General features: G+C 46.1%; 3 protein-coding genes across 3 annotated transcripts; all 3 read left to right on the forward strand.

The window, feature by feature from the left end:
- Positions 1-3,663: 3,663 nt before the first annotated feature.
- LOC136654020 (vomeronasal type-2 receptor 26-like) lies at positions 3,664-16,343 on the forward strand. Its single transcript, XM_066630882.1, has 5 exons — positions 3,664-4,024; positions 6,583-6,866; positions 13,163-13,387; positions 14,092-14,209; positions 15,433-16,343. The coding sequence occupies exons 1-5, from the start codon at positions 3,664-3,666 to the stop codon at positions 16,341-16,343; spliced, it is 1,899 nt and encodes a 632-aa protein (XP_066486979.1).
- A 1,261-nt stretch (positions 16,344-17,604) lies between these two features.
- Positions 17,605-31,872, forward strand: LOC136654021 (zinc transporter ZIP2-like). The gene is made up of 4 exons (XM_066630883.1): positions 17,605-17,834; positions 19,385-19,676; positions 29,795-29,845; positions 31,210-31,872. The coding sequence occupies exons 1-4, from the start codon at positions 17,605-17,607 to the stop codon at positions 31,870-31,872; spliced, it is 1,236 nt and encodes a 411-aa protein (XP_066486980.1).
- A 19,365-nt stretch (positions 31,873-51,237) lies between these two features.
- LOC136654022 (vomeronasal type-2 receptor 26-like) lies at positions 51,238-57,964 on the forward strand. Its single transcript, XM_066630884.1, has 5 exons — positions 51,238-51,381; positions 52,843-53,031; positions 54,235-54,462; positions 55,845-55,971; positions 57,054-57,964. Exons 1-5 carry the CDS (start codon positions 51,238-51,240, stop codon positions 57,962-57,964), a joined length of 1,599 nt encoding a protein of 532 aa, XP_066486981.1.
- The last annotated feature ends 6,138 nt before the right edge of the window (positions 57,965-64,102 follow it).

Consider the following 64,102-nt stretch of genomic DNA (forward strand, 5'->3'; position numbering starts at 1 on the left):
CCACATCAAAATGTTGTAGCCAACAAGGCTCACTTTGGACCACTGACCTTGTAGGACAATTTTGTGTGTTGGTTTGTAGTATCCTGTGGACCTGAAAAGGCAAGTGTCCTCCTTCCTTTTAAATAGAACAGGCTGTTGCAGAATAAAGACAGTACACAGCAGCTGGAAGGGGGCCTCTTTGGCAATCCCGATCGCCCAATTAAAGAGGTGATCGGAGTTTGTTTGGCCTGGCCAGGACACGAGAGTCCCTCCCCAAGGGGGAGGGGAAGGGGGCTGGGTCTGACAGCTACAGTGGTCCTTTAAAAAGGGCACGAGACCCAGCCCTCTTCCTCTTTGTGTACGTCGGCACCGTGGGAATAGCATCAGTTGGTGCTTTCCAGCAGACTTTTGGCTTGCTAGGTTAGCTCCTTTGTTTCTTTGCTCAATCTCTCTTCAACATGCGTAGGTCTCAGCATAGAGCCAACCGCAAGGCGCCAGCTGCCGCATTGCCTGCTGGCAGCACAGGGGCTTCTACGGCAGGGCAGGTGGTCCCCGCATCAGGTCTGGATAACATAGCTGCGCAGGTCATAGCATTACAAGGGGAGATGGTGCCTTCATCAGGTACTTCCCGAGTGGGGGGCAATGCCCCGCCCAAGAAGCAGGCGTGCTCCTCCCTGTCTGATATCCTGCAGGGGATTTTGGACAGGCTTACAGCCTTGGAGGGCTGCAGGCCGGTGGCAGCGGCGACACCAGCGGCAGAGAAGAGGCCTGCCACAGGCCCAGCTTTGACCCTGGTGAGGGAATCTCCAGAGGCCTCTGCAGACAGTGATGCAGCAGTGGCTCCATCCGTGTATGTTGCAGTTCCCAACCCCAACACGGGGGCCCGGGCCAACATGGGTGAGTATGAAGGGAGAGGCTTGACGGGAATGGCGGAAGTCTGGTGAGGTTACGCTGTTCCGCACAACCAGTGTGGGCGCCCAGGGTCTGTAATGGATGGCCCAGAAGGACAACCAGGATTGCCTCAGCCTTCACCCGTCATGGCTATGGCAGAGACTACGCAGCCCCGCTGCTTGTCATTATCTACGCAACTGCTGGAGGGCAGACAGCCAGCCTCCCCACAGGGATGGGCTGCCCAGCAGGCTGCATATCAGCAGGGTGGTACGGCGCCGGCGGTTCTTCCCTGACAAGCAGGGGCTGTGTTGCATTCGGGCCCCTCTCAGGCGCAGGACGGTGCCCAGGGAGCGAGCGCACAGCTGGCTGTGCAGTGCCAGGCGAGCTCCCGCAGGCACAAGGGAGGCTTACTCAGCGTCACAGCTGGCCAATGCAGCCCAAGCCTGGCATGCTGGGCTGCCTGTGCAGAGCGGGCTGGGCTGGCAGCTGGCGCATGGCCGCTATCGTCACCAGCTTCCAAGGCGGTGGTTCAAGGGGCTCCCCCTTCCCTCTATGCCATACGGGGAGGAGGCTCTTCCACTTGGGGATAATCTGGCCCCAGCGGTTAAAGAAAAGATATGGAAGGGTGAGTATGTGGACCTCTTCAGCCTTCTCCACAGGGAGCCAGAGCCTGAGATCAGGCCAGGGGAGTGCAATGGGGAACATCAGACAGTGCATAAGCCTAAAATCGATCGGAATTGGACTAATTGGCTAGCAGGGTTTACCATCTACATGGGGGTAGTACTGCAGAGAGATCTGTCCAAAGGCCTGGTGCTGGCAAAGTACCTGGATGTGATTCACAGGGCTTTTAGGGGATACTTGGGTTCAGGTTGGTTGGCGTAGGATGAGCAGTTCCGCATGCGCATGGGAAATAATCCGCAGCTTTCTTGGGAAAGGAAGAACTCAGAGTTGTGGATGCAACTTGTGATGGCGGGAGGTGCTGCTGAGGGCAAGCACTCAGACAGCGGCCACCTGATTGCCAGGAGCAGCAATTCGCGTCCAGCGGGGCCGCCGCAGGCGGGAGCACCGGGCTGACAGGTTCAACACCTGCATGCTTGCTATTAATATGCATCATCAGGGTACTGTTCTAGATCAAGTTGTACCTTCCTGCACAACTGTGGACTGTGTGGTGCAGGCCACCCGATCACCTCCTGCCCGAGAGGTTGCCGTGACAGGAGATCTAGGCGCTAAGGCTCAGGTCAGAAGAAGGGAGGAGGTGCAGGTGACGCTTCCACTTCCAAAGGGGCCAAGTCCAATTAGGCTGCCAATGTTGGCCGAGCTGCTGCGCGACTACCCTGATCGCGCTGCAGCAGAATTCCTGTGGGAGGGTTTCACTCAGGGTTTCTGTATACACTCACCATATCCCAAGGGTGTGAGTTTAGCTCGAAACCTGAAGTCACTCATGGGCATGGAGGACATAGTCCAGAGGAAGATTGCTAAGGAGGTGGGTTTGGGGCGAGTTTTGGGCCCTTTTCCTACTCCCCCTTTGCCTGACCTTAAGGTTTCTCCACTGGGGGTGGTGCCTAAGAAGGCCCCAGGGGAATACTGCCTCATTCACCATTTGTCCTACCCCAAGGGGACATCGTTGAATGACGGAATCCCCGACCAGTACTGCACAGTCTACTACACGTCTATTGACCAAGCAGTACGCATATTGAGACGCTGCGGCGATATCGAGTCCACTTTCCACCTGCTTCCGGTGCATCCTGTAGATTTTTGCCTGCTAGGCTTTGCCTTTCAGGGCCAGTTTTATCTGGACCGCTCACTCCCAATGGGGTGTTCGCTGAGTTGTGCCACTTTCGAACACTTTAGTACAATGCTGGAGTGGGCCCTACGGAGGCGGTGCAGAACGCGAACTACGGCGCATGATCTCAATGACTTTATTTTTATGGGCCCATATTTTGAGAGGCTGCTCACCACTTTTTGACACGCGATTTAGGGGTCCCGCTTGCTCAGGACAAGACCGTGAGCCCCTCTTCCTGCATGACCTTTCTGGGCATCGAGCTTGACTCGGTGGCGGCAGCAAGCAGGCTCCTGAACGACAAGTTGACTGCGCTAGTGTCCAGATTGCAGGCTGTTATGCAAGCGAAGAAGGTTATGCTGCGAGAATTACAGGCGCTGGTAGGGCACCTGAATTTTGCTTGCAGGGTGATCGCACCAGGGAGGGCTTGCCTGTGTAGATTGTGCAAGGCCATGGTGGGGTTGCGCTCGCCACCTCACAGGGTACGGGTCACAGCGGCCATGTGGGAAGACATGGTGGTCTGGCTTTGTTTCCTGGAGGAATACAACGGGGTTTCATTTTGGCGTTCTGAGCAGCTGCTCAGGGTGGACTTGCAGGTGCACTCAGACGCAGTGGGAGGTGTTGGTTTTGGCATCTCTTTCCGCGGCCGATGGTGCGCTGCACCGTGGCCACAGAGCTGGGTGCAGGTCGGCATTACGGCTGACCTTACTTTCCTGGAGCTTTTCCCGATAGTGGTGGCGGTGCACATCTGCGCTGGGGAGTTCCAGAATGCCACGATGCATTTCTGGTGCAACAACCAGGCAGTGGTGGCAGTAGTGAACTCGATGTCTTCCAAATCCCCCAGGGCCATGAGACTTGTGCGGCAGTTCGTCTTGCAATGCCTGCACATCAACGCTCTTTTTGTAGCTCAGCATGTTCCTGGGGTGGAGAATTGCATTGCGGATGCTTTGTCTCGATTTCAGGAGAACTGATTTTGGGAACTCGCCCCTGGGGCGGCGCCAACCCCGGACCACATGCCTCCTTGGCTTACAGAAGTAAACGAGGTCATATGCGCCTCACTGGAGCCCAGCACGCAGAGGGGCTACTCCCGGAACATAACGGAGTTCGATGATTTTAGACTGGCGGCCGGCTTGCCCAGCCTGTGGCCGGCACCAGTTGAGCACCTGCTGCTTTTCCTTCTACACCTGCAGCGGTCTGGAAGGGCGGTTAGCTCCCTCCCGGGCTTCATGTCTGCTATAGCTTTTGTTTCAAAAGCAGGGGGCTACCCCGATTTCACTCAAGATTTCAGAGTGCGGAGGATGTTAGAGGGCTTCGCCAGGAAAACACCCCCTGTCCGGGACCACAGGCGCCCCATCATGCCAGAGTTGCTCAGGGGTATCGCAGGGACCTTCATGACCCTCTGTTCATCGCCATGTGAAGTTCAACTTTTCAGGGCTGCATTGCTTACAGCCTTCTTTGGCACTTTTCGTCCCAGCAAGTTCCTGGCAAAAAACAAGACTGATCAATCTGCCTGGGCCCTCCTGAGGGCGGACCTAACCTGGGTGCCCGGAGGAGTCTCAATTAACCTCAGATGGTCTAAGACGGACCAAAGGGGCATCGGTTGTTCGGTGACCCTTAAGGAGGTGGTAGGAATGCCATTGTGCCCAGTTGCGGCATTAAGGGAATATTTTGTGCTCTCTGGGGAGCGCTCAGGGGCTCTTTTCCAGCATAGGGATGGCTCTCCTCTTGCGCTGTTCCAGTTTTGGGCAATTTTCTCACGAGTGCTGAGGGTTTTAGGGCTGCAGCCTAGGGAGTTTGGCTTACACTCCCTCCGCATTGGCGCAGCCTCTGCAGCAGCTGAGTTAGGGCTGTCAGGGGAGGACATACAAAGGATAGGTCATTGGCGTTCGTCAACTTACAGGCGCTACGTGCGCAAATGACGTGTCTGGCATCCGGGCATACCCCAAGCTGTGGGGGGAGCAGTGTTAAAGGGGATGCCTTGCAATAACATCTCTGTTTTCATCTTGCAGGATGCGATGGTAGCCCAATACATGTGTTAATCTGCGGCCACTCCATTATCTTTTGGGCCCATAAGAGGGCGGCTGCTACCCCCCTCGGATCACATCTGGGCCTCAGCCCGGCAGTGCAAGTTGCTTGGTTAGCCAAGAGGGGCATGAGATGGGGCCAGCTGCTGCCCGCGTTGATGGAGTTCCTGAATGTGAACCCCCCACCGGACATTTTGGTGCTCCACCTGGGCAAGAATGACCTTTGCAGGATGTCCGGTCTGGCTCTGATGAACAGAGCTCGTGAGGACATCACCACCCTTATGGGTTGGCTACCGGAGACCACCTTGGTTTGGTTGGATTTCTTGCAGCGTCGTGTGTGGCGGGGGGCTTTCTGCTGCACTGAGGTTAAGAGGATGCGCAGGAAAGTTACCAGGAGCATTGGCAACTTTGTGTCTCGCGCTGGTGGCAGGGTGGTCATGCATCCTGTGATTGTGTTCTCGCTACCTTAAATGTACAGGGGCAACAGTGTTCATTTGTCAGAGGAAGGCACAGACATCTTTCTTAAGGACCTGCAGGATGGCCTTAAGTCGCTTCTTCCCCTGTTTGGGAGCAGGGGGGTCAAGTGCTAGGCTGACCCCTCCTTGTGGCAGGTGGTGCGGGTTAGGAGGCGTGAATGGGACTTTGGCATGCACCTTCAGGCGGCATAGGCAGGGCGGAACCCTATTTCAGTCCTCAGGGGCTCGGCGGCACGAGGACGTAGACGGGGCCCTGGCCAGGACCGCGGGGCACACCTCAGAGGCTCAGAGGCCACAGCACAAAAGTCATAAAAGTGTCAAGAGTAGATCAAAACATAAAATATGGGGACACAGAAATGCAGCAGCACAGCATAAAGGCAGCAAAAATGATGATAAAGGGCAGCAAGCAAAGGTGGTAACAAAAGCAGACATAAAACATTAAAAAAACACAATACCTCCTCTCCCCCCCCCCAAATCCCCACCACAGCTCTACACTGCATAAATGCCAGGAACTATGTTCAAGGGGAGGTGGCAGTTCACAATTGATAAGGGAGGGAGTTCACTAACTATGGTGCCACAGATGAGAAGACCCTCCTCCTAACTACGCCACTCACTTTGTTGCAGTTGGCACATGTAAGAGGCCCCCTCTGATCTTGGGGAGCAGACCAGAATGCATGGGAGAAGAAGTTCCCTCCAGTATCTTGGTCCTGAGATATCAAGATGAACACCAACACCTTGAATTGGGCCTGGAAGTGAAACGGTGGTCACCAGAGCCGTGGTTTGACAGAATTACTGCTGAGCCACAGAAGCCACATGGGCCACCAGGTCCTGGGCTAACTGAAGTTTCCAGACCATATCCATGTTGAGCATGGAGCAGTAATCTAAATGGGATGTCACCAAGGTGTGGACCACTGTGCTGAGGTCCAATCCATTTGGGTATAGCTGCAGATGGAGCACCAGCCAAAGGTGGGCAACCCCCCCAGCCACAGCTACCACTTCCATCCAGGAGCAGCTGTGGGGTCAGGAGGACTCTCAAACTGCCCCAGCTCCTGTACAGGGAACGTTAGCACATTGAGAAACAAAGCAATTGTTTACTGCTTGTATTGTGGATTTCTAGTCCAAGAGGACCCCTGTTTTCTTTCTGGATTTAATGTCAGCTTATTAATACATCCTAGAAAATGCTCTAGCACCCTCCCTCCCAGTATTTGGTGGAAAAAAGTGGCCACCAGACCAGCTAACAGGATGAGAAAATGGTTAGGGAAGAGTTTGGCCATGTCCGTCATTGTGGTGTGTTGTCTGATTCAAACTGGCCTCTGCGCAGCGTGGCTGGCAGTGTCTCCCCCCTTCCCAGAGCTTGACGCGCACTCCCTGATAGGTCAGATCATAGTGCAGTGCAACGAAGGCTCAGTCTTCATGTTCTCTATTGTTCTAGGCTATATGGGATTTCTGACCCTTGCCAGCTTTGTGGTGGCTTTTTTAGCCAGAAGGTTGCCTGATACTTTCAATGAGGCCAAGCTGATCACTTTCAGCATGTTGGTGTTTTGCAGTGTTTGGGTGTCCTTTGTGCCAGCCTACCTGAGTACCAAGGCAAAATACATGGTGGCCGTGGAGGTCTTCGCCATCTTGGTCTCTAGTGCTGGATTGTTGGGTTTCATCTTTCTCCCCAAATTCTTCATTATTGTGGTTAGGCCCCAGCTGAACACCAAGGAGAATTTAGTAAGGAAAAAAGAACGTTGTTACCTGACAGGCGTACTTGAGTACCTTTGTCCATAACATTGTGCAGAAAACCCTTGAGATATGTCCATTTTTTAAAATAGAAATTCATGTAACTTCCTTCAATATTCCCAACTGTTCCTCCTTGGGCATAATTCTGAGATTCATTTTTCACCAATCTGACATTTTAGGGTCAATCTAATTTCTCATTCCTCCCTTCTCCAAAGTGCAGTCATCTGCTTTTGTTATCCAAAGCCATTTGCAAATTCTAACTGCTCAAAAAATAATAAATGATTATAATGATGGTGAACTGGATCTTTATGTAATTTTATTTATTTATTGTGATTTCCTGCTTGTCCTGATGAACATGCAACACTCAGAGATCATTATGCCTTGAAGCAACAGGCTGATGGCCAAGATGGAAGAAATAGTCAAAGTGATACTGTGCTCCTGACATATCATGAGAGCTTTATTGTAGCATCCTGGCGAACTGAATGAGCTAAGAATCTGGATTTGCCTGGTGCGATTCTCCATTTATGTAAGACATTCCCTCTCTGCCTTAGCTGCAAGTGGGTATACTAATAATTATTGAAAAAACAGCACAATTCCATGCGTGAATATGCAAAAGTACCATTAAGCTCAATGTGATGTGCTTCCAGGGAAGTGTTTATAGGATATCAATATGTTCCATTGAATTCAGTAGGACTTATTTCTGAGTAGTCATGCACAGGGTGATGTGAGAGCAGCAGTTCACAAACATTTTGGTTTCTGGAACCCTTTACACTCCTAAAAGGAGTCTCTGCATGTGTATTGTCTCGGGTAGCCCCTGAGCACCTGTGCATTTACAGAGTGCTGCAGCACCAAATGCCTTGCAGACATTTGAAAAGGTTTCTCAATGCAATCATCTGCCTGGTCATTATCTAAATCATTGCCTTCCATTAGAGAAGTCCCAGGGATAATCTGAAGCCACCTTCAAAATTCATAACAAAAACAGCTGACTCTACTCGGGAGCTGAGGATAAAATGTGCACTTCAGTTTTTGAAAAGCCATCTACTCGAGGCAGGTGTCGGGTATTCACTGCATACAGCCAGGTGTCTGTCGCTTGAGTATGAAGACCTCATGTGAGAAACTTGGCAGTGGAGATTCGCTCAGCCCCTCTACAGTCTTTTCTCCTTGTGACTGAGGATTGTGTTCATAGTGCCTCGTGTATGGAAGTCATTGGAAATTGGTAGAATGCTGTGGGGCTGAGGTTCAGACATGCTGCTGTTCAAATGGTCAACAGTGCTGCTGCTGCTGCTGCAGCTGCCTTACGGTGTCATCAACAACTGCCACTCCAGGGGGGGTTGGCAGAAGAGCACCCATCAGTCTCCAGACATAACTATTGCTGTCTTTGCCTCTCTCTCAATTGTTGATCAGAAAGATCTCTCTTTTAAAGAAACTCCAGATGTATCTTCCCTGAAAGGACAGTAAGTTGGGTTGTGGTTTTGATGTCTGGTAATTCTGATTAAAATCAGTGCTGTAAATATAGAAAAAATAATTGGGATTACATACTTTGGGACTGGTGGAAATAGTGGGGGCAGTAGAGGTGGCATGGAGTGAGTTCAAATTCACATAGACATAAGGACCCCTGCACCTAGAGAACTAGAATGTCAGGGTGAACACTAGGCTAGAACTCGTTCGATGTTCCCTGCTCATTATCCTCCTGTGGAGAAGTTTTTTGTAGGAAGGAATAGAACATTTGGTTATGTGCGCTGCAGCTGGTGCTCTAAAGTGGTTTTGCTAGTGGGTGTGCTTTTAAAGACACGTGGAACAGGACCACACATGGAGGAAAGCTAATAGGCATGCAGGTTTGAGTGTGGTGGTCAATGGCACAACTTAGTGGAATGACACACAAGAGCTATGGGACACAAAGATGACTGTGTAAAAATACATCACTTTTCTTGTGGGGATAATAATGCAGTAGCAGAAATGTGGAGTCAAAATAAAAAGCAGTACAGTGTATCAGATATTTTCAACCTTTTTCAGCTCATGGCACATTATCAGGGGTGTAAAATTGTAAAGACTCACCATGAGTTCTTGGACAAGGCACACCCAGCTGCCAGTCAGAGTGCCCACATCACCCAATGGCCTAATAAATGACCCTCCCCAAATAGCCACGGCACACATGCAGACCGTGCGTGGCACACCAATGTGCCACTCACAGGGGATGAAAATTGCTGCAGTGTATTCACTACTCACTCATACAACTAGGCATAATCATAAGCAGTTGCTAGGGCTGCAATCCCATAAACGCTTACCACATGTTCATATCAAATGTTGAATGTTTGGGGCTGATCTTAGGCCTCCCCCTTAAATGATTCCAACCTAGACAAGAGTCCTGGACTCAGACATGTCAAGGAGAACATGATGGAGGTGCTAATTGTGTCATCCACTTGGATACAAATGTGACAAGAAGCTAGAGAGGCTTAGTGAGTCACTGGCCAGGCTTGCCAAAGGTGATCTATCTGTATCTGCTACAGGAGTTTGAAGAGCTGCAGGAATCATGAGGCTAATTTGCCAAGACTACTGACCCAGTGTGATCCGGGCCTTGTGCTTATGGCACTTGCAATTTTTCAGCCCAAGGCTTGGGCTGCAGCGGTGTACAGGCCCCCAGCACAAATGGCTGGAGGCCCCTGAACACGGAAGGAGTGCAGATCCCATTCCAGAGCAGGTGGGTCAGCAGAGGATGTGCTCCGAGTAAGGATCAGGCTGGGAGGCATGTCGAGGGTGAGCCTCAATGACAGTAGTGGTGCCACTATGCTAAGCCCCCAGACCGGGTTGAATGCAGTCGCTTGGATCTACTCAGATCTATGTCAGCAGCAAAGCTGGTTTCTTAAAAGCCGGAGGAGTTTAAAATGTAGAAGGAACTAGATCTAAAGAGGCAAAATGGATACTTGATTAGAGAGACATACTGTCCAATCCCATCCCCTGCCACTCTAAAAGGTGGAGGTGCACACTGCATGCTCTGGGGGGAGCTGGAGGTTTCTGGTAGTGCACAACACATGGTCGCCGGCCATTCACACTGGTGGCTCCATTGCATGCACTGTCACTGCTTCTGTAGTGGAGAGGGATTCCAGTGGTGGAACAGGAGCTCCATCAACAGATGGTGCCCATAGGATTAAGCTTTAGGGCTGCATGGCTATTCACATTGACCTGGAAGTAAGCCCCATTGAACACAATGAGGAGACATGCATACGGTGGCAAAGTAAAGAATCATAGAATCTTAGAGCTGGAAAGACCTAAAGGGTCATCTAGTCCAACCCCTGCCTGTAAGCAGGAAATCCTCTTAGAGCATCTCCAAAATAAAACAAAACCAGTTTTTAATGAAACATTCCCTGCACTATAAGGGGATCTGTTTGTCACTTTCTACCCTTGAAGGTCATCAAGGCATGAGCAAAAAGCTGTTCCATGATAGAAACAAAACACATTACCTCTCAAGCCAGCCTTGCCTTCTCAGGAGTTGGGGAACTGAGGCTCCACTTTCCTCATTGGCTTGTTCCAGGAGAAGAAACTTTTCATCCTTTTCAACCACCCATAAACTATGGGAAGATGAGTGGACATATCCAGCAGGCCAGGTGACCAGATCCCTTCTGACTTTTGTTCAGAAGGAACTAGTGTGATAGGGTTATTTTATTTTCCATCTCTTTTTCTTGTTGGGCCATTGAAACATGTTACTAGGAATTCCTTGTCTGTAACTGGGCATAGTGAGAGCTAGAAAGTTCATAAAAGCAAAGCTGCATGAGGGCCCATCAACTTGATTTTAAGCACAGTAAGGGATAGCAAAGAGCATGAAGCATTCCCATTCACCATATTGAATATGAACCAGAGCCTAAGACTACATGATTGTCTCATTTCAGCACAATTCCAAAGTACTTCCATCGTATATTTGCCATGATGTTTGCCAGTTTCGAAATCGAGAAAGATGTCAACCTCTTGACAAACAAGACATTGAATTTTTTATCAATTGAAAATGATAATAATGCCAGGGTATCTTGTTCTGCAACTATGGGTCTCCTTTTCACAGATCAGGGGCATCCCCTTAATTACATCTGTAGCAAGGAAAAGGAACTCACTGTCATCATTTGGGGGCTCGTTCCTCAAAACTCGAAGCTGATGCCTCACATCTTAAATATCTACAGGATCCCACAGGTATTTATGTTTCATAATCAGGAGAGAGGTATGGCCACTAGGATTGCTAGGAGAGCAGACCATCTGGGCTACAACAAATGCAGACAGAAGACTCTGCTCTGCCCATTTAGCAAATAGCTTGGAGTCAAATGTGAATCAATTGTTGTGTGAGAATGTCAAAACCTGATTAAGTTTTTAAAAAGCCACTTTAAGGAGGGAATAAATTGTACTGAATTAGCAGCAAATCTATGTGGGAAAAATATTTTCTCCAATTCCTTCCCTTGAGGAGGCCTCCATGTAAGCCCCACATTGCAGGATGTAGTGCATAATCCAATTACAGCTGAATCAAAGCTGGAAAGTTGGACAGGATTGGGTCCTGAGAGCCCAAGCCTATGCCTCTCTACTCAGAAGTAAGTCCCATGATAATCAACGAAACTTGCTCCCAGGAAAGTGTGGAAAGGATTGTAGGCTGAATGACTAATCATAATCCTCTTGGTCATCCTGCCCAAAACGCTACACCCCAGAAAATTGAGCCTTGCGCATTTTCCATAGAGGATAAAGCACAAAAAGATCTATATAACTTGCCAGGCATGTGAGAGACGACCTTTTTATTTAGGAATAATGGGAGATGTTTGTCTGCCCTAAGAAGCTAATTGCCTTTCCCCTTAGCTCAGTTATGGCTTCTTTGACTCTGCACTGGGTGACAGAACTCAGTTCCCTTCCTCCTACCAGATGGTCCCAAATGCAAGATCTCAGTACACTGGGATTGTTCGACTGATTAGACATTTCAAATGGAACTGGATTGGCCTCCTCGTTTCAGACAATGACACTGGAGAAACATTTCTGAGGACTCTCATTCCCAGGTTCCTCCAGAACAATATTTGTGTGGCTTTTACAGAAGTTCTTTCAGGACCAAAGACGTTCTTGGAAAAGAACCAACCCTTTTATGACCGTTTAGAAGGAGTAAGATCTATTGTCTCTATGTCCAGAAGCAACGTGATTGTTGTTCATGGAGATTCACGATCTATGGAGAGTTTGCGATTTGTTCTAGTAGCGTATGAAAATGCAGAGCAAGACCCAACAGAGAAGGTTTGGATCATGACATCTCAATGGGATTTTGCAAGCGTATTAAACCCGCTTTTATTCACACCCAAATCCTTCAATGGTACCTTGTCATTCACACTCCACACAAAGGATGTGCCTGGATATGAAGACTTCCTTAAGGCAATAAATCCGAATCAGCCTGTGTTTTCTTTCTTATATATTTTTTGGTCAGTTGCATTTTACTGTTCACTCCCAAAGTTCAACAGGTATCTACCAAAGAGAGGGAACTGCACTGGGGAGGAGAAGCTGAGCAGTCTCCCCAGTTCCGTATTTGAAATGAAAATGTCCGATGAGAGCTACAGTATCTACAACGCTGTTCATGCCGTAGCACATGCTCTGCATTCCATGTACTCTTCAATATTCAAGCACAGATCAAAGGGAACTGGAGGCACAGGGGATGTTTGGGCTGTTCAGCCATGGCAGGTAGGATTTTCCTGTAAGCCTTTACTGTGTATGGTCACGGATGGACTTGGATCCCCTCTTGCAATGCAGCTGGACTGAGCAAGAAGTGAGACAATATTTTCACTTTAGTTTGTCTAAGCCGGAGTCCTTTCCATTTGGAAAGGGGCTTAATTTAGAGGAGCAATAGAATGAAGGATTACTATTGGGGTTATTAAATGTATTGTGAATTCTGGTGGAAAAGGGGATTGGGAATAAGAGGAGGGGGTGAGAATAACTCTGAGATAGTTTAACTATGTAAAGTTTATAATCATCACATAGAAAAAAAAATGTTCTCGTAGGTTTTGCTTGTATGCAGTCTTTCAGAAAATGTTCACAGTATTTATTTTCTGGCCCTGATTATTATTCATTTCATGTCATGACTACTACTGAAAATAATTTTGTCATAAACAGGGGGAGGTGTCAAAAATATATGGGCCACAAGTGTCCAATGACCTTGCCATGCGCCTCCATGTATAATCACAGTCTCTTCATTGCCAGAAGGTCAAGGTAGCAGATTCCAGTGATATCAAAAGAAATCCTGCTCAACAGTTTACCCCTGAGTATTCTTTTTCTTTTTCTCTAATCAGCTTCACCACTTTCTGAGAAACGTTCGCTTCAACAATAGTGCAGGCGAAGAAATATTCTTTGAAAATGGGGAACTGGCCACAGGTTTTGATATTGTCAACACCATCACATTCCACAATCTGTCTTTCCATAGAATCAGGGTGGGAAAGGTGGATTCCCGGACTCCCGAAGGAGAAGAGTTTGCCATAAATGGAAGCGCCATTGTGTGGAATCAGAAGTTTGATCAGGTGGGAAGGATCTTGTATGTATTTCCTGAGCTATAGTTCCATAGTTACAGAAGAACATAGAAGTACTCTTCAGCAGATATCTGGAAATTCATATTCCAGTGCATGCAGCACTTACTCTGCAGCAAGCCCTATGGCATTCACAGGGATTTACTCTGGATCTGCCCGCCTTCTGTGGTTATCATAACAGTGATGCAAGAGTAACACCTACAAATGGGGCAGCCTTGTTATAATGCTTGTGCTTGTAGAATAGAATGAATAACCATGGATAATACATGCAAAGCTCATGCATGCCCAGGCATATGATATCCGTGCTCTTTTGTCTTTGTGTTTATCCATATCTTCCTATGAATTGTGAGGCTGAATTGAATATGATGACGGGATGGTACGTAGGGTAAGTAACCAAGGAGGGAAAACATCTTGATTCATATATAGAACAATGTTGAAAAGACACTTATTGGGTCTAGAGCCTGCCTACATAAACCACCTTGATTAATATCTGGCAAGAAACATATATAAATATAGAAGTAAATCAATCAGTATATGAGGTCAAAGGAGCACATGTCGAATATAGATGTTTACAGAAATGTGACATATATGTCATTACTGTATTCTCATGCAAAACAAAACAAACATCACAGCAATGAGAAAACAGTTGATTTCCATGCTAACCCTTTCTCCTTTGGGGTTTTTTGAAGATGCTGCCCCAATCGACATGTACTGAGAGCTGCCATCCTGGACAGACAAAGGTGGTACGCCAGGGGGAGCAGATCTGTTGCTATGACTGTGCTCAGTGCTCTGAAGGGAGGATTTCCAGCCAGCTGGGTAAGTGAAGAAGGTGATGCTCCATCCAATCGGTGTTCCGGAAGTTTGCGGAAATGAGCTGCTCAAAGGTCTTCCAGCCCAATCTTTTCTTTCTCAGCACTCAGAGGAACTGTGGCTTCAAGGAAGTTTTGTTCCCTTCCCCATGGAATGTCTCAGGTCCCACTATGGAGCCTCTCATGTTTGCACCAGCTATTTTGCTGGCATAGATGTGAGAACCTTCATGTCAAGCTATTAGGTCGAACACAGAGGATGGGATCTGGCGGAGGAGGCCTCTGCCGCTCCCACACCCCTCCCACCCCATCTCTTCCCCCATCCCCCTTCCCCTGCTAAGAACGCCATCCCAAAACCGAAAGGCCTTACCACTGCCTGGTGATCCCACTTATCTCCATGCAGTCACATGGCATTCTTCATCCAGCACTACCTACTCCAAGGGTGCTGAAAATGTGCTTTACGACATGTTTACAGCACCCAGTGCTGGCGCTGGAGCTCAGCACTGGTGCTATGAACCTTTAGGATTGGACTCTTAGGGCCCAATCCCAAATTCATCATACGGATGCAGTCAGTAAATCAACAATTCAGCTGAACATATGGCCCAATCCTATGGGACTGTCATGACAGTGGGGCAGGTGTCTATTGTTGCAAAAGGCCCAGTGATGGCGTGAATCTGGTGCCACAACTGGGCCAAACCAAGCATCTGCTTCAAAGCACCTGCAGATCCGGAACCACATTGCTACAGATGCCGGTAAGTCAGAAGTGGGGCATGTTGTGAATGAGGAGAGATCAGGCCAGGGAAGAGAGGAGGTGGATCCTGCTGGCAACAATATGCACCAGGATCTAATTCTTGAACCTTGCTTCGGAACACTCCCTGACTCTCCTCAGAAGAGCATCAGCAAAATGGAGGAGGAGACCTACAGGTGACTGGGCAGCCTATGCACAACTCTGCTGGCCGGCTGTTTGCCCCCCATGGCAGCACACACTTCCTAGGGACAGCACAGCTGACCTTTGGGTAAAGCCTGATGCCAGTTTTACTGAGGGTTGACATTCAAAGGATACCTGGATATGTTCCATACATGGATGGATGCAAAGAACCATTTGAGTGAGTGATTTCTTTTGAATGTGTTAATGAGCACACTTCATACTATGATTCAACTGCACTGTTGCCAGACGGGCTCAGGTGACACAAGTACACTTGGAACTGTTGAATCCCTGCATGTTTCTTTTAGATGCCGATCACTGCAGTGACTGCCCAGAGGACCAGCATCCAAGCAGGAACCAGGATCACTGTATCCCCAAAGCCATCACTTTTTTGTCCTATGAAGAGCCCTTGGGAATCGTTCTGGCTTCTTCTGCTCTGCTGCTCTCCACAATCACACTTGTGCTCGTGTGGAGCTTCATTCAGCACAGGAACACCCCCATTGTCAAAGCCAACAACTGGAACATCACCTGTGCCCTGCTGTTCTCCCTGCTGTGTTGCTTCCTCTGCACATTTCTGTTCATTGGGCAGCCCAGGAAGGCATCCTGCATTCTCCGGCAGACCTTGTTTGCCATCACTTTCACTGGGGCTGTTTCTTCAGTGTTGGCCAAAACCCTCACTGTGGTCCTGGCCTTCATGGCCACCAGACCAGCTAACAGGATGAGGAAATGGTTAGGGAAGAGATTGGCAATGTCCGTCATTGTGGTGTGTTGTCTGATTCAAACTGGCCTCTGTGCAGCGTGGCTGGCAGTGTCTCCCCCCTTCCCAGAGCTTGACGCACACTCACTGATAGGTCAGATCATAGTGCAGTGCAACGAAGGCTCAGTCTTCATGTTCTCCATTGTTCTGGGCTACATGGGATTTCTGGCCCTTGTTAGTTTTTTGGTGGCTTTTTTAGCCAGAAGACTGCCTGATACTTTCAATGAGGCCAAGCTGATCACCTTCAGCATGTTAGTCTTTTGCAGTGTTTGGGTGTCCTTTGTGCCAGCCTACCTGAGCACCAAGGGGAAATACATGGTGGCCGTGGAGGTCTTCTCCATCTTGGTCTCTAGTGCTGGATTGTTGGGTTTCATCTTTCTCCCCAAATTCTTCATTATTGTGTTGAGGCCTCAGCTGAACACCAAGGAGAATTTAGTAAGGAAAAAGAATGTTGTTACCTGACTGAATTGCTTGAGTACCTTCGTCCGTAGCATTGTGCATGAACCCCTTGAGATATGTCCTTTGTTGTATAGGAACTCATGTGACTCCCTCCTATATTCCCAACTGTTCCTCTTGGACATAATCCTGAGATTCATTTCAACTTCCACCAATCTGACATTTCAGGGTCCATCTAATTTCTCGTTCCTCCCTTCTCCTCCAAAGTGCAATCATCTACTTTAGTTAGCCTAAGCTGTTTGTAACTGCTCAAAAAATAATAAATGATTATGATGATAGTGAACTGCATCTTTAAATTGATTGATTGATTGATTGATTGTCAGTTATGGCAGTGGGTAGCTAAATGGCACCCATTTAGGACCAGAGATGAGTGATCACAGGCCCTTATGTCACAAACAAAGGTGTTTTGATGAGCTCACAACACAAAGGTTCTCACAGAATTTTAGGGGAAGAACTGGTCTAGAGTTTGGGTCATAGGAAACTTGATGTATTTCCTGTGACATTGAGCTCCATGTGACATTGGTTCATTCCTTCCCAGTCTGAACTGTGATGTTTTAGTTGACCAACAGCCTCAAAATCTCAATGAGTCATGGATGACTCCTTTCCACCTGCTTTCTACACCAGTATGACATGTCTGTCAACACACACCCCCTCCAAAGTCATCTTCAATACTCAGGTTATTCTGAATCCACTGAATTCCCCATGGGGGGGGGGAACAGACACACAACCATTGGCTAGGAATCAGACAAACATTTTTTTCTTTACTACTGCTGATAGTCAAAAAAGTTCTGGTCTACAATGACCTGTCCTATAATTCTAATAATCCCTGCCTTCAGCTCATGAAAGTACCCTGGGCAGACAACAGGCAATTAAGGATCTTGTAACTAAAACCCTTGAATTCTCCTTGGGAGCTGGTGATCTGCTTCAAGCCTCTCTTCAAAACAATGTGCATCATGTAGATTTAGGAGGCTAAGGCTGCAATCCTGACCACACTTTCTTAGGAGTAAGCCCCATTAAACAAAATAGAACTTACTTCTGAGTAGACCTGGTTAGGATTGTGCCCTAACTGAAGATAACCTTCCTCAGTGGATCTTTGAGACTTAGACATGGTGTAAAGGCCCTGTTTCCCTCACCCCTTTGGCTGTCAATGTTGTTTCCATAGTTTTGTTTCTTTGTTTGCAAAGGCCGATGGTTTTGTGGCCCCAGCACTGCAAGTGTCCGTGTCACCTTGAGAGTCTTTGAGTGCAATTGAGACTGAGACCAAGATATGCTCTTGTTCAGGCTGTTCTCATTGCTGCTGCTGCTGCTTTTGCTTCTGCCCCATGTTGTCAGCAAGAACGCGAAATCCAGTTCGGGTCTGCTGCCCGACATTCAACGCAGCCTCCAAGATTCTTCTTCCGATGATCTTGTCATTGGCGAATTTGTCCCCCTCCGTGTTGCTGAACTGAAGGAGGTTTCTTTCAGCAAAACTCCGGATGTGTCTTCACTGGAGGCTTAGTAAGTAGCTCTCCTCTGCTTGAAAGATATACCAAGGGCCACACTGGCATTCTGGTTCTCCTGCTTCCCATGAATGGTTGTGTGGTCATAGCGCTGTGAGCATCCATGTCACCACGAATGCCTTTGAGTGCAGTTTGGATAGTGGCCTCCTCTTCTCAGCCCATCCATGCAGCTGTGTGTGTTCATTTTAATTCTCAAAGTTGCCCTGATAAGTAGACTTGAGTCCCTGTGGTTTCTCTGAGGTGATGGGGAGAGTTTGTAACTAATCATAGATTTGAGTCTGGGCTACTGGTATCCAAACACAACCCTGTAGTATCTGCTTCATGCTGGATTCCCACAGTTTTTCTCTTTCTTTGAGAGAGACACAGAAACATCCCCAATTATTGAGTTGAACTGATAATCTGCTCTTCGTTAAAACTAAGGCACAGTTTCCAATGTGGTAGTGAACCTGTGTCTGGTCGGTTCCAGTACAGACTGGATGTTGGGACTGCATGATATATTCCGGAGATGTTCAAGAGAGTCACACCACATATTGAAATCCGTATGGACTTTCTATTAGACCTGATCATCACTGAGGTTAAATACTCTTCTCCTGACACGGATTTTTCCAGATCATTTTCTTTCCCCATTGATTTCTGTAGTAAAGAAAAGGTGTAGAAGGGAGGGGGGAAACTCTAAAAATATTTTCGATTATGATAGATAATAATAGAAAGAAAACTAGAATTTCAAGGAGGACACAAGTCTAGAACCCTTGTCCTTCATATACTAGCTTTCTGCATGTGTGGATTTTATTTTTGTACAGAGGAGCATATGAAGTGGCACAGCCAGGCACAGAATTATTTCTGTACTGAGAACTACATCTGGTCTAAGAGGCAAGAAGGCAGTGAAGAGCTGTCAGGCTGCTATCAGAACAAAAACCACCACCAACACCAATGCCCCAACCCATAGGTTGGCATCTTGAGTGTGTGTGTTTTTATTGATTTAATCACCTGCTCCTTAATTGTAAAATTGACTGATTTGTTTGGACTCTGGGCAGATTTCAGCAGTGACCAACAAATGTATCTGATCAACTGCAACCCTCAAAAGATTCAAAACCTGATTTAGGAAATGGAAAAGATGTGGGGAAACAGTGGCAGACCAAAGTAATATAGCAACCATCTTTTCACAATGACAGCGTATTTATGAATGTTTTGCCCTAGTGCTGCATCTACACAGTGACTAGCATGCCAGTGACACAGGGGTGTGCAGTGGTGGGGAGGCAGATGAGACAGAGCCTCCCCACTGGAGTTCTTTGAGAAGCTCCGCCGGCGTGTGAGTTGCCCAAGGACCCACAACCCATGCGCTCTGTACATGGATTGTGGGTGTTTGGGTGCCTCTTATGGCATCAACACTTTTTGAAGAACTCTTCTAGGGAGGCTCTGCCTCACCTGCCTCCCCACCCTCTTCACGTCCCTTTGGTAATAGCTTCCAAGAGTCAGAAAGGCCATGGTGGGTACATTAATCCAGCAATGTGCATTGGGACCTCACACTACATGCAAATCTCATTGCAGCATAATTCCCAAGTACTACCACCATGTCCTGGCCTTGGCATTTGCTGTGAGTGAGATCAACAAGGATGCCAGCCTCTTACCCAATAGCACGTTGGGATACAAGATCTATGAAAATGCTTACAATGCTTTAGGAACCAGCTTTGGAACAATGTCCCTCCTTTTTGCAGGACAGGGGAACCCCCTGAACTACAACTGTGGTGGGAACAGGAAGCTGGTGGCCATCATTGGAGGGCTCATCCCCCAAAACACCAAGCAGATGCCCCATATCCTACATATCTATAAGATGCCACAGGTAGGTGCAATTGTCTACATGGAGAGGTGCAACTCCAAAGAAATGAGATATTCCTCATCTCTTGGTTCAAAGTTAACTGCACTATCTACTCGTATTCCAACACACACATTCCAATGTTGATGCCTTCTCTCTAAAAGCACTTTAAGAAAGGGGGATCAGATTGGGATAATGGCAGAGGTGAGTAATTAACCTGTTCTCTGCTCACATCATATACAAATTAGCTGAGTGTTAAACTCTTTATTTGCAAAAGTATGGGGGGAGGGGGCTTTGGGGTGAAGAAGCTGCAAGAAACCAGAAATCTCAAAATTCAGACTTTTGCACCAACTGTAGAGTGCCTTTTGCTGTAAGCACCAAGGGAGTTCCCAGGCAGAAGGATTTATTGACCTGATTTTACAACACTGCAAGGCCATCCTTATAAGTACCAGAGCTGTTACTGCAACACTCCGCTGAGTTGCTTTGGGTAACCAAAAGTGACTCTGATCTCTTGGTTCTTGATAGTTGGGGTGAAAAGAGACATCTTCTGGGCCTTGGCAGAAGAAAGAGAGAAGAAACCAAAACAAGTGGAGAAGAAAAGGACGATGAAAAAAGACCTGTCCTTTTGGGATTCTGCATTAGGGGGAAGGTTTTTTGCTGGCATCTCCATGTGACTGAAACACATCGATAGTCAATAAACTTTTTGCCTTTAGCATGTATTTGAAGCATTCTCTCTTCCTTTTATTTATTTATTTATTTATTTATTTATTTATTTATTTATTTATTTATTTAACTATAATAAACATAAAATACATAAACAAATACATAAACAATATTCTAATGGTGTAGCAAGAATGAAGCCAAAAGATTCCTACTAGTTATATTTTAGATACATAAAGTCCAAACATTAACAAATGGTAGTCTATACCACTATCTAATCCTTCAAAACCAATCTTCAAATCCATAATACATCAAATCATTGTCTTCTCTCTGTTTCAAAAAGTCAATAATTGGTTTCCAATTTTTCAAGAAGTGTTTTATTGAGTTCTCCTTAAGCAAAGTTCATAAGTTTTGTCCACCATTCTTCTATCGAGGGTATGTTTATAGTCTTCCAATTTTGAGCATAAAATATTCTGGCAGCGCTTATCATATACAAAAATAAAACTTCATTTTTTCTTTCCACATATTCATCTGTCATACCTAATAAAAATGCTTCTGGCTTCAACTATATATTTGTTTTTAAGATCAGCTGTATCTGTGCATGAATTTGTAACCAATATTTTTTTACTTTTGAACATGTCCGCCACATGTGGTAAAAGGTTCCCTCTTGTTTCTTACATTTCCAACAACTATTGGACATACTTTCATACATTTTGGCTAATTTACTTGGTGTCACATACTGAAGTATTCTCTCTTCCTGAACTTGAACAGTAAAGAGAAATATGTGATTATTCCATATTATCATCCCACCCACCCTTAACCCAATCTAACCTGCTGTGCCTTTAAGATGGAGCATTGGACAGTGCAATCCTATGCATGTGTTCTCAGAAGTAAACCCCATTTGGTTCAGAGGAACTGGCTCCCACGTAAGTGCATATTGGATTGCCAGGCCATACTAGCTTGTCACTGACTAAGTGCTATGTGACCAGCCACTTTGAATGTATCTTTATCTCCATTCCTATGGATTATCGTAATACAAGGGACCCATGTTTCAAGATGAGGAAGGAGCAGTGTTCTTTAGTATCGTGTAGAATCGTGTCCAGGGTGCAGTATCCATGGCTTTTTAGCCTAATATGAGGCTAAATATGAGCCTAATACGAGGCTTTTTAGCCTTCTCGTATATACAAGAAGATCAAATACCATGAGACCAAACTTCTCCCTTGTTTGTCATTTGTCATTTATATTCAGGATTAATTGTAACTTTGTCATATCAAAGAAACCATTCTTTTCCTTCTTAGATGATTTATGGCTTTCTTGTTCCTGCACTGAGCGACAAAACCCAATTTCCATCTCTTTATTGAATGGTCCCCCATGAAAATGATCAGTATGCTGGGATTGATGCACCACTCAATCATTTTGGACGGACCTGGATTGGCCTCATTGTTTCTGAAGATGACAGCGGGGAAAGGTTGTTGAGGACTCTCATTCCTCAGCTCCTCCAGAGCAATATGTGTTTTGCTGTGTTTTACTGAGGGAGAATTTTAAGGTTTACCTGTATTGATATATCTTCTTATGTAAACTTATGTATTTGTTTAACTCAAGTAATGTATATTGCTCTCTGAAACTGGTTCTCGGGCCTACAAATATGGATACAGACTTTGGTTGTGCAGTTCTCTGCTTACGCAGATAAGAAGGAATGTGTTCTTCAGCTTTTAAACTGTGGCTGACAGCCAGGGACTTTTGCAAGGGAACAGAGAAGATCATGTCAGACAGTACTAGGGCGCAATGAACCAGGTTTATGAATTCTGGAAAGTTTGGAAAGTCCCGAGAAGCCAAACTGCGTCATGGTTGTTATGGACAGTTGTTTTTCTACTGTTATAAAAGTGATCACAAAAGGGGAGGTACAAGGGAGTATGGTCTTGTCCTTGACAAGTCTGTTTGAGCCTGTTAGATAATAAACCATCTGAAAGAGAGCTACTCTTGATTTTTCATTTCGGCTCCTAATTGGAAAACAAAGAAATCTAAATTCTTTCTATCACTTTTAAGGAAATTATTCCAACCCTGAAGTCATACTGGATGGAAGTAAAGAAGTTATATGAAAATATAGAAAGAATTAGTTCTACTCTCTTATTGACCCAAATTAATGTGATTCTTGATCAAGCGCTTTTAAGGTCTGTGGACTGTTTACGAAGGCCTCTATTCATAAATGAACGTTTTTTAAACCACTCAATCCTTGGTGGCTGCTTGGTGGGTCTACTGGTGATTACGCTCATTTGTGGTCTCATCCCATCACAGATCAAATGGTTCCACAGCAGCATGGCCAGAGCTAAGATGGTGGCAGGAGAGAGGCATTGACTGTTGTTTTTTCCCCTTTGTTGACTATTTGATCTCATGACTATTGGAGCAGTCTTCCCTGTGTCCCTGGAAGTTTCAGTTCAAATATTTTCTTTGTCAAAAACTCAGGTGTCCATTCATGCCAATGGTTCTCATTTGCAAGGGCACTGTTTCTCAAACTGGACTGGGACCCACTAGGTGGGTCATGAGAAAATTTCAAGTGGCACCATTCAATCCAGTATTTTAGACATTCCAGTATATTAGACTTGATGCCAACATGGTATGTGTCTGCATTTGGGGAGATCTGTACTTTTAACTGGCTGCAATGTATATGCTTTTAACAATTATAGTAAATGGGGCTTACTCCTGGGTAAGTGTGGATATGGTTGCAGCCTAGGATTGTTACAAAAATTTTCCTGCTTGATGATGTCACTTCCAGCTTAATGACATCACTTCCAGTGGGTCCCAGATGGATTGTCCTTATAAAAAGTGGGTCCTGGGCTAAAAAGTTTGAGAATCACTGTGCGAGGATATATCTTAAATCTCGGTTCCTGCTGCTGTCAAGAATGTTTATTCTATTAATAGGACCATCAATGCACATCCTATTTTACAAAATATAAAATGAAGAGAAGGGGAGGGAGATGAAAGCAGGGCAGCTTTATGAGCCTTTGGACACCTTTTAAAAATTCCAGTAGGAATTTCTAGAGTGAATTTCTAGAATGGTCCTTCAGGTGTCCATTGCTCCCCCTTCCAACTCCTAGAAACTAAATCTCAATGCAAGGTGCAAGTCTGGCTCAAGACCTTTTAGCATATGAGATGATGTGCCAAATGCTATATCCACCCCCCCCCCCTTAACCAGTGATGCTCCAGTCTTTGCTCTTCTAATTTTCTGGATTGGAAAAGGAAGTGTGGAGAAGAGTGTAGTGGGCTAGAGTGTCTCCCTCTTTTAATTCAGTGAGTGGGTGGAGGAGGAGGATCAGGGACAGTGAGTGGGTCATCAGGGACAAGGTGAGCGCCTTTGCCCCTTAGTGCCTGTTTCGATCTGCGTAATGGAAGTGCCAGCCTTCAGTGGATAAAGGCATGTTAACTTTTGTGGAGTCATGGAAGTGTGTGTGTGAACTATAATACGACACAGAATTGCAGACTGCCACATCACAATGCTGCAGCCAACAAGGCTCACTTTGGACCACTGACCTTGTAGGACAATTCTGTGTGTTAGTTTCTAGTATCCCTTGGACCTGAAAAGGCCAGTGTCCTCCTTGCTTTTAAACAGAACAGGCTGTTGCAGAATAAAGACAGTACACAGCAGCTGGAAGGGGGCCTCTTTGGCAATGTCTAGGCACAAGCAGTGGATGCTCAGCAATGATTTTGGAAATGTCATCAGGAGTGTTCAGTCAGTGTGCCAGCAGGCTCCTCGTTCCATCTGTGAAGTGTTGGAGGCTGCAGTTCTCATGTCTCTGTCAGAGACTGGGGCGGGGAAGGGGAGTGTCTGCATCACTCCCAGTCTACAGTATGGTAATATTGCTCTTTCTTTACCACTTACATATAGACAAGAGCTGGGGGGACTCAAAGCTTGTGAATAGGACTGGCGCAAAATCTTCAAACACCCAAGGTGGTGGGCCTCATTTTATGAAGACATTTTTACCTTGCCTTTTCTGCCACCTCTGTGGGTGCCCAGAGTAGCTTACATAGCATTGAACAATGTTTTCATTATAAAATAATAGATAAAAAATCAGTGCAGCAAGAAAATGGCCAAAAACCAGAGGCCACAGCACAAAAGTCATAAAAGTGTCAAGAGTAAATAAAAACATAAAATATGGGAACACAGAAATGCAGCAGCACAGCATAAAGGCAGCAATAAATGATGATAAACAATAAAGGGCAGCAAGCAAAAGTGGTAACAAAAGCAGACATAAAACATTAAAAAAAACAGTATCTCCCCCCCCCCCCCCCGCAAATCCCCACCACAGCTCTACACTGCATAAATGCCAGTGTTCAAGGGGAGGGGACAGTTCACAATTCATAAGGGAGGGAGTTCACTAACTCTGGTGCCACAGCTGAGAAGACCCTCCTCCTAACTACCCCACTCACTTTGTTGCAGTTGGCACATGTAAGAGGTCGCCTCTGATCTCAGGGAGCAGGACGGAATGTGTGGGAGAAGAAGTTCCCTCCAGTATCTTAGTCCTGAGATGTCAAGATGAACACCAACACCTTGAATTGGGCCTGGAAGTGAAACGGTGGTCACCAGAGCTGTGGTTTGACAGAATTACTGCTAAGCCACAGAAGCCACATGGGCCACCAGGTTTCCAGACCATATCCATGTTGAGCATGGAGCAGTAATCTAAATGGGATGTCACCAAGGTGTGGACCACTGTGTTGAGGTCCAGTCCATTTGGGTATAGCTGCAGCTGGAGCACCAGCCAAAGCTGGGCAACCCCCCCCTCCAGTCTCAGCTACCACTTCCATCCAGGAGCAGCTGTGGGGTCAGGAGGACTCACAAACTGCCCCAGCTCCTGTACAGGGAACGTTAGCACATTGAGAAACAAAGCAATTGTTTACTGCTTGTATTGTGGATTTCTGGAACAAGAGAACCCCTGTTTTCTTTCTGGATTTAATGTCAGCTTATTAATACATCCTAGAAAATGCTCTAGCACCCTCCCCCCCCCCCCCTGTATTTGGTGGAAAAAAGTGAGCGGGGTATCATCTGCATACTGATGGCATCCCATTCCAAACCCCAGATGTCTTCTTCCAGAGGTTTCATGCAGATGTTAAACAGGAAAGGGAACCAAATAAACCCCTGCAGCACCCTGCATGACCACAGCCAGGGTGTCAAACAGGCCTTCTCCAGCACCACCCAATGGGACCCATCAGCAGGAAAGAGTGGAACCTTTGCAAAACCGTGCCTCTCAGCCCTAATCTGGCCAACCAACAGGGATACACTCCCCCCATCCCCCCCATCCAGTCCCTGGATCAGGTCACTCACCAGGGTGACTCAGGCCATCTCCATTCTGAAGTCAAACAGAAAGAGATCCAGATAATCTGTTTTGTCCGTGGCCCTCTGGAGCTAACACTAACGCCTGCTCCATCATCTTGCCCAGAAAAGGGAAGCTTGAAGCAAATGCTGTGTCCCCTCCTTGAGTAAATCTGTTCTAGTTCCTCTTCCCATTCCTTACATTGGGAAAGGGAGACACCGCAGCCTGCCACTTTTCCTCTCCTCCACACTTCCTCTTCCTCTCTGGCCCCCTCTTCCTTTTCCTATCCAGGGAACAGAGAAGGAGTTGTAGAGATGAGTGAGCGGGTTGGGTGCCCCTCTGCTAATCTGCAACTGCCTCAGTTATCCTAATGAACGGACCAGTTCCTCTTGAGGGGATTTATTTTGTGCATTTTTTATTAGAATCCCATGTGGTCCACCAATCGGATCGCAGTGTAAAATAGTGTTTGGGTGTGTGTATGTAAGTAATCCTCTACTGCAGCCCACCCCAGATGACCTCTCCCAGAGGTTTCATGCAGAGACATACACTGATGACTAGCCTATTCAACTTTTCAGCACCAAAGCAGTGGCCATGCAGCCCTGTGGTAAGGAAACAAACATTCCCTTACCTTGAGGAGGTCTCCATGACTCCCCACCCCCTTATCAGAGAATGGAGCACGCACCACCTTGTCACCACTGCATAGGTGCTGGAAAGTTGGTTAGGATTAGGCTGTAAATTATTACAGATTGGGATTTAATCCAAAACTAAAATGCCCCCCCCCCCATGAACAATGACTGAGTTGAAGGAAACATTTAAACATATATTTTACAGCTGAGGAATATTCAAGGGTATGAAAGAAGACGCTAATTAGTACATGCCCAATTATGGATAAGTTTTGAGGAACAGCAAATTATGAAAAAAAAAAAAAAATTCCAAGGTCAACAGGCATGTGGATGCGGGAGAACCCGTGGACATTATATATCTGGACTTTCAGAAGGCGTTTGACACGGTCCCTCACCAAAGGCTACTGAAAAAACTCCACAGTCAGGGAATTAGAGGACAGGTCCTCTCGTGGATTGAGAACTGGTTGGAGGCCAGGAAGCAGAGAGTGGGTGTCAATGGGCAATTTTCACAATGGAGAGAGGTGAAAAGCGGTGTGCCCCAAGGATCTGTCCTGGGACCGGTGCTTTTCAACCTCTTCATAAATGACCTGGAGACAGGGTTGAGCAGTGAAGTGGCTAAGTTTGCAGACGACACCAAACTTTTCCGAGTGGTAAAGACCAGAAGTGATTGTGAGGAGCTCCAGAAGGATCTCTCCAGACTGGCAGAATGGGCAGCAAAATGGCAGATGCGCTTCAATGTCAGTAAGTGTAAAGTCATGCACATTGGGGCAAAAAATCAAAACTTTAGATATAGGCTGATGGGTTCTGAGCTGTCTGTGACAGATCAGGAGAGAGATCTTGGGGTGGTGGTGGACAGGTCGATGAAAGTGTCGACACAATGTGCGGCGGCAGTGAAGAAGGCCAATTCTATGCTTGGGATCATTAGGAAGGGTATTGAGAACAAAACGGTTAGTATTATAATGCCGTTGTACAAATCGATGGTAAGGCCACACCTGGAGTATTGTGTCCAGTTCTGGTCGCCGCATCTCAAAAAAGACATAGTGGAAATGGAAAAGGTGCAAAAGAGAGCGACTAAGATGATTATGGGGCTGGGGCACCTTCCTTATGAGGAAAGGCTACGGCGTTTGGGCCTCTTCAGCCTAGAAAAGAGACGCTTGAGGGGGGACATGATTGAGACATACAAAATTATGCAGGGGATGGACAGAGTGGATAGGGAGATGCTCTTTACACTCTCACATAATACCAGAACCAGGGGACATCCACTAAAATTGAGTGTTGGGCGGGTTAGGACAGACAAAAGAAAATATTTCTTTACTCAGCGCGTGGTCGGTCTGTGGAACTCCTTGCCACAGGATGTGGTGCTGGCGTCTAGCCTAGACGCCTTTAAAAGGGGATTGGACGAGTTTCTGGAGGAAAAATCCATTATGGGGTACAAGCCATGATGTGTATGCGCAACCTCCTGATTTTAGGAATGGGTTAAGTCAGAATGCCAGATGTAGGGGAGAGCACCAGGATGAGGTCTCTTGTTATCTGGTGTGCTCCCTGGGGCATTTGGTGGGCCGCTGTGAGATACAGGAAGCTGAACTAGATGGGCCTATGGCCTGATCCAGTGGGGCTGTTCTTATGTTCTTATGTTCTTAAGTTCCATTTTACAACTGGGTGTGGCTGAGGTTCAGCGAGTAAATCCCATCTGCTTGTTTATGTATCTTTGATTAGTAGTGCACTCATTCCAAAAATTTTGGGGGCAGGTACTATTTCCCTTCTTCACCCCCCTCCCAAGCGTTTAATTCCATTAAGCCACTTCTGCCCAACGTTGCATATACGCAACAGGGATCAAATGTGTACACCTGTGCGCTGGGCAGAAACTAGAACGCAACAGCAACACTCATTCAGAAGGACAGCCTAGTTAATCTTTGCAGGAAAAAAAAGTCAAATTTCTTTACCTTTTAAAAAGCATTTTTAACTATTTAAAACCCGCTAAAATAATGGATTTGTTACCTGAAAATCCCCTTTTGCCTTTTAGTTGTGATTTTCTCTCTATCTGGCTATGTACTATGGACTAAAATATCATGCAGGTTAAACCTCAGCACACAGGCCACAATCAGGTCAAGTCACAAGCTGACACAACCTCCCTGTGGTTACACATTGTAGGAGGAAGTCTGGCATCTTAAATCCACCTCCCTATGATCACACATTATAGGAAGAAGTCTGAAATCTTAAATCATTGTTTGTCTCCCATTTGTTGTATCGTTTTAACCCATTCTCCTACATTACTCTATTCATTGTATTGTTTTAACCCAGTCACTGCTTAAGTATTGTATGCAAACCTGAACTGCCTTCTGTGTGTTGCTGTCTCATTGTATTGTTTAAGTTCCTCCATCTAGGAAGCCAGCCATCAGACCCCACTGAATTTTGCTGATAATCCTTTCAATTTTTTACACACTCCAAGCACCCCGCTGGGTGGTAGTAAGCAAGCTACAATCCAGCTCAGCTTTGTTTGCAAACCCCTTTTTAAGAGAGGGCTTCCTGCCACACGCTCTCTCTCTGGCTCTCCCTCCAAGGAACAACACATCTGTGTTGTGTCGGAGGGTCCTCTACACAGGACTCTCCCCCCACCCCAACTGCTCTACAGGACAGGTAACTATCTTGCGCCTGAAACTCTTTCCCTTCTTTCCCCCCTTTTTCTCCCCTTCTCTCCCCATCTTTAGTTAGCAACTGGGTTTGTCAGACCAGGGACCCCTAAAATCCTTCCCTACAAACTTTCCCTTTTCTAATTTCCTCAGATGCACCAAATACTCTTTACATGCAACCACCATAAAAACTAGGTACACTAGATTCAGGTACTAGGACCAAGAAACATATACTTATCATTTTTCCATGTGCATTATGTTTAACTTTGTGCTTCTGTAATAAAACTATAATCTTTTATTAAAAGTTATCTTTCTCTCAGTCTCCTCTTTAAAAAAAGGGAATTTCTCTGCATTACACCCTCTTGTTATCCAGCCTACGACCCTAAGGTTCCAATAAGGGCAGTGTAATAATTCCCCTAAACAAAACAGCCCTTTTGGTAACTGATTGGGGGTCAATCAATCCTAACAACGTAGTAGGAGTTTTCAGATTGCATAAACAGTTTCTTAGGGTGGCTGTACTAGACATGCACCTCTTCTTCTTCCTCTTTTAAGATAAAAACGTATGAGGAATGAGGAAATGATACTAAGTTCTCATCTGCAGTTGTTTCTAACTTTAGGGCATGGGAAGAAATGCATTCAGCTGGTGCAGGGGTCTGAGTGATGCACTTTTACTTTTGAAGATGTGCCAGGCAGGTTTAAACTGGTGTCAAAGTGATTTCACTTGCCTAAACTCAAGGGGGTTGTATCCAAGGAATGCTACTTGTGACTTTATCCCACTGAAATGAATGGGACTGAAGTTGGCCATGAATAACTTGTCTCAGTGATGGTGCTTGGCCGGGATTCGTATTCCTTGAATGCAGCCTAATGTCTTTGTGCCACTCCTATTCTCGAAATGCGTCTAATTCTGCCCTTGTGTTTACACTCAGGGGAACTTTTCACAGAAGTATAACAGTACCTCTGAAGACGACGACTCTGACGTAAGTGCTCCATCTCTTGAGCACACCTTTTCATGCATCTTGGGGGTTATTGAGAGGAGGTTGGGATGCAGCTACTGTGATAGATGGATTGGGGATTTTTGCACACTGGGGGAAAGGAATAGAACAAATTTTGTTCCTGGATTCTACCCAGGAAAGGCCCGCCTATGAAGCTAGTTTCCTCAGGCAGCCAATTGGCAGAGGAAAGTCACTGCCTTCTGTCCACTTTGCTGCCTCCTCCTCATGTTCACTCTTTTGGAAAAGAAAGAGGAAGAAAAAAGAAGAGGATTGAGGTAGACTAAAATTCAGTTTCTGTGTTAAGCTTGCGCTGGAAATGGTGGGATATTTGAGGACTGCAATTTCAAGCACCCTTGCTGATGTGTGCTCTTTCTCTCTGTGACTGTACCATGCCCCACTCAAATATTTGTCTTAAGTTTTTGCATGAAAATATTGACGTCAAAGCAAAACCTGATCTGAAAATGGGCAACTTGGCAGGCAGGCAGGCAACTTATTTGAAAAAGAATTATTGATCATGTAGCACATCTGCAGTCCCTTTTGATAGATGCCCTGAACTGGAGCTACTTTGCAACTGACTGTCTTCTTGCAGGGATACACCCGAATAGCATACTCATTCTGCAAAAGGGAGACATGAGCAAGAGATGTGCATGGTTGTACATGGAGGAAATATATACACAGCGGTGGGAATGAAGTCACGTCCAATATGCCAATAACACCAACATGCCAATCTGTAAGAATTAGCCCTGAATATAATAGGCTGCAGTAGACATGGTAAGGATTGCTGCATTCTTGTCCATGCATCTAATGACCCTTGGTCGCCACCTACTGGTGCAATCTTAATTTTACAACCTATTGGGTTTTTTTTAGCAATGCAGAACAGTGACCAGTTCCTTAACTGCTAGTTTTAATTCATGATTCTGGTAAGTGAATGGGGGTTCACTTATCAGACCCTACCCACTGAGGTTTGAAAGACACACGTACATAGTTGTATTAAAAAAAAAAGATAGGCAGTTTTCAAGGCTGATTTGCCATGTGGTTTAGAGAGCTACCATTTCCTAAACACCCATCCACAGCCTCATTGGATGTGCAAAGCTAGTTGTTTAGTTCATTTATTTCTAGGAGAAAACCAGTGGATGAGACAGGGCAGGCATGTGCTTGATGTATTCTATCCTGCCATTCTAAAATGAAAAATAAAATTCAGTGAAGCAGGGGAAAGAGCAAGCAAGAATAAAAAGTAGAAAAGAAAAGAGAATCAGGAATATATATGTGAAAGCATTTCAGGCCCTGGGCTAGTAGCAGAGGGAAATGGAATTGGATAGTAATTTCTTTCTCTCTTTTCCACACAACAGGAATACCCATTTGGTGAACTAATCACCTCACTGGGCTTTTTCCTGGTGTTCTTTATTGCAAGCATCATGCTTCAGTGCTGCCCCAGGGCTGTGCATTCCCATGGCGACCACGAAAGTCACGACGATCACAAGAGTGGACCAGAATCCCACAGCTCTTTCTGGGCGTTTGTGCTCTTTATTTCGCTGTCCTTCCATTCCGTCTTTGAGGGCTTGGCCATTGGAGTGCAGAAGGAGGAAGTGGCTGCCATTCAGTTTTGCTTAGCAGTGCTAATCCACAAGGCCATTGTGGTCTTCAGCTTGGCCATGAAGTTGGTGCAGAGTGAAACTGATGCCCGGTGGAGGCTACTATATTTGGTGGTGTTCGCTCTGATGTCTCCTGCTGGCATTGGGGTGGGCATTGGGGTGTCGCTTTCCAATGGTAATGGGAGCAGCCTGGCTCAGGCTGTGCTGGAGGGAGTGGCAGCAGGCACCTTCCTGTATGTCACCTTCCTGGAGATACTACCCTATGAGCTGCGCTCACATGAAAGCCTCCTTGCGAAGCTCTTCTTCATTGGCCTTGGTTTCTCTGTCATGGCCATCATTGCCATTTGGGCACGAAGGGTTACCAATGCTGATGTCATCATGGGAACCCATCAACATCTTCTCAACCTAAAGAACTGTTAAAAAACTGAAAAAAAAAAAAACATTTAAACAACAACTCTGAAGGAAACTGCTCAGGAGAAAACTAAGTTTCAAGATGATACAGCTGCCTGCACAAGGCAATCATGCATCATAGCTCACTATCCTCTATCCTGGATCTACCAGGAGTCGATAAACATTCATCTGCTTGGAGGGAGGGTCTTCCTTCTCAGGTGTTTTTGGGGGCTGCATTCATTGAATCAGGATTGTTTTGATGTCCTTGGTTTCCTCTCAGCGTGCCCTTTCCGATGAACTAAGACAAGTTTGCCTACTCATGAGTAAATGTACGATACAGCTCACTTTCCATAGAGATCCATGCATTTTTATTATCCTTTTTTGGCCATAACTTTTGATAGAAAGGAGATATTTCACTCTGGTTTTCTGCATTGCTTTCTGCTTGAAATTCCACATCCAAAGGTATATAATATGTTGGGGTTACTTCTAACCACCGCAATTTTAGCGTGACAATCCCCAGTGCACATCAACCCCCCATGCGTATCTCCCGGTACAAACTGCACCCCCGCACCCCCTAGGGACACCACTTATTGGAATTGCTAATTTCTACTCTACAGTGGTAAATTGAATCTAATTCAGTGCAGGTCCAGTGTCATCACTTCCATGGACCTCGACTGTGGCCCTGAGAGTCACTGTTTTCCAACAAAGGAATTAAAAAGAAAAAATTGAGAAACTGCTGGATTAGAATTTGTCAGGAATTTTGACTACAGTGGATTTGGTTTGAAGAAAGGCTAAGCTTTTTTGTCTCATTTCATTGTGAAATTTCACTCCCATTCTATCTACGTTCCCATTCCACTGATGCAGCTGCACCATCAAAGCACCTACTACATCCTGTGAGGGGTGGGATAATCCTGGAGGTCTCCTCTAGGTAAGGGAACATTTGTTCCCTTGCCTGGGAGTAACCCTTTGCTACTATTATGGGTCTACTCTGACCTATCAAGTTTGCTCACTCAAGTGTAAGTGGACCTGCAAAAGTGGAATAGAAAGGGCCAGAAAGGGGGATAGGATAAAATGGGGCTATTGTCATCAGTACTGCCCATTCCCTGTTCTCAAAAAACACATACCTCGCTGACCCTGTCTCCACCTTGTTCCTTCCACTCTCTGTTCTGCTCACCCCAGCCCAACCCCAGTGCCATTGTATTGGTGCCAGGGCTGTTCAGGAGACCACTAACATGTAGCTGTGGTCACTTACTACTTGTGGCAGTGACCTGGCTGTGCTGAATGGTGGATCGTGCTTTGTGACTGCTGTAAAAAACATGGTATACACTTGGAATGCAAATTCAGGCAGAGCAACTGGCCCATAGGATTAGACCATTAGTTCAGACAAATTTCATGCATTTGATCTCATGTAACAAACATTCACTGTATGAGGGATCTGAAATCATCAATGTGATCATCTGCATGGTAGTTATCTAAATCATTGCCTTCTGTTAGAGAAGTCCCAGGGATAATCTGAAGCCACCTTCAAAATTCATAACAAAAACAACTGACGCCACCTCAGAAGCTGAGGATAAAATGTGCTCCATCTGCACTTCAGTTTTGGAAGAGCCAGCTATGCCCTGCAGCTCTGAGGTATTCTCTGTAAACAGCAGATTATCTATTGCTCGACTGTGAAGACTTCAAGGGAGAAACTTTGCAGTGGTGGTTTGCTGAGCTCCTCTCAGGTCGTTTCTCCACGTGATTGATGGTTCGGTTCATATTCATAGGAAAGTTGATTGAAAGCTGCGGGACTGAGGTTCATATATGCTCTTGCTCAGATGGTCAACATTGCTGCTGCTGCTGCTGCTGCCTCATGGGGTCAGCAACAACTGCTACTCCAGGTGGGGTTGGCAGAAGAGCATTCACCAGTCTCCGGACGTTACTATTGGTGTCTTTGCCTCTCTCTCAATTGCTAACCTGACAGATATCTCTTTTAAAGAAACTCCAGGTGTTCGTTCCCTAAAAGGATAGTAAGTTGCATTGTGGTTTTGATGTCGAGTAATTCTGATTAAAACTAGTTTTGTAAATATAGAAAAATTCCTTGGGATTTGGGACTGGTGGCAATAGTGGGAGCAGTAGTGGTGGCATGGAGTGAGTTCAGGTTCACATGAGCAAAAAGACCCCTGCACCTAGAGAAGTGGAACGTCAAGATGAACACTAGGCTAGAACTCGTTTGATGTGCCATGCTAATTATCCTTGTGCAGAGACTTTGCTTTTCAGGAAGGAACATAACATTTGGCTATGCGAGCTGCAGCCAGTGCTCTGAAGTGGTTTTGCTAGTGGGTGTGCTTTTAAAAACATGTAACATGAACACACATGGAGGAAAGCTAATATGCCTGCAGGTTCGAGTGTGGGGGCCAAAGGCACAACTTTGTGGCATGACAGTCAAGAACAATGGGGCACAATGGTGATGGTGTAACAATAGATGACTTTTATTGTGGGGATAATATCATAATAATAGAAATGCGGAGTCAAAATAAAATGCAAAAGAGTGCATTCACCAGTCACTCATACAAGTGACAAGAGCCTTTAGCCCAAGGCTTGGCTGCAGCAGTGCCCAGGCCACCAGCACCAATATGCTATGCCCCCTGAATGGATTGAACGCATCCCCCTGGACCCACTCAGATTTATGTCAGCAAAAAAGCTAGAATAGATCTAAGTAGGCCACGTGGGGTCCAGGGTACAGTAGAGTAGCTACGTTTACAAGTTCTTAACTTACTTCTCCGCCGCTTCCTGGTCCCTGGTCAGCCCATAGCACACAGTGGAGGCTGTGTCAACACCACTGCCCATTCTGGGCTGACCTTGGATAGAATCAGGCACTAAGTTATTTCCTGATTTAAAGGTGGGTGCAAAAGGTGAAAAATCAGGAATTTAGCTTCCCTTCGGAAAACAAAATCCTCACACACAAAACTGAGCTTCCCCTAGTCACCTAACATTCATCAAGGGAGTCCTCAACCTTTTCCTAGCTGTTTTTGCTCTGTCTTAGCATAAAATCTGGGAAGCGGTTTTGTGAAAGCTTCCTTTCTTGCCTTCCCTCCCATCCAGCAGAAACCCATCAACCTCAGCATGGAGGTTGGTTGCATCTTCTGCCAACTGTGGGTTTCCCTGACCTTCCCTGCATGATACCACAGGACAAACCCCTTGGAGCATTTGGCCAAAGCCGTCTTCCAGAGTGTGAGGATGCAACAAAGAGCTCTCAACTAGACAGGTTGATGGTTTCTTATAAACCAGAAGAGTTTATTAAAATGTAGAAGAAAATTGATAAGAACAGGTGAAATTGGATACTTGATTAGAGAGACTTACTGTTCAGTCCCAACCCCTGCCACTCGAAAAAATGGAGGCGCTCACTGTGTGCTATGAGGGAGAGCTCAAGGTTCTGGTGGTGCGGACATGCTGTTGCCAGCCACTCACACAGGTCGCCCCATTGCATGCAGTGTCACTGCTTCTGAAGTGCTGATGGAGATGGATTCCGGTGATGGAAGACTAGTTCTATCAACAGAAGGTTCCCATAGGATTGGACCCTAAGGCTGCAATGTTAAACACCTTTACCTTGAAGTAAGTTCCATTGAACACATTGGAATTGATTTCTAGGTAGAAAAGCAGATAGTGGCAAAGAAAATAAAACCAGCTTTTAATGCAACAATCCCAACACTAGAAGGGGATCTTTTTTCACTTTCTACCCTGGTGGGGTATCGAGGCATGAGCAAAGTACTCCTCCGTGGCAGAAGCAAAACGAACAACATCCCAAGCTAGCCTTCCCTTCTCCGGAAATGGGGAACTGAGGCTACACTTACCTCATTGGCTTGTTCCAGGAGAAGAAACTTGTCACCCAACCTGTTCAACCACCCATAAACTATGGGCAAATGAATGGAAACAACCAACAGGCAGGGTGACCAGAACCTTTCTGACATTTTGTTCAGAAGGGAATTAGCCCAAATGATTGCAATTCTCAACTCTTTTTCTTGTTGGGCCATCATGAGATATTACCAGGGCTTCCTTGCCTGTAACTGGGGATAGTGAAGACTAGAGAGTTCATAATAGCAGAGCTGAATGTGGAATCAAACAAGGTCACTTTCATTTTAAGCATAGGGAAGGGCTATGCTAAAAGCATGAAGCATTCCATTCACCATACTCTGCATGAACCAGAGCCCAAGATGACATGATCATTTCATTGCAGCATAATTCCAAAGTACTTCCAGCATCTCTTCGCCATGATGTTTGCCAGGATCGAAATCAAGAAAATTGCCAACCTCTTCCCTAACAAGACACTGGGTTTTGCATTGACTGACAACTTTTACAATGCATGGGGATCCTGTTCTGGAACTATGCGTCTCCTTTTCACAAAACGGGGACATCCCCTTAATTACATCTGTAGCAAGGAAAAGAAGCTCATTGTCATCATTGGGGGGCTCATTCCTCAAAATTCGAAGCTGATGCCTCACATCTTAAATATTTACAGGATCCCACAGGTATGTGTGTTCCCTAATCTCGAGAGAGGTACAGCCACTAGGATTGCTAGGAGAGCAGACAATCTGGGCTACAACAAGAGAAGACAGAAGACTCTTCTCTGTTCATTTAGCACAGAGTTGGAATCAAATGTTAATCAAGTGTTGTGTGAAAATGTCAAAACCTGATTAAGTTCTTAAAAAACCACTTTAAGGAGGGAAGAATTAGCAGCCAATCTATGTGGGCAAAATATTTTCTCCACTACCTTCCCTCGAGGAGGCCTCCGTGAATGCCCCACACTGCAGGATGCAGTGCATAACACAATGATGGCTGAAATAAAGCTGGAAAGTTGGATTGGGTCCTGAGAGCCCAATTCTATGCCTGTCTACTCAGAAGTAAGTTCCATGATAGTAAATGGAGCTTACTCCCAGGAAAGTGTGGACAAAATTGGAGCCTGAATGAATTATCCTAATCCTCTTGGTCATCCTGCCCAAAACACTACACCCCAGAAAATTGAGACTTCCAAATTTTTCTTACAGGATCAAGTACAAAAAACTCTACTATATAACCTGCCAGGCATTTGAGAGAGGACCTTTTTATTTAGCAATCATCAGATGTTTGTCTGCCCTAAAAAGCTCCTTGTCTTTCCCCTTAGCTCAATTATGACTTCTTAGACTCTGCACTGAGTGACAGAACTCAGTTCCCTTCTCTCTACCAGATGGTCCCAAATGCAAGATCTCAGTACACTGGGATTGTTCGACTGATTAGACATTTCAAATGGAACTGGATTGGCATCCTCATTTCAGACAATGACACTGGAGGAACATTTATGAGGACTCTCATTCCCAGGCTTCTCCAGAACAACATTTGTGTGGCTTTTACGAAGGAAATTCCGGAAACAAAGATGTTCGGGAATGAAACCATACCCTTTTTACACCATCTACCAGGAATAGGATCTATTCTCTTTGCATCCAAAAGCAACGTGACTGTTGTTCATGGAGATTCACGATGTATGGAAAGTTTGCGAATGCTTCTAAAATTTTATGAAACTGGACAGCAAGATCCAACAGAGAATGTTTGGATCATGACATCTCAGTGGGATTTTGCAACCGTATTAAACCCGCTTTTATTCACACCCAAATCCTTCAATGGTACCTTGTCGTTCACACTCCACACAAAGGATGTGCCAAGATATGAAAACTTCCTTAAGGCAATAAATCCATATCGGTCTGTGTTTTCTTTCTTGTATAATTTCTGGTCAGCTGCATTTCTGTGTTCATTCCCCACATTTAACTTTTATCTACCAAACACCGGGAACTGCACTGGGGAGGAGAAGCTGAGCAGTCTCCCCAGTTCCGTATTTGAAATGAAAATGTCCGGTGAGAGCTACAATATCTACAATGCTGCTCATGCTGTAGTACATGCTCTGCATTCCATGTACTCTTCAATATCCAAGCATCAATTAAAGGGAACTGGAGGCACAGGGGATGTTTGGGCTGTTCAGCCATGGCAGGTAGGATTTTCCTGGAAGCCTCTACTGTGTATGGTCACAGATGGACTTGGATCCACTCTTGCAATGCAACTGGACTGAGCGAGAAGTGAGCCAATATTTTCACTTCAGTTTGTCTAAGCCCAAGTCCTTTCTATTTGGAAAGGGACTGGCAGCCCAATCCTCTGCATGTCAACTCAGCAGTAAGTCCCATTAGAGTCAATGGGGCTTACTTCCAGGAAAGTGTGGCTAGGATTGGGTTGTTAATTGCCTGCAGCTTCAGCCATGTATTAACCGTTTTTAAGGTCATTCTTAACAGTGAGGAACCCAGTTGTGACAGGCTGTCCCTCAGTTCTGCCACTATGTTGATTGCCTCTGAACGGAATGTCACAATATTAGTATGTCTACAGTGGTTTAGCTCGTGAGAGGCAGGCAGTACCATGTGACACACTCAGGGATGGTGATACTATGAGTGGCCTAAACTGTGGATACTTTCGTGTTTTTAAATCATGCCATCAGGATATATATCCTTTGATAGGTAACTTAATGCAAAATGTAATGAAACAAACTGTGTTATCTGTTTTCTGTCAAACATTCTAACCAAAAAACAAGGAAAGGAAAACACAACTGCCTTATGTAACAAAAAGTGGATTTCTTTAACTCAAAACTAACCAATGTGACTTGGGGTGCAATCCAAACCAACTTTCCAGCACTAACTTAGCTGTGCCAATGTGGCGCGCACTGCATTCTGCAGTGGGGAGGCAGTCAAAGGGACCTCTTCAACATATGGGCAGGTTTGTTACCTTACCTTGGGGCTGCATTGCAGCTAGGTCAGTGCTGGAAAGTTGGTTAGGATTGTACCAAAATTGTTCCAAGAGCAAATGAGGTGTGATAAAACGTCATGGAACCCATAAGTGTTAGTCTGAGTCAGCTCTTAATTTCCATGGATCAGAACTCACACTAGCACTCCTATTCTTTTGTGTGTGTCATCAAGTTTGCCACTTGTTTTTTGTTGGTGACTGATTTGTTGGGTCACCTGGAATGTTGTATAGTAAAATAAATAAATAAATAAATAAATAAATAAATAAATAAATAAATAAAGTTAATGGAGGTGACACTAACCCTAGTCATGTCACTAGTGGGATATTTGGGTAGTGTTAGTCACTGACTAAGTTGAAGTTAGTTTGTCACTTTTAAGTCAGTCACTCTTAAAGTGGACCCCAGAAGCTGGTGGGGACTGGATCCCAAAGAGGGGGACATGTGGGGGTGGGGATAACACTGGGGAGGGAAAGTTTCTTATCTTGGAAGAAAGGAGATGAGTAGAGGAGCAATAGACTGAAGGATTCCTATTGGGGGTTATGAAATGAATTGTGAATTCTGGTGGAAATGGGGACTGGGAAAAGGAGGAGGGGGTGAGAATAACTCTGAGAAAGCTTTACTATGTAAATTTTATATTAATCATAGATTAAAAATGTTCTTGTGGGTTTTGCTTGCATACAAGGTCTTTCAGGTCACACAGAATTCCTGTAGGTTGTTGACTAGGAAGAGGGGTTGCAAGTTAATGTGGGACATTAGGGACTTTGTGTGTTGTTGGTGACTGCCTTAGATAGACTTTAAAAGTGGGTTCCAAACATTAATGGTGGATTACAGGTCTATCTGTGTTTATTAACCATGTTGACCACATTGTACCTCCACATGCAGGGGCAGGATATCACAGAGTACTACGTGCAGAGAATTTCACTCCCTGCTAGTGGGGAAATGTTCAATGCCTTTATTTTCTGGCCTTGAAAATTACTCATTTCATGTCATGACTCCTACTAAAAATAATTTTGTCGTTTGGGGGGGGGCGGTGTCAAAAATGTATGGGCCCTGTGTGTCCAATGACCTAGCCATGCATCTGCATGTATAGTCACAGTCTCTGCATTGCCTGAAGACCAAGGTGGCAGATTCCAGTGATCTCAAAAGAACTCCTGCTCCACAATTGACCCCAGTGTTTTATTTTTCTTGTCCTCCAATCAGCTTCACCACTTTCTGAGAAACGTTCGCTTCAACAATAACGCAGGAGAAGAAATATTCTTTGAAAATGGGGAACTGGCCACAGGTTTTGATATCGTCAACACAGTCACGTTCCTCAATCGCTCTTTCCGTAGAGTCAGGGTAGGAAAGATGGACCCCTGGGCTCCTGAAGGAGAAGAGTTTGCCATTAATGGAAGCGTCATTGTGTGGAAACAGAAGTTTGATCAGGTGGGAAGGATCTGAATGCATTTTCTGAGCTTTAGTTCCATAGTTGTAGAAGAACTCAGAAGTACTCTTCAGCAGGTGCCTGGGAATGCATATTCCTGTACATGATGCACTTACTCTGAAGCAAGCCCTGTGGCATTCACTGGGATTTACTGTGGATCTGCCAGCCTTCTGTGATTATCATAACAGTGATGCAAGAGTAACACCTACAAATGTGGCTGACATGTTATATTTAGGCATTAATTTCCACTATAAGCATTCGTGGGTTTCTCACCGTAATGCAGTCCTAAATGCATCAAAAATCTCATCCCTTGCAATTTCCCGGTTTTTTTTTAGCCAAGGTAGCAGATATGTCCCGGCTGCTTTAGAGGTATTCAAGGCTAAGGTACTTTCGCAAGTTCTTTATGGCTGTCCAATCTGGCATAAGGCCTTGAATCATTCAACTGAGAGCATACAGGCATCCTTCCTGCGGAGGATCTTGGGTTTTCCCAGATGTGTTCCATACTCTGCTATGTGTCTTGAAGTGGGTTTTATTAGACTCAAAACATTGGCTTGGTTGAGATCAGTAAAATTTTGGCTTGCAATCCTCTTCAGTGCTGCCCCATATGGGCTAATGTACCAGCTTTTGGCTGATCCAGTACTGCCTGTGGAGGTTGCGGATTTACTCACCAAGCTTAAATCGATAGGACTAGACACAGCAAGCCTGGGTATGATTGGTTTAAGCGAAGCCTACAGGACTATCAAGGAAAGATTGCTCGATATTGAGCGTCAAGAGCTACTCTGTGCAGCTAACACCATTTGCTCCCCTCTCCATCTGCACATCCCAGTCAGCTTTGGGAAGCCGGCTTCTTTCCTTTATCATCTGCAGTGCCCACAGGCTCGCAGAGCATTCTCCCTTGCGAAATGCAATGCCTTTCCATCAGCTCTGCTAGCGGGCAGGTTTAGTGGCATTCCCTACTCAGAAAGAGGATGTACCTGTGACAGGAATTGTGTGGAGACATTACATCATATATTTTTTTACTGCCCACTCCATGATACCCTTTGTAAGATCTATCTGGCTCCACTGCTGAACAAAATGCAGGGCTGGGAGGATTCATTTAAATTACAAACTCTTCTTTCCATAGAGGAAACTGACTCTCTTGACAAGGTTGCCAACTTTGGTTCTGGGATTCTGGCAGGACGGAATTCTGGGTCTTCCGCTATATTATGGTGAATGGAGGGAGGGGGTATTGGATGATTACGAGTGCTTTATTTTATTGTGTGTTCTGAATGTTTAATGTTTGGTTGTTGTTTCGTATTTCCATTATCTATGCCAATAAAGGTCTTATGTATGCATGTATGTTATCCATGCTGTTTGGTCCACTTGTTTGTCCATCTCTTCCTATGAATTTTCAGGCTGAACTGATTATGATGATGAGAAGAGGTGGTATGTAAAGGAACTAAAGGAAAACATCTGGAGACTGAAGGACTCTATATATAGAACAATACTGTAAAGTCCCTCATTGGAACTAACTAGGACATCCCTCATATGTAAACCATTTTGAGTAATATCTGATGAGAAAGGCCTTATATAAATACAGGTGTGCACCACTTAATGACAGGGACACGTCCCCTGATCCCTGTTATGCGATTAGGTCATTCAATGAACATTCAGTCCAATCTATTGTTTTTGTTGTGTAAACAGACAACCCCTGCCAGACACTAGCTGGCTGCGCAGGCTACTGGAGACAGATGGCCTCTTCTTTGCATTAAGAGCCTCTCTGTTGTGCAGACAGACACTCTGCTGCAGGCTACGGGAGATGTGATTGCCTCCTTAAGAGCACCTTCTTTGTGCTTTGACCACCGTCATATATGCAATCGGTCATTAAGTGAACCGTTGTTAAGCGTCACACGCCTGTATAGAAATAAATTGATACCTATAAGAGGTCAGAAGAGCTCATGAGATGTGTGTCATAACTGTATTCTCGAGCAGAACAAACCAAACATCACAGCAATGAGAAAACAGTTGATTTCCATGCTAACCCTTTCTCCTTTGGGGTTTTTTGAAGATGCCGCCCCGATCGTCATGTACTGAGAGCTGCCATCCTGGACAGACAAAGGTGGCACGCCAGGGGGAGCAGATCTGTTGCTATGACTGTGCTCAGTGCTCTGAAGGGAGGATTTCCAGCCAGACGGGTAAGTGAAGAAGGTGATGCTCCATCCAGTGGGTGTTCCAGAAGTTTGTGGAAATGAGCTGCTCAAAGGTCTTCCAGCCCAATCTTTTCTTTCCCAGCACTCAGAGGAACTGTGGTGTCCAGGAACCTTTGTCCCCTTCCCTTGAGGAATGTCTCGGGTCCCGCGATGGGGTTTCTCATGTTTGCACCAGCTATTTTGCTGGCACAGCTGTGAGAACCTTCATGTCAAGCTATTAGGTTGGACACAGAGGACAGGATCTGGCGGAGGAGGCCTCTGCCGCTCCCACACCCCTCCCACCCCATCACTTCCCCAAATCCCCTGCTCAGAATGTCATCCCAAAACTCAAAGGCCATACCGCTGCCTAGTGGTCCCACTTATCTCCACGCAGTCACATAGCATTCTTCATCCAGCACCACCTACTCCAAGGGTGCCGTAAATGTCCTTTACGACATGTTTACAACACCCAGTGCCAGCACTGGAACTCAGTACCGGTGCTAGGAACCTTTAGGATTGGACCCTTAGGGCCCAATCCTCAATTCATCATACTGATGCAGTCAGTAAAGCAACGGTTCAGCAGAACATATGGCCCAGTCCTATGGGACTGTTATGACAGTGGGACAGGTGTCTCCTGTTGTAAAAGGCCCAGTGATGGCGTGAATCTGGTGCCACCACTGGGCCAAACCAAGCATCTGCTGCAAAGTAGCTGCAGATCCGTAACCACATTGCTGCAGATGCCGGTAAGTCAGAAGTGGGGCATGTTGTGGATGAGGAGAGATCAGGTCAGGGAAGATAGGAGGTGGATCCTGTAGGCAGCAACATGCACCAGGCTCTAATCCTTGAACCTTGCCTCGGAATACTCCCTGACTCTCCCCGGAAGTGCATCAGCAAAATGGAGGAGACCTACAGGTGATCGGGCAGCCTATATGCAACTTTGCTGGCTGGCTGTTTGCCGCCCATGACAGCACACACTTCCTGGGCACAGCACAGCTGACATTTGGGTAAAGCCTGATGCCAGTTTTACTGAGGGTTGACATTCAAAGGATACCTGGATGTGTTACATACATGAATGGATGCAAAGAAACATTTGAGTGAGTGATTTCTTTTGAATGTGTTAATTAGCAGACTTCATACTATGATTGAACTGCACTGTTGCCAGACAGGCTGAGTTGACACAAATACACTTTGAACTGTTGAATCCATGCATGTTTCTTTTAGATGCAGATCACTGCAGTGACTGCCCAGAGGACCAGCATCCAAGCAGGAACCAGGATCGCTGTATTCCCAAAGCCATCACTTTTTTGTCCTATGAAGAGCCCTTGGGAATTGTTCTAGCTTCTTCTGCTCTGCTGCTCTCCACCATCACACTTGTGCTCGTGTGGAGCTTCATTCAGCACAGGAACACCCCCATTGTCAAAGCCAACAACTGGAACATCACCTGTGCCCTGCTGTTCTCCCTGCTGTGTTGCTTCCTCTGCACATTTCTGTTCATTGGCCAACCCAGAAAGGAATCCTGCATTCTCCGGCAGACCTTGTTTGCCATCACTTTCACTGGGGCAGTTTCTTCAGTGTTGGCCAAAACCCTCACTGTGGTCCTGGCCTTCATGGCCACCAGACCAGCTAACAGGATGAGAAAATGGTTGGGGAAGAGATTGGCCATGTCCGTCATTGTGGTGTGTTGTCTGATTCAAACTGGCCTCTGTGCAGCATGGCTGGCAGTGTCTCCCCCCTTCCCAGAGCTTGACGCGCACTCCCTGATAGGTCAGATCATAGTGCAGTGCAACGAAGGCTCAGCCTTCATGTTCTCCATTGTTCTGGGCTACCTGGGATTTCTGGCCCTTGTCAGTTTTTGGGTGGCTTTTTTAGCCAGAAGGCTGCCTGATACTTTCAATGAGGCCAAGCTGATCACCTTCAGCATGTTAGTCTTTTGCAGTGTTTGGGTGTCCTTTGTGCCAGCCTACCTGAGCACCAAGGGGAAATACATGGTGTCCGTGGAGGTCTTCTCCATCTTGGTCTCTAGTGCTGGACTCTTGGGTTTCATCTTTCTCCCCAAATTCTACATTATTGTGTTGTGGCCCCAGCTTAACACCAAGGAGAACTTAGTAAGGAAGAAGAATTTTGTTACCTGACTGAATTGCTTGAGTACCTTCGTCCGTAGCATTGTGCATGAACCTCTTCAGATATGTCCATTGTTTTATAGAAACTCGTGTGACTTCCTTCTTTATTCTCAACTGTTCCTCTGGGACATAGTCCTGAGATTCTTTTCAACTTTCACCAACCTGACATTTCAGGGTCAATCTAATTTCTCTTTCCTCCCTTCTCCTCCAAAGTGCAATCATCTACTTTAGTTATCCTAAGCTGTTTGCTAGAAAAATAATAAATGTTTATGAGGATGATGAACTGCATCTTTAAATTAATTGATTAATTGATTGATTGATTGTCAGTTCTTGCTTGTACCACTCCCTGATAGGTCAGATCATAGTGCAGTGCAACAAAGGCTCAGCCTTCATGTTCTCCAAGGGGAAATACGAGGTTGCCGTTGAGGTCTCCATCTTGGGCTCTTGTGCTGGATTGTTGTGTTTCATCTTTCTCTCCAAATTCTACATTATTTTGTTGAAATCTGAGCTGAACACCAGGGAGCAGATTGAAAGGAAAAATAAATTTGGTACCTTTCTGGCCTTCTGTTTTCTTTTCATACTTCTCCTCCCATTCAAGTTTGTGCCTTGCAATTTTTTGCAATATAAACTTGTATTATATTTGTATTGCATTTAGCAGATTGAAACCAGTGAGATTAGATAATAAATGAGGGTGAATTGACTCATTTTCCTCCCAGATGCAGTAAAATGTGTTCTCTGTTGATCCCTTTAGGAGATGAGACTTAGATATGCTTCTGTCACGCACCTGACACTGACATCTGACCTGACAATAAAGAGATTTCTATCCAGTAATGCAGGACGCTGAGGTGGTGCAACATTTGTGCCATCAGAATTTCACTTATGGCAGTGGATAGTTAAATGGCACCCATTTAGGACCAGGGATGAGCGATCACGGGCCCTCAGGTCACAAACGAACATGTCTTGATGAGCTCATTCCACAAAAGTTCTCACAGGATCCTAGGGGAAAAAGAGGTCTCGAATTTGGGTCATAGGAAACTTTATGTATTTCCTGTGACATTAAGATCCATGTTACATTGGTTCATTCCTTCCCAGTCTGAAATGTGATGTTTTAGTTGACCAAGAGCCTCAAAATCTCAATGTGTCAAGGATGGGTCCTTTCCACCCGCTTTCTACACCAGTATAATATGTCTGTCAACAACCCCCCCTCCCACGAAAAAAAAAAAAAGTTATCTTCAATGAAGACTCGGAGTCACATTTCCAGGGTTCAGGAAGGAAGCAAAGCCACTTTTCCGAGCCTGCCCTCCTTCTTTTATTAACCTCTCCTTTTGCCCAGTACAAAGGTCAGTTATGTAAACATTGCAAGCTTTCTTTTCCATTGTGCTGAATCAGGATTGTTTACTGAATGTCACGCTGTTTGCGCATGATCAGGACGTGCTCAAAGTGTGCTTCGAGCGGGGGGGGGGCAAATGTGCTAGCCGGACTGCCACGTCAGCAAAGAGTGAGGTTCCGTATTTTTCCTATACATTTGCTTCATCTCCCCTTTTTTTGTTTTATTTTTCATGGGGAGGGCAATACCCTTGTAGGCGCTTGTGGAGCAAGTCTAAGCCTTGTCGGCTAAGTAAAAGAGTCACAGACCGGTGTTGTGGGGTCAGCAGGCGCATTGTTTGACACAATTAGGGAATACATTGAATAAAGCAACAGCTTATGATTAGAATAGCTATTCCAAAGATCCCATACCCAAAGGTCTGTCTAAGCCATGCAAAGTTTAGTAGCCATCCTGTAAGCCAATCCCAAAACCTGCTAAAGCCTACATCTTGTTGTATTTGTGCTCTTTTTTTAGATGTGCTCTTGAAGATTTTTTAGCTCTTCAAGTCGTTCATCTATAATGCGGCTGTTATCAGTTAGATTAAAGCAACACATATTTTTAAATGTTGAACATCCATGATGATGTTTAAATAACAAGAAATCAATGGCTGCTCGATTGTCCAGAATTGCCTCGCATAATTCATGTTGTTCCGTATTTAATAAAGCTATTGCTTGAGAGGTGGCATTAATGGCCTTTACAGCATAACAAGCTAATTTTCTTAATTGTCTAGCGTTGCCCACCGCTAGTGCTGGGATTTCTATTAGGGAGGTTGCCAATGAAATATACTCGTCTTTACTTAACAATTTTACGTTTGAATCACAATCATTGTGGAGTGTTAGAGCGCGTTTGGCTCGAGCAATTGGCTTAGGAGGTAACATTATTACAAAATGACAAAGGCAGCACTCTGCGCCATTGGTTAGGTTGGCTGGAATAAGTTAAAGGTCCTGCTTCCACATGCAAAAAACCATCCCTTGGGCAACATGGTGTGTTTGTACACAAAGGAGACATTCTGAAAGTTGGAGCAATTGAGTTGTGGGCCTGGGGGTTGATAGCAGAGTTTAGAACAGTTAACAAACCGGGCACAGGTAGCACTGAAAACTGCCACATATGGTGTATTTAAGGACAATGCATCCAGAGGCAATTCCTTAATTGATTCTCCCCATTGGAGGTATCCTTCATACGCCTGGCTTGTTAAATTGGTATTACTAAGATTTTGTAATAGCCAGGCATCATTATTTATATCGCTTGGTTGATGGCACGCAGAAATCAGGCATGTCCCCAATTGATCCCCCGCAGCGAATTTAGTGGACAGACAGAAATGTGAAGTGTTAACAATCTGAGTGAGGCGCTCCCATAAATTATATTTTATATGCTCCTTTAATGGGGTGCTTGTTGACCAGCCCCCAGCGGGATCACTAACAATAGTAGAAAACACATCATTAACACCATCGAGTTTTTTGTAACCTCAGCCATCATGGCTAGAAGCAGTTTTTCAGGGGTTTCTGGTTCACCGGATGTCATCAGCTGCCTTTGGGCCTTCGATGTCGGTGCCTTCAGATCTCCCCAGGTTATGGGATGAGCCTCCTGTCGGGGTCTTTTCATTGGCCATCTGTTCCTTGGTTGCTCCTGTAGTCCCAGCGTCATCTGGAAGTTGGGGATTGGATTCTCCAGGCCCCAATTCCATGACATCCTTAGCTGGCCGCACACACCGCGCTGGTACCCAAAGCGTTCCTGTGGGAGTAAGCACAGCAGCATACCCTCGCCCCCAAGTTGCCAATGGGGTTGGGCCTTTCCATTCTGGGTCTGGCAGTTGTCTATAATAAACCATGTGTTAGGGTAATGGTTTCATGACTCCTTCATGTCTTTCGTGAGGAGTAAACCCTTCTGCATTTAATGTTAAAAAATTTAAAGTATATAATAAAGTATAGAGTGTTTCCTGAATATGTATTGGCCCAAATAAACCATGTCTTATATCCCCCATTTTTAATTGTTTAAATAAGAGGGCTTTAATAGATCGGTGGGCGTGCTCTACAATAGCTTGTCCTGTAGAGTTATAAGGGATGCCGTGTTTAAGAATAATATTCCAGGTTGTGCAAAAGGAAAGAAGCTCTTTTGAAGTATAAGCTGGAGTGTTGTCTGTTTTTGCTGCGAGCAGCTCGGAGGACCTGCAGGTTGCGCTCACTGGGACAGGCCTTGTATGCTGCTTGAGCTCTCCTCTTTTCCTCAATGACTGGTGTCAACTCCTCAGAATGGGCTTCAAATCAGTCTGCCGTCATGTTGGTCCTCTTGCCGAATATGGACAAGGTGGTGTTTTAAACAGTATTCTTGAAATGTTCCCATCTGTTGGATGCGTTTGCATCGGCTGGGCCTGGAAGAGATTCCTCAAGTGCTTGTGCAAATCCCTCCACTTTTCTCTGATCTCGGATCTTGCTGGCATCAATGCGAGGTCTTCCTTCCTTTTTCATGTGATACAGTCGCTTTGCTTGCAGTTTCACTCTGCTGCACACCAGGGAGTGGTCAGTGTCACAGGCAGCACCATGATAACTGCATGTGATCTTGATGCTGGGAAGGCTGGAGCATCTGGAGAGAATCAGGTCAAGCTGGTGCCAGTGCTTTGATCTTGGTGATCTTCTCCCCAAGATCTTCTTCCCAAGTTGTCCTCTCAGGCTCCTCAGCAACATCAGATCCTTCCACAAGGACATGAAGGGCACTGTTGTCTTTGATGGCTCCACATCAGACCCCTTTGACATCTGAAGTGGCGTGAAGCAGGGCTGTGTTCTTGCACCAACCTTGTTTGGGATTTTCTTCGCTGTCCTGCTGAAGCATGCCTTTGGAACTGCAACAGAAGGCATCTATCTCCGGACCAGATCAGACGGAAAGCTCTTCAACCTCTCCAGACTGAGAGCAAAGTCCAAAGTCCAGCTGAAATGTCTGTGTGACTTCCTCTTTGCCGATGATGCAGCTGTCACTGCCCACTCTGCCAAAGATCTCCAGCAGCTCATGGATCGTTTTAGCAAGGCCTGCCAAGATTTTGGACTGACGATCAGCCTAAAGAAAACACAGGTCATGGTTCAGGATGTGGACTCAACTCCCTGCATTACAATCTCTGTGCATGAACTGGAGGTTGTCCATGACTTTGTGTACCTTGGCTCAACGATGTCCGACACTCTTTCTCTCGATACCGAGCTAAACAAATGCGTCGGTAAAGCAGCTACCACGTTTTCCAGACTCACAAAGAGAGTCTGGTCCAACAAGAAGCTGACAGAACATACCAAGATCCAGGTCTACAGAGCTTGCATCCTGAGTACACTTCTGTACTGTAGCGAGTCATGGACTCTCCACTCACAACAGGAGAGGAAACTGAATGCTTTCCACATGCGCTGCCTCTGGTGCATTCTCGGCATCACCTGGCAGGACAAAGTTCCTAACAACACAGTCCTGGAACGTGCTGGAATCCCTAGCATGAATGCACTGCTGAGACGTCTGCGTTGGCTCGGTCATGTCGTGAGAATGGATGATGGGCGGATCCCAAAGGATCTCCTCTATGGAGAACTCGTGCAAGGAAAGCGCCCTACAGGTAGACCACAGTTGCGATACAAGGACATCTGCAAGAGGGATCTGAAGGCCTTAGGAGTGGACCTCAACAAGTGGGAAACCCTGGCCTCTGAGCGGCCCGCTTGGAGGCAGGCTGTGCAGCATGGCCTTTCCCAGTTTGAAGAGACACTTGGCCAACAGTCTGAGGCTAAGAGGCAAAGAAGGAAGGCCCATAGCCAGGCAGACATATCAGGGACAGACTGCACTTGCTCCCGGTGTGGAAGGGATTGTCACTCCTGAATCAGCCTTTTCAGCCACACTAGATGCTGTTCCAGAACCACCATTCAGAGCGCGATACCATAGTCTTTTGAGACTGAAGGTTGCCAACACTTAGAGACTGAACTCATATGAATGAATGAAGGTCTCATGATAGCTCAAGGCCTATAAAAAACCTTGTGCAAAGCAAGACCAGCCTTTCCTTTGCTGCCACTGCCGCATCACAGATGTGAAACAGCAAGCAGTGGAGGGAGCCCTCATCACACAGCTCTCACGAAGAGGTCGAAGAGTTGCCATCACGCTGAGAGCAGTTGCATCAGGCCAGCATGGGCTTCAGCAAGTCTCCGGAGGGCCAGAGGCTCATTGGAGACTGGGGGCTTCCTGGGGGCTGGATTGGGAGTCCTCAAGGGCCACAAGTGGTCCCAGGGCCGGGGTTTGGACACCCCTGCCTTAGAAAGAAAATTGCACTTCACATACCAGTGGACTTCTGTAAAAAATGTTGTCCTCAACATGCATTGCGTCATTTCTTGCTTCTGCATGCAGTGGTCAGGTGGATTAAGCAGACGTGTTTTCTTTCTCTTTGCAGAAGTCTGCAATTATTGGTAAGGAGGAATCTCTGCCCTGTAATTTTTCTAATCACTGTTATCAATAGGTGGGAAGCCCCACGGCTAATTCAAGACTCCTTGGCTAGAGAACAACAGCTGAATCCAGGATGAGATGCTCAACGTTCGTCACAACTCCTTTCAGAAGAGGGTCTGCCCTGCAGAGTGATTTGATGGTTCTGGTAACTCTGATGGTTGAAGGCTGTGGCCGTCCACCAGCTGGGTGTTTGAGTCTCAATGAAGGGTGTCATCTTGAACAGGGGCCAAGTTGCCCTCAGACTCATATGGATGCCTCTGCTGCAGCTGCCTCATGTTTGGGGCAATAATTGCAACCCCAGGTGGGGTGTGTTGCCTAAAATTCAAGGGGAAGCACAAGGCTCTGCAGAAGGGATCATCATTGGTGAATTTGCCTCATTCTTCAATAAGGAATTAGATGAGCTTTCCTTTAATGAAACTCCCCATTTCATTTTCAAAACGTTGTAAGTTTTATTATTTGAAATTGTACATCAGGCCAAATGATAATACTGATTTAAAATACTATATCCTGAATATAGACAAATATAAGCATTCACCCCCCCCCCATGGGTCCACATTCTGGACCCACTGTGAATATCACAAATCCATGGATACTGGGCGACCATTTTTAAAAAGTGAGGAAAGTGGGAAAAGGTCCCAAGTAGCAATGGAGGCAAATAGGTGGACAGAGCTGGGTGCCCCCCACCAATGGGCTGCCTTATGTGACCATTTAAGCTGACCTCATGAATGGGCTGGCCCTGCTTGGGGGTTTCTGCTGCAGTTGCAAGAAGAAGGAAGGGGAGTGTCTTGACCCTTTGTGCATTTATTTTATTCATTAATATTTTTATAATCCTGTTGATCCACTGTCTGTGTCTGGAATGTCTGCAAAAGACTCTAATTATATTATGAAAAAGACCTATTTTATCAATCAGGTGAAACTGTCATTGCAGCTTGATGCCGAAATACTACCACCAGGTACTTGCCTTTGTGTTTGCAATGAATGAGATCAACCAGAATGCCAGCCTCTTACCCAACCAGACTCTGGGATATAAGGTCCTAGAAAGTTCTTCCAATGCAATGGGAACCTGTTTGGGTACCATGGATCTCCTTTTCACAGGGCAGAGAAATCCCCTTAATTACCACTGTGGAAGGAAACAGAAGCTAATGGCCATCATTGGAGGGCTGACATCTCATAATGCCAACCAGATGCCTCACATCTTAAGTATCTACAAGATTCCACAGGTACGTGCGATCATCCATAGCTTCAGGACACGCAGCCCACACTGTACCCAGTGCTGGGTTTGAGCGGGCTGGAGGTAAGAGAATGTTTGTGGCACTAGGTTTGCAACACCCAGCACCAGCTGCTGCACTGGTGCTCTGCATGCTTAGGATTGGGCAGTCAGTTTAAAGGGAGGATTCCACTGGGGTTGGAAGGCACTTGCAAAGCAGGTATTTTCCTCTTGCATATCTCCATCTCTGTTATAAATGAGCCGTGAAAGACAGAAAAACCACAGCAGCAGTGTGCACAGTAGCAATGGCAGCAACATTCATGGAAAGGGTTTTAACAAGCACTCCCACCCCCTTCCTGCTGCTCTGCTCCTAAATCTCAACTGTACAAACTGCTTCTCTGGGGGCAAAAAACGTAACTGAGGTTCTGAGACTTGCATTTGCAGATAACTGAATTAGATCATTGGTAATCCTTTCCTGAGAACCATATCACAAAGTCCAGGCAGCCCAGTCCTAACCTGTGCTGGAGCAGGCAGGCCAACTGGCCTGTGCTGTATCCAGGCAGGTGAGGAGGTGGCTCTGGTGCAACTCGGAGAAAGTGAATATCTATCCCCTTACCCCATGCCATGCACCAGCCACCCTTTACGGGGCTATTCTGATCTCTGCCTGAGAAATCTGAGCTGGCTGGGAGGGGTTTTTTAATCTGGCCTAAGGTGTTGAGGCTGGTCCGAACCCCCTCCCAGGCCCAGTCTGCCCACTGGCCCACCCTGCCCCAACCAGAAATGCCCCTGTCCACTCCCCCGCCATCTTCTCCAACCCCTGCGCCATGGGCCGGTATGTGTCCTTGCGCTGGCCCAGCTTCCTCCAAAGTAGATGCAAACGTACTTTACCTGACACTCCTGGGCCAGTCCAGGGAACTTGTGCCTGCCAAAGCCTGACCTTGGATTGCGCCCTAATTCTATGAACAATAGCAATCCTACACAAGTTTGCCTGAGAGTAAGCCATATTGCCCATGATGGGACTTGTTTCTGAGGATACATGCTTAGGATTGCACGATAAGACCTGCATCTGCAGGTAACATTTATAAGCTGATCCTGCCCTGATTTCAGTATCAAAAAGTGTTCTGCTTCTGAAGTACAGCCTGGAGTATATGATACAAGAACTTCACTCTATCTGGCCAGACGTTTGGAAGAAGTGATTAAAACTCAGGAAATCTGCTCTTAACAATATAATTCTCTTCCTTCTTTGCTCAGTTAGGGCTTCTCTGACCCTGCAGGGAGTGATAAAACTCATTTCCCTTTTCTCTGCCAGATATTTCCAAATGAAGAGGTTCCATGCACTGGAATAGTTGGTCTCCTGAAACATTTTGGATGGACCTGGATTGGACTGATTGTTTCCAATGATGAGACTGGAGAAACCTTCCTGAGAACCCTGGCGCCCAGGTTGCTCCAACGAAGCATTTGTTTTGCTTTTCAGGAAATTCTTCCAACACTGAAGTTCTACTGGTCACCCGAATCACAGTTTTATAAACTGCTAAGAGTGGAATCTGCTCTCTCATCCACCCAAAGCAAAGTGATCCTCGTTCATGGTGATTCACGGTCCATGGAGGGGTTACGAATGCTCCTGCATTTCAATGAAGTTGTCCGGGAGAATCTGCTGGAGAGGGTTTGGATCATCACAGCTCAGTGGGATTTTGCAACTGTTAAGATACCATCTGCCTTCACGCCCCGGTCTTTGAATGGCACCTTGTCCTTTGCACTCCATACAATTCACATGAGTCACTATGAAGTTTTCCTGAAGACAATGAATCCCTATCAGTCTAAATTGTTTGTTATCTGTCTTTTCTGGGCTTTTGCATTTCGATGGACCTTCCCTGGGGAGAACATCTACTTTGAAGGTCAAAGACATTGCACAGGGGAGGAAAAGCTGAGCAGCCTCCCTTCATCTTTGTTTGAAATGGAAATGCCTGGTCACAGCTACAGTCTCTATAATGCTGCTTATGCTCTGGGGCATGCATTCCATGCTTTGTATTCTTTGAGGTCTGGGCACAAAGCAAAGAGGGACACAGGCACATGGAGCCAGGTTCAGCAATGGCAGGTAGGACGGCTGACTCTTGTCTTGACTGCAACTAAACTCTGGTTGGACAAATGCTTCCCGCTGGATGGATTTGACATCCTGGTTCTGATGCTGTTGCTTATTGTTTTAGCAAGCTCCAGATGGAATCCCCTGAATGGTTGCAGGGCATCATTTATATATAAAGTCCTAGTTATATATAAAATCCTGTATAAAACCTGGTTTTCCCCAAGTTTTAAGTGTTCAACCTGAAAGGGAAAGGAAAGGCACAGCATTCTCCACCCCCAAAGAGCCTCCTTCAGCCTTCTCAGCGGAGAAAGAGAGTGTAGGGAGGGTGGACTGAAGACCCGTGTCATTCAGACAGCCCAGAAGCCTCCAACAAGCAGCCATTCAAAAGTAAAGGGAGGATCAGGTGTGCAGTCTGAGGTGAAAATCCATTAGAAATGTGTATTTTGTTGTTCACCGTACTGGGAGCGAGGATGACAATACTGTTCCTTGGGTATAACTATCATAGTTAAAAAAAAAGAAACCTCAATTTTCTGAACATGTTTAGAAAATAGTGATGGTTGTTCTTATTCTCCACTTCTCCTTTTCTCCTTCCAAACTGGGTGAAGTGAAACCTGACCATATCTCTGGTATGAAACAGACACGTAGATGTGAGAACCATTGATAGTGTCGGTCTGAAGAGATGCCGTGCATCAAAATGATTAATTTGGCAAATTACAAGAAAGTTGCACCAGCTGATCCATCACCACTTGCCCCCGCTTCATGATTGCTTTCCCTCCTCCCAACCAGCTTCACTCCTTTCTGAGAAACCTCCGCTTCAACTATAGTGCTGGGGAAGAAATAGTTTTGGACGGAGATGGGAAATTTCCCGCCAGATATGATATCATCAACACCATCACCTTCCACAACAGATCTTTCCACAAAGCCCATGTTGGACGGATGGATGCCCAGGCTCCTGCGGGGAAAGAATTCACCATGACCAGAAGTGCCATTGTGTGGAACCAGAAGTTTCATCAGGTGGGGACTGTTACTCAGGGGTACTATGTAAAATACTCAGAAGACTATAAGGGCGCAATCCTAACTAGTAGTTAGGCCAGCGCAAGTCCCTTGTGCTGGCCCAGGAGTGTTGCAAAAGTGACAGAAAGCACTTTTACATCACCCTGGAAGCAGTTAGGTCAGCGCCAGCCTATCTGCGCCACTGCGGGCCCCGGGGATGGTGAGTTTGCTCGGGCCAACTTTGACTGTCACAGGAGTCAGAGGGGCGTGGGGAGGGCAGGGAGGAGGCATTTCAGGGCAGGCAGCAGGCAGTCCTGGGGGCAGGCGGGCAAGGTCAGGAGGCGGGGCCGGGATCCAGCTGTTAAGCAGGATCCTAACCCCATTCCCAGGCAGCCTGGGGGAGTGCCAGGCTGCTTGGATTTGCACTACCTCCGGAGGTGGCGCAGATCCAAGTAGCCCCATTGGTGCTGCAGTGGCTCTCCCCAGGGTAAGGAATTCCTCTTGCCCCATGCTGAGACACTAAGTGCCTGAAACTTGTGCTGGATACAGCACAGGCCTGCAGGCCTGCCTGTTTCCAGCACAAATTAGGATTGCACTGCACGTCTATTATTGCTCATATACATTCATAAGACTCAAGACATGTGTTGGCATACAACAGGCCAAATTAGTGTCAAATAATAAATGTGTGAGCTATAGTCAGACTTAACTATGCTGCCTATTTTTGGTCCAAATCCCATCTAGCTTTCCAACCCTGGCAGTAGCTGTGCCAATGGGTTGCATCCTGTGGAGGGAGATTAGTTATGGGGGCCTCCACAAGGTTCCTTTATTCCCTTGCCTAAGGGCTGCATTGCAGCTGCACCAGTACTGGAAAGTTGGACAGGACTGGACCCTCAGTCTCTCTCCACATATTCCCACTTTTCATTTAGGCATTTCCATCCTGTCTCCAAGCTCCAGATGGTCTGCTGACTATCCCAACCTATCACTGAGAATTCCTGAAGGAGTCAAGGCAGGTTAGGGCTGCACCACCCACCTCAAGTCCACCACTCCTTGAAGAAGACTTTTCACCCATTACTCAGTGAGACTAGGGATACTGGTCTTTGACTGGTTTAAGCAAGGCAACTTCTGCAACTCATACAACTGCCCGTATCAGCCTGCGTGCTTATCAATATATTGAAAAGGGTTCTTGATCTGTGTCTGTGAACCAGCATTAGTTCAGTGTGGCAGTTCAGTCCAAGTCCAAGCAGAACAGGACAGGAGGTGTCCATTATGGTTTAATGATCAAGCTGAAAGTGATGCTCATTTCTATGAAGAATCGTAAGCCTGTCAGCACTGTTGTGGTGCACCCTGTCAAAGTCATGCGCACTGATGGTGCCTCATTTCTTCTTCCTTTTGCTTCTCATTAGGCACTTCCCCAGTCTGTGTGTGTTGAGAGTTGCCATCCTGCCCACAGCAGGATTGTCCGCCAGGGAGCGCAGATTTGCTGCTATGATTGCGTTCAGTGCTCTGAAGGGAGGATTTCAATCCAGAGAGGTAAGCAAAAGAACGCAGAGCTATAAAGAGAAGATTTGCTGTTTGGTTATCAATTGATTTATTTGAACAATTGGTTCGCATATGTATTTTACATCCCATTCTAAATTGCCCTGGAGCAGGCAGCAGGCCTGCTCCACATCCAGAGCAGGGTTGGAGCCAATAGTGACTCAGCCCGGGGAAAGGGAAATTGCTTCCCCTTGCCTCAGGTAAAGCCACAGCAGCCCCAATGGGGCTACTCAGATCTGTGCCACCTCAAGAGATGGCACAGATCCAAGCAGTCTGGAGGTGCTCTGGGCTGCCTGGAACCAGGGATAGGATCCGACATAAGTGCTGGATCCTGGCCCCAACCTCTCACTCACCAGACCCCCCACCCACGAGCCCAGCCACCACCCACCCTTCCCCTGCCCTAAAATGCCTCCACCCTGTCTTCTCCATGGCCCCTGACCACTTTACCAGCCTGATTTGGCTGGCACAGGCTTCCCTCTTGGGCTGGCCAAACGGGGTTTTCATTGGCCTTCAGAGGTCGGTGCACACCTATGTGCCAGCCTCCTTGCACAAAAGTGCTTCACGGCAATTTCCCGACATCAATGGGCTGGCACAAGTGACATCATCATCATCATCATCATCATCATCATTATTATTATTATTATTATTATTATTATTATTATTATTATTATTATTATTATTGCTCACATATTACTTTGAATACCACATTATGTTAGAATTTCAGTTCTACCAGATATGTCTATTGGGTTTCTGTTGCTGAATCCGATCAAATATTGGGGGACAGGGAAGAACTCCTTCAAACTTTGGAAAGATAGTTTCACACATGTCTATAATATTTTAATGATAATTTAGTCGAAATCGCTGATCATTTCCGATAGTTACTGAAATACATGCACTTCAGGAATTCTTTTCTGTTAATTTTTGAAAAATTCTCATCTATGGGAATAAAAAAGCTCTGCTAGAATTCTCTTCTATGTTCCATATTTCATGTCACAGTTAGGGCAGGTCGTAGTCATCTAACCTGTGAGGACAGATGCCCCTTGTTAAAATATAAAACTTTTGGCTTTTTTTTTCAGATGCAGAGGATTGTCATCTGTGCCCTGAGGATCAGCATCCAAACAAGAACCAGGATCGGTGTATCCCCAAACATATCACCTTCCTCTCCTATGAAGAGCCCTTGGGAATTACTTTGGCTTTTTTTGCTCTTTTCCTTTCTCTGGTCACAGTTTTGGTGAAGTGGACCTTCATAAAGCACCAAAATACTCCCATTGTCAAGGCCAACAACTGGGGCATCACCTATGCCTTGCTCGCTTCTCTGCTGCTTGGCTTTCTCTGCCCCTTTCTCTTCATTGGGAGGCCTGGGACAGTGACCTGCCTTCTCCGTCAAACACTGTTTGGCATCATTTTCTCCACTGCCATTTCTTGTGTGTTGGCCAAAACTGTCACTGTCATTGTGGCCTTCATGGCCACCAAGCCAGGAAACAGGATGAGGAAGTGGGTAGGGAAGAGGCTGGCAGTGTCAGTCATTGTTCCCTGTAGTCTTATTCAAGCTGTCCTCTGTGCTGTGTGGCTTGCAATGTCCCCACCATTCCCAGAATTAGACATGCACTCCCAGATCTGTCAGATCACAGTGCAGTGCAACGAAGGCTCAGACCTCATGTTCTATCTAGTCCTGAGCTACCTGGGGCTTCTGGCCATCATCAGCTTCACTGTGGCTTTCTTAGCCAGGGCATTGCCTAATCCGTTTAATGAGGCCAAGCTGATCACCTTCAGCATGCTGGTCTTTTGCAGTGTTTGGGTGTCCTTTGTCCCAGCATATCTGAGCACCAGGGGGAAATATATGGTGGCTGTGGAGATCTTCTCCATCTTGGCTTCCAGTGCTGGGCTACTAGGATGCATTTTTCTCCCCAAGTGCTATATTATTGTACTGAGACCTAACCTAAATACCAGAGAGCAGCTGGTAAGACACAAACATCTGCAGCACTAACTAATGTTCCCAGTTCATCACACACCTCCCACCCCCAGTCTCTATGTAATCCTACGGACAAGTTGTGTCTTCTTCATAGTTGGAAAATAATCTAGGACGTCTTAAGCAATCAACAGTCTGATCAGTGTTTTCTGGTGGTTTCTATGCATACAAATACTAATCTCAAGCAGAGTGGCAGATGTGTAGGTCTCATTGTTGGTCAGTTTGGACAATGCATCTCAATTCAAGGAGGGGGAACATAGGTATGTACATCTCCCCCACCCCCATAGCACACCCACACCTAATTGTACAGGTAGGTGGTTCAACTCAACTGCTGCTCTAGGTGCAGATTAAGTATTACTTAGTACTACAAAGTCACAGGTCCTGAAACAGCTTCAGTTTGGCTTTCTTGGCAAGTCCGTTTTCTGCTACTTCAATGAATCCATGTCGCACTTTCAGCAGGCTTGCATTTCTCAGTGATAGAGATCCTTGGTCCCAAGGAAAGGGGAATAACATGGTGGTTGTAAACATCTTGTTCTCCTCGGCCTGTGGTGCTGACTGAGAGCCCAATCCTGAGCTCGTCCTGCTGGCATACTGCAGGTGCAGAGTGTTGCAAATGTTCCATAAGTCACACCTCTGACAAAATAGTCAGCACAGACTTGAGAAGCCCCATTGCAGGGCTTGGGGCTTTACCCCGGAGAAAAGGAACAAAAGGTCCCAAGACCTCCAACTGCTTCCTTGTGTCCACTTTGGCACTGCTGCTCCAGCGGGCTCCGGGAAGATTGGGATTGGTCTGTTAGTGAACTGAATGTTCCTGAAGCTTCTACTGAGACTACAGCAGAACAGTGAAAAGTGGGCAATGACAAAACAGCATTGAGTTGCATGACTGACTTCCTCCTTTCTTCTCACCCTTCCCTACTCCCCATTCTAAGAATACAAGGCGCCATAGTCATGCCTGCTTTTCCTCTGTTAATTGTTCAGTAGGTTACATGCTTTTGAAAAACAGTAAATCCTGATGACCTGAATCCATGGATGATTTTGCTACTGAGTGTCATCAGTTGGAAGTCCAATGAAAGGAACTCTGCCCTTCCTAAAAAGGTGGCAGAGCAGCTTTTAAACTGATCCCTGGGGGAAGGCCGACAGGAGCTGAGGGGCATCCGGTTCGGGACTCCTCATCCCTATGGGATGAGTATGGGGAGGTTAGAGAACAACAAGACAAAGGCAGGGTAGGAGAAGAAATTGGGAAAGGTAGGGTGATGGGATGTGATAGACGGTTTGGCACAATGAGAGGATGCGGGGACAAAGGAGCAAATAAGGAGCCCATCCTGGGGCATTCCGTGTATAAATGCTTTTATGCGAATGCCCGAAGTCTACGAGCAAAGGTGGGAGAACTGGAATGTCTGGTGACAAGGGAAAATATTGACATAGTGGGCATAACGGAAACTTGGTGGAATGCGGAGAATCAGTGGGATACCGCAATCCTGGGCTATAAACTCTACAGGAGGGACAGGCAGGGGCGTGTTGGAGGTGGGGTGGCCCTTTATGTTAAGGAAGGGATAGAATCCAGCAAAGTAGAGATTGAAGGTGGGTCCGACTCCACCGTAGAATCTCTGTGGGTTAAATTACCAGGCTTGTGCAGCGATGTAATACTGGGGGTGTGCTATTGTCCTCCAGACCAGAAATCGGATGGGGACCTTGAAATGAGGAAACAGATCAGGGAGGTGACAAGGAGGGACAGGGTTGTAATCATGGGGGACTTCAATTATCCTCATATTGACTGGGTCAATTTGTGTTCTGGTCACGATAAGGAAACCGGATTCCTTGACGTGCTAAATGACTGTGGCTTAGAGCAGCTAGTCACAGAGCCCACCAGAGGACAGGTGACTCTGGATTTAATATTGTGCGGTACGCAGGACCTGGTTAGAGATGTAAACGTTACTGAGCCATTGGGGAACAGTGATCATGCTGCGATCCGTTTTGACGTGCACGTTGGGGGAAGAATACCAGGCAAATCTCTAACAAAAACCCTTGACTTCCGACGGGCAGACTTCCCTCAAATGAGGAGGCTGGTTAGAAGGAGGTTGAAAGGGAGGGTAAAAAGAATCCAATCTCTCCAGAGTGCATGGAGGCTGCTTAAAACAACAGTAATAGAGGCCCAGCAGAGGTGTATACCGCAAAGAAAGAAGGGTTCCACTAAATCCAGGAGGGTGCCCGCATGGCTAACCAGCCAAGTTAGAGAGGCTGTGAAGGGCAAGGAAGCTTCCTTCCGTAAATGGAAGTCTTGCCCTAATGAGGAGAATAAAAAGGAACATAAACTGTGGCAAAAGAAATGTAAGAAGGTGATAGGGGAGGCCAAGCGAGACTATGAGGAACGCATGGCCAGCAACATTAAGGGGAACAATAAAAGCTTCTTCAAATATGTTAGAAGCAGGAAACCCGCCAGAGAAGCGGTTGGCCCTCTGGATGGTGAGGGAGGGAAAGGGGAGATAAAAGGAGACTTAGAGATGGCAGAGAAATTAAATGAGTTCTTTGCATCTGTCTTCACGGCAGAAGACCTCGGGCAGATACCGCTGCCCAAACGGCCCCTCCTGACCGAGGAGTTAAGTCAGATAGAGGTTAAAAGAGAAGATGTTTCAGACCTCATTGATAAATTAAAGATCAATAAGTCACCGGGCCCTGATGGCATCCACCCAAGGGTTATTAAGGAATTGAAGAATGAAGTTGCAGATCTCTTGACTAAGGTATGCAACTTGTCCCTCAAAACGGCCATGGTGCCAGAAGATTGGAGGATAGCAAATGTCACGCCTATTTTTAAAAAGGGAAAGAGGGGGGACCCGGGAAACTATAGGCCGGTCAGCCTAACATCCATACCGGGTAAGATGGTGGAATGCCTCATCAAAGATAGGATCTCAAAACACATAGACGAACAGGCCTTGCTGAGGGAGAGTCAGCATGGCTTCTGTAAGGGTAAGTCTTGCCTCACGAAGCTTATAGAATTCTTTGAAAAGGTCAACAGGCATGTGGATGTGGGAGAACCCGTGGACATTATATATCTGGACTTTCAGAAGGCGTTTGACACGGTCCCTCACCAAAGGCTACTGAAAAAACTCCACAGTCAGGGAATTAGAGGACAGGTCCTCTCGTGGATTGAGAACTGGTTGGAGGCCAGGAAGCAGAGAGTGGGTGTCAATGGGCAATTTTCACAATGGAGAGAGGTGAAAAGCGGTGTGCCCCAAGGATCTGTCCTGGGACCGGTGCTTTTCAACCTCTTCATAAATGACCTGGAGACAGGGTTGAGCAGTGAAGTGGCTAAGTTTGCAGACGACACCAAACTTTTCCGAGTGGTAAAGACCAGAAGTGATTGTGAGGAGCTCCAGAAGGATCTCTCCAGACTGGCAGAAGGGGCAGCAAAATGGCAGATGCGCTTCAATGTCAGTAAGTGTAAAGTCATGCACATTGGGGCAAAAAATCAAAACTTCACATATAGGCTGATGGGTTCTGAGCTGTCTGTGACAGATCAGGAGAGAGATCTTGGGGTGGTGGTGGACAGGTCGATGAAAGTGTCGACCCAATGTGCGGCGGCAGTGAAGAAGGCCAATTCTATGCTTGGGATCATTAGGAAGGGTATTGAGAACAAAACGGCTAGTATTATAATGCCGTTGTACAAATCGATGGTAAGGCCACACCTGGAGTATTGTGTCCAGTTCTGGTCGCCGCATCTCAAAAAAGACATAGTGGAAATGGAAAAGGTGCAAAAGAGAGCGACTAAGATGATTACGGGGCTGGGCACCTTCCTTATGAGGAAAGGCTACTGCGTTTGGGCCTCTTCAGCCTAGAAAAGAGACGCTTGAGGGGGGACATGATTGAGACATACAAAATTATGCAGGGGATGGACAGAGTGGATAGGGAGATGCTCTTTACACTCTCACATAATACCAGAACCAGGGGACATCCACTAAAATTGAGTGTTGGGTGGGTTAGGACAGACAAAAAAATATTTCTTTACTCAGCGTGTGGTCGGTCTGTGGAACTCCTTGCCACAGGATGTGGTGCTGGCGTCTAGCCTAGACACCTTTAAAAGGGGATTGGACAAGTTTCTGGAGGAAAAATCCATTACGGGTTATAAGCCATGATGAGTATGCGCAACCTCCTGATTTTAGGAATGGGTTAAGTCAGAATGCCAGATGTAGGGGAGGGCACCAGGATGAGGTCTCTTGTTATCTGGTGTGCTCCCTGGGGCATTTGGTGGGCTGCTGTGAGATACAGGAAGCTGGACTAGATGGGCCTATGGCCTGATCCAATGGGGCTGTTCTTATGTTCTTATGTTCTTATGTTTTCCCATTATGGTGCAGAGGGAAGATCTACACAAGTAAAGAGAAGGCAGCATCCAAGATACCACTGTTTTTACTATGGAAGGGTAAAGACATAACACAAAATGCAGGAAGAAACAAGGGTCATATGAGTAGAGCAGTTGCGTCAAACAGCCCAATCCTATCCCAGGACATGCTTTCTGCTGACAGAAGCATCAAGATCCAGGTGGAAGTGCTTGGATCTGGTATGCATCATGCAATGTCATTGTGCTTGCCTATGATGCTAGTGAACACAAGGTAGTCACCAGTGTAGTCGCTGGCAGTACTGTCAATAGGCCGCTGTCCAGTCATGCCAGGTGAGTCAGCAGGGGGCAGGTGGTGGGAGGGATGACGGAGGTAGGGGGAGGAACAGGCAAATTTCTGAATGAGGAGAAGTTAGGGAAGGAGGTAGAATGTGGGCAGGAAGGGGTGGCCCTCATGTGTGGCCATGTCCTCTCCTCCTTCCCTCTCCCTTATTCTCCTCAGTTCTGCACTAGAAAAAATAAAGGAAACCCAAAGGGAAACCAGAGATTTTCCCCAGGGTAAGGGAATGAATGAACGAAATGAAACATCACCCATTTCAGGGCCAGGATATCTCCAAGTGGTCGCAAAAATAAAATGCTAACTGAAGTGATGGGGGGGTGACTAGAGGCCATAGATGGGAATCTGGTCATCGGTGATCTCCTTCCTTCTCTCCTCTTCCTCTTTCTTGCAGAATTTTCGGGCCAATCAGCACCCATTCTGAAAGTTTTCCTCAACACTTAACATCCACTGAATGTTGTGACCCATCAAGAAATGAAAGGCCTGTGGATCAAGCATTTTTTAGCTTTGCAAAGAACTGAGATGTTAGGAAGGGCAGTTATAAACCCTGCAATTATCACAGTCACTGTCATTAAGTTCTGGAAGTCCCATGGCTGACATCAAGTCACTTGCAAAACAAATAACAAAAAGAGGTGGATTCACTTGAGGAACTGGCAATGCTCCTTCCCCCAACCTATAATTACTCATTTCAAAAAACGGTGACGCAGTCTTGGAGACAGTCAGGTCTCTTTCTACAGATGTTTGAGAATTCAGGTTGGCATCTGTGCAAAGAGTGTTGAATTATTAGGGGATTCAGGGGAGGTTGGAAGCAGCATTTCAGGTTGCTGCTTGTGGGGGTAGAGTTGTCAGGTGCGTATGCCACATTCAATATGCTCACCTCGGATGGAAAGCAAGCTTTGCTACCAGTCACCCCAATGCCATTTCTGCTGTTCCTTTTTCTGATTCAGCTGCCTCACACCACTTGCCAGAATCAGGGCTACAGATGTGGTTGGCAGCCCAGACCTCGGACTCGTATCTATGGCTCTCCAGAGGATCTGTTCATTGCTGAATTTGTCTCTCTTTTTCTTCCCATATGGGACGAGTTCCAGTTTAGTACAATTCCACCTTTGTTACTCAACGGCTAGTAAGTAGTACCTAAATATTTGAAAAGTGAACTTCTGTCCAAGTGAAAAGTCTGATCAAATATCCTCCTGTACATTCAGAAAAAAAATACTTCATTACCCTAGAACAAATTATATGTGCAGTTACATCTGTATACTTAATGTAGATAATTCAAATGACATTCCTTAAACAAGGTATTTTTTAGATTATGGCTAGTGGTGTTTTTTTTTTCATTTTACTAACTCCATTTTGATACTTGATTATCTTGCTAAAGCCGTTAGAGGCAAACTTACGTAGCACTGATTACATGATTAATATTTACATACTACTTTTCAACAAGGGACGATCACAAAATCATTCTTTTTGGATCAAATGGTCCTGATCCTAT

The sequence above is a fragment of the Tiliqua scincoides genome, chromosome 5 (assembly GCF_035046505.1).
Source record: "Tiliqua scincoides isolate rTilSci1 chromosome 5, rTilSci1.hap2, whole genome shotgun sequence".
Lineage (NCBI taxonomy): Eukaryota > Metazoa > Chordata > Lepidosauria > Squamata > Scincidae > Tiliqua > Tiliqua scincoides.

Excerpts from the sequence above, each read along its gene's own strand:
- LOC136654022 (XM_066630884.1), top strand. The coding sequence starts at position 51,238 with ATGGATCTCCTTTTCACAGGGCAGAGAAATCCCCTTAATTACCACTGT. Across the intron at positions 51,382-52,842 it reads GTATCTACAAGATTCCACAG|GAAATTCTTCCAACACTGAA; the intron begins GTACGTGCGATC and ends TTTGCTTTTCAG. Across the intron at positions 53,032-54,234 it reads GGGAGAATCTGCTGGAGAGG|CTTCACTCCTTTCTGAGAAA; the intron begins GTTTGGATCATC and ends CCTCCCAACCAG.
- LOC136654020 (XM_066630882.1), top strand. The coding sequence starts at position 3,664 with ATGCCTCCTTGGCTTACAGAAGTAAACGAGGTCATATGCGCCTCACTG. Across the intron at positions 4,025-6,582 it reads CATGCCAGAGTTGCTCAGGG|GCTATATGGGATTTCTGACC; the intron begins GTATCGCAGGGA and ends CTATTGTTCTAG. Across the intron at positions 14,210-15,432 it reads GAGGATTTCCAGCCAGCTGG|ATGCCGATCACTGCAGTGAC; the intron begins GTAAGTGAAGAA and ends TGTTTCTTTTAG.
- LOC136654021 (XM_066630883.1), top strand. The coding sequence starts at position 17,605 with ATGCTCTTGTTCAGGCTGTTCTCATTGCTGCTGCTGCTGCTTTTGCTT. Across the intron at positions 19,677-29,794 it reads ATATCTATAAGATGCCACAG|GGGAACTTTTCACAGAAGTA; the intron begins GTAGGTGCAATT and ends GTTTACACTCAG. Across the intron at positions 29,846-31,209 it reads CTGAAGACGACGACTCTGAC|GAATACCCATTTGGTGAACT; the intron begins GTAAGTGCTCCA and ends TCCACACAACAG.